Here is a 72,089-nt window from a genome sequence, read left to right on the forward strand (position 1 = left end):
ATACCCGTAAGATTCTACAGTGATTATGCTAAAGAACTTGCCCCCTTTCTATCAGCAATTTATCGTAGATCTCTGGAAGAACGTAAAGTACCTAGCGACTGGAAGAAAGCGCAGGTCGTTCCCATTTTCAAGAAGGGTCATAAATCAGATGCGAATAATTATAGGCCTATTTCGCTTACGTCAATCTGTTGTAGAATAATGGAACATGTTTTATGTTCTCGTATTATGACGTTCTTAGATAATACAAATCTCCTTCATCATAACCAACATGGATTCCGCAAACAGAGATCATGTGAAACTCAGCTCGCCCTATTTGTCCAAGAAATTCACAGTGCCGTAGACACTGGCGAGCAGATTGATGCCGTATTCCTGGACTTCAGGAAGGCATTTGATACGGTTCCGCACTTACGTTTAGTGAAAAAAATACGAGCTTACGGAATATCGGACCAGGTTTGTGATTGGATTCAGGATTTCCTAGAAGAAAGAACACAACATGTCATTCTTAACGGTTCAAAATCTGCAGATGTAGAGGTAATTTCGGGAGTACCGCAAGGAAGCGTGATAGGACCTTTATTGTTTACAATATACATAAATGACTTAGTTGACAACATCGGTAGCTCCGTGAGGCTATTTGCAGATGACACGGTTGTCTACAAGAAAGTAGCAACATCAGAAGACTCGTACGTACTCCAGGAAGACCTGCAGAGGATTAATGAATGGTGCGACAGCTGGCAGCTTTCCCTAAACGTAGATAAATGTAATATAATGCGCATACATAGGGGCAGAAATCCATTCCAGTACGATTATGCCATAGGTGGTAAATCATTGGAAGCGGTAACGATCGTAAAATACTTAGGAGTTACTATCCGGAGCGATCTGAAGTGGAATGATCACATAAAACAAATAGTGGGAAAAGCAGGCGCCAGGTTGAGATTCATAGGAAGAATTCTAAGAAAATGTGACTCATCGACGAAAGAAGTAGCTTACAAAACGCTTGTTCGTCCGATTCTTGAGTATTGCTCATCAGTATGGGACCCTTACCAGGTTGGATTAATAGAAGAGATAGACATGATCCAGCGAAAAGCAGCGCGATTCGTCATGGGGACATTTAGTCAGCGCGAGAGCGTTACGGAGATGCTGAACAAGCTCCAGTGGCGGACACTTCAAGAAAGGCGTTACGCAATACGGAGAGGTTTATTATCGAAATTACGAGAGAGCACATTCCGGGAAGAGATGGGCAACATATTACTACCGCCCACATATATCTCGCGTAATGATCACAACGAAAAGATCCGAGAAATTAGAGCAAATACGGAGACTTACAAGCAGTCGTTCTTCCCACGCACAATTCGTGAATGGAACAGGGAAGGGGGGATCAGATAGTGGTACAATAAGTACCCTCCGCCACACACCGTAAGGTGGCTCGCGGAGTATAGATGTAGATGTAGATGTAGATGTCACAACTCGTTGCGCCTGACCTGGACGAGGAGCATCTTCCATTGAAGTCACACCATTTGCGAACTTCCTACCCCATTCGTAGACTTGCTGCTGTGACAATCATGCATCACCGTACTGAACCTTCATTCATCGGCGAATTTCAATAGGTTTCACACCTTCACTACGCAAAAACCGAATAACAGAACGCTGTATACAGGGTGTTACAAAAAGGTAAGGCCAAACTTTCAGGAAACATTCCTCACACACAAATAAAGAAAAGATGTTATGTGGACATGTGTCCCGAAACGCTTAATTTCCATGTTAGAGCTCATTTTAGTTTCGTCAGTATGTACTGTACTTCCTCGATTCACCACCAGTTGGCCCAACTGAAGGAAGGTAATGCTGACTTCGGTGCTTGTGTTGACATGCGACTCACTGCTCTACAGTGCTAGCATGAAGCACATCAGTACGTAGCATCAACAGGTTAGTGTTTATTACGAACGTGGTTTTGTAGTCAGTGCAATGTTTACAAATACGGAGTTGGCAGATGCCCATTTGATGTATGGATTAGCACGGGGCAATAGCCGTGGCGCGGTACGTTTGTATCGAGACAGATTTCCAGAACGAAGGTGTCCCGACAGGAAGACGTTCGAAGCAATTGATGAGCGTCTTAGGGAGCACGGAACATTCCAGCCTATGACTCGCGACTGGGGAAGACCTAGAACGACGATGACACCTGCAATGGACGAGGTAATTCTTCGTGCACTTGACGATAACCCTAATGTCAGCGTTAGAGAAGTTGCTGCTGTACAAGGCAACGTTGACCACGTCAGTGTATGGAGAGTGCTACGGGAGAACCAGTTGTTTCCGTACCATGTACAGCCTGTGCAGGCACTATCAGCAGCTGTTTGGCCTCCACGGGTACACTTCTGCGAATGGTTCATCCAACAATGTGTCAGTCCTCATTTCAGTGCAAATGTTCTCTTTAAGTATGAGGCTTCATTCCAACGTGATCAAATTGTAAATTTTCACAATCAACATGTGTGGGCTGACGAGAATCCGCACGCAATTGTGCAATCACGTCATCAACACAGATTTTCTGTGCCCAAACGGCAGGCATTGTTGGTGATGTCTTGACTGGGCCCCATGTTCTTCCACCTACGCTCAATGGAGCACGTTATCATGATTTCATACGGGATACTCTACCTGTGCTGCTAGAACATGTGCCTTTACAAGTACGACACAACATGTGGTTCATGCACGATGGAGCTCCAGCACATTTCAGTGGAAGTGTTCAAATGGCTGTGAGCACTATGGGACTTAACTTCTGAGGTCATCAGTCCCCTAGAACTTAGAACTACTTAAACCTAACTAACCTAAGGACATCACACACATCCATGCCCCAGGCAGGATTCGAACCTGCGACGTAGCGATCGCGCGGTTCCAGACTGACGCGCCTAGAACCGCTCGGCCACTCCGGCCGGCAGTCGAAGTGTTCGTACGCTTCTCAACAACAGTTTCGGTGACCGATGGATTGGTAGAGGCAGACGAATTCCATGGCCTCCACGCTCCCTGACCTCAACCCTCTTGACTTTCATTTATGGGGGCATTTGAAAGCTCTTGTCTACGCAACCCCGGTACCAAATGTAGAGACTCTTCGTGCTCGTTTTGTGGACGGCTGTGATACAATACGCCATTCTCCAGGGCTGCATCAGCGCATCAGGGATTCCATGCGACGGAGGGTGGATGCATGTATCCTCGCTAACGGAGGACATTTTGAACATTTCCTGTAACAAAGTGTTTGAAGTCACGCTGGTACGTTCTGTTGCTGTGTGCTTCCTTTCCATATTAATGTGATTTGAAGAGAAGTAATAAAATGAGTTCTAACATGGAAAGTAAGCGTTTCCAGACACATGTCCACATAACATATTTTCTTTCTTTGTGTGTGAGGAATGTTTCCAGAAAGTTTGGCCGTACCTTTTTGTAACACCCTGTATATACGGTGGCCCATTGTTCGTGACCGAGCCAAATATCTCACGAAATAGGCTTCAAACGAAGAAACTACAAAGAACGAAACTTGCCTAGCTAGAAGGGGGAAAGAGGGAACCAGATGGCGCTATGATTGGACCGCTAGATGGCGCTGCCATAGGTCAAACGGATATCAACTGCGTTTTTTAAAATAGGAACCACCATTTTTATTACATATTCGTGTAGTACGTAAAGAAATATGAATTTTTTAGTTGGACCACTTTTTCGCTTTGTGATAGATGGCGCTGTAATAGTCACAAACGTGTAAGTACGTGGTATCACGTAACATTCCGCCAGTGCAGACGGTATTTGTTTGGTTGGTTGGTTTTGAGGAAGGAGACCAGACAGCGAGGTCATCGGTCTCATCGGGTTAGGGAAGGACGGGGAAGGAAGTCGGCCGTGCCCTTTTGAAAGGAACCATCCCGGCATTTGCCTGGAGCTATTTAGGGAAATCACGGAAAACCTAAATCAGGGTGGCCGGACGCGGTATTGAACCGTCGTCCTCCCGAATGCAACCAGACGGTATTTGCTTCGTGATACATTACCCGTGTTAAAATGGACCGTCTACCAGTTGCGGAAAAGGACAACATCGTGTTGATGTAAGGCTATTGTGATCAAAATGTCCAACGGACGTGTGCAATGTATGCTGCTCGGTATCCTGGACGACATCATCCAAGTGTCCGGACCGTTCGCCGGATACTTACGTTATTTAAGGTGTAAGTAGGCTGTTTAGGTTTTTTTATTGGTAACGCCACCTCTGTATGAAAATCCCTGGCTGTGCTGTGTGCAGTCTGTGGCTGCTTTGCATTGTTGTAATACTCGCCATTGTAGTGTTAGGCAGCTGGCTGTGAACAGCGCGTAGCGTTGCTCAGTTGGAGGTGAGCCGCCAGCAGTGGTGGATGTGGGGAGAGAGATGGCGGAGTTTTGAAATTTGTCATGAACTGCTCTATATATATATATATATATATATATATATATATATATATATATATATATATATATATATATGATATCAAGGTAAATACATTGTTTGTTCTCTATTAATATCTTTCATTTGCTAACTATCCCTATCAGTAGTTAGTGCCTTCCATAGTTTGAATCTTTTATTTAGCTGGCAGTAGTGGCGCTTGCTGTATTGCAGTAGTGGGAGTAACCAAGATTTTTGTGAGGTAAGTGATTTGTAAAAGTACAGGTTAATGTTAGTCAGGGCCATTCTCTTGTAGAGATTATTGAAAGTCAGATTGCGTTGCGCTAACAAAATATTGTGTGTCAGTTTAAGCACAGTCGTGTATAAATTTTTCTAAAGGGGAAGTTTTATATGTCGACCCTTAGCCGAGGATACCTCACTGGAATCTTCTGATTTTTTTCTTGTAGTTTGTGTAATTAGTGTAGCTTTTGTTTATTGCTAGCGCGTAATTGTACAGAAAATCTCCTTTGTAGTTGTAGTTTTTCATTGTTGTACAGTAAAACAGTTGTGGCATGCATGTAGATTTGCACCAAGTATTTCGCAGCTGCAATTAACTAGATATTATTTTCAGTGCTATATTAATGTGTTCTCTTGTTTTTGCTCTTCAAATTGTGCTTTTCTGTGTTATCGTGTGAAATATTGTGACAATAATGGCGTGTGAAAAACGTAACACTAGGCTACAAAGTAAACTGAGAAATAATAGTGACGACGAGCGTAGCTTATCAGCACCACTGTGTAATGAATTAACAGACATTCAAAGTAGTAATTTCGTAACTGTGCATAGGGAAATGGAGCGGGCGTCAAATAATGGCGTAGACAATGAAACAAGTAGTGAACAGGGAAGCATTATCGATCGATCGGTCGGCAATAGCTCGCCTCAGGAAGCCGAAATTAAACGACACGATCTCGCAAATACTGTAGACTCAGGTTTTGGGTCCTCACCGTTTTCTCAAATGAGTCAAGACACATTTTCTGCTTGTCAAAATGTGAATGTTGCCGGTGAAAATGCACTGCAAAAAAGCATAGAGAAACAGATTCCAGACACTAATACATTATTATTGCAATTAATGCAACAAATGGGACAAAATCTTCAAAAGTTAGACGCAATGGAACAAAATCTTCAAAAGTTAGACTCATTGGAGCAAACTCTTGAACAAACACGTGAGGATTTAACTACTGAGTTACATCACATTGAATTGAAATGTCAAAAAGTCTGTAATGACGTAAAAACACAAATTTGTGAGCATTTCCAACCTATTTTTTCGCGTCATGAAAATGCACTACAGAATCACGAAGCAGCCATAAAAGAACTGCAAACTACTGTTCATGAAAATCATGAGACCTTGCAAGCTAAATTTGACTCAGTTGCATCTACCGATTCCGTTACGCAACTTTCAAAAACTCAGGAAAACTTGAAGGACACAGTAGATTCGATTTCAACACAAATGGACACTCTGAAACTTGGTTCAGAAAAACACACTGAGGAAATGTGTTCACTATCGGAGAAAGTAGCCGAACTTTCGGATCAGGTCACTAACTTATCTACAAAGGTAGATGATGATCTGAATGACACAAGACCTGTAGCCTTCACTGACACAGAAGAGTATGAACAAATTAGAAAATTCAAACAAAATCAAAATCAAATCAATACACAGTACAAAAGAGAGTTAATACTAGGCAGAAATCAAATCTGCATGTAGAATGCAGTTCCTTGACTCTTGTGCAGAAAGGAGTGCAGTATTCTGCTGCATCCATTTTCAATAAGCTACCACAAGAACTCAAAAATCTTAGCAGTAGCCCAAACTCTTTTAAGTCTAAACTGAAGAGTTTCCTCATGGCTCACTCCTTCTATTCTGTCGAGGAGCTCCTGGAAGAGCTAAAAAATTAAGCAAATTCCAGTGTTACATTGTTGATTGTCTTCATTTAAACTTATGACTTGTCACCTGAATATGTTTTTTTTTCTATATTTCATTTTATCTGTTTCTAATATCGTGTTATAATTTCATGTATTGACTCGTTCCATGACCATGGAGATTTCTCCTTAATTTGGTCCCACGGAACAATAAATAAATAAATAAAAAAAAAATAAAATACAAGATCATTTGGTACAAGTAATACAAGAATTACATATTTCAGAGGACACTCGCGCTCCAGTACGGGAAGAGGGACATAGAAATACGGAACAGACACAAAATAACAACACAGGGCACTTCGGAAATTATGAAAGAAATTGGCAAGGTACACCGAATTTTGAGATGGAACCGCCGAAACGACGTAACAATGACCGACATGCGACTTGCCGACATGATGATTTTGACTATAAGCTGTTCATTACTACACGTAAATTCAAAACATTTAAGAATTCTGGCAACGACATTCATCCACAAGTATGGCTCCATCAATTCTCTCATTGTTTTCCTCCCAACTGGTCGTTAGAACACAGATTAGAATTTATGTGTGACTACTTAGAGAATGAACCAGCTGTAAGAATGCGATCGGTCATTCACGATTGCCACAGTGAAGGAGAATTTTACCATGCCTTCCTCTCAGCATATTGGTCTCAAGCCATACAAGACCGAGTAAAACATTGCATCATAATGATGAAACATTTCGAACAATCTGGATTCTCCAGTCTTGTGAAATATTTTGAAGACATGTTGCACAAGAATCAGTACCTGTCAAACCCATACAGCCCCTCACAACTCATCCGCATTTGCTTAATCAAATTACCTGAACATTTACGACATATTATTTTAGCAGGACGTTGCAAAGAAGACATTGAGGCTTTTCAGGGACTGTTACAAGAACTGGAAATTGACACTGACAATCGGGGAACGCGGGAACAGGAGCACAACAATTACAGGTCACATCTGTCACAATTCCGCGATGACAGAAATAATACACGACAAGGCTATTCTTATAACGTAAATCGCGACCAAAACAGACACCACCCGTATGACAACCGTTGGCAGAGTAGTAATAATTACAGGGAAAGATCACCTCTCCGTGGTAATGACTATCACAGAGACAATCAGAGAAACAGACAATATGGTAACCAGAACTATTATTATCAAGGGAGACAGAATACTTTTAGACGCAACGGTCCAGCGCGCAGTTACGATTCCGGGAGAAATTCTCCACCACTTAACCGACAAGAAAGAAACTACAGGAACTACCAACATGACGACAGACGATGTGATCGTAACGACAGACCTGAATTGCATCAGAACTGGCGGGATTTAAACAGGGCATGGCCCTCTCGTCACGGTGAATTTGTAGAAGCCAGGTCTCCTAATCCCAATAACGGCGCGCGCCAACAAAGAGAGGGACAATGACTCGCACAGCAGGCAGCTGCGTGCGGCCGCTGGCTCAGGGAAAAATAACATAGACGCTAACCTTGAGAAAAATTCCAGTATTCTTTACCGACGTATAAAACATGACAATTGCTTTTCAGTTGAAAGTCTGTGTACTAGGAAGAGTAAAGGTTTACACCACATTTCACACGTAAAACCATTTATTGAAAGATAATCTGCTTTTTAACTTTGTCTTTGCCATAAAACTTTTCACTTCACATTTCTAGTATGCTTTTTTAGACTTAAGTAACTGTTAACATGCAACAATCTTTGAAGTTAAGTATCCAGTCTAGAACCTAGGGAACATTTTTAAACAGAAATTACGAATGCAATGTTATTGTGAACAGACGACACAGTGTTATTGTGTGTGTGCATTCTTGCTTGTTTGTTGCACGATTACGTAACGACTATAAGGCTCACATACTTAGAACATTTACCAGTACTGCTAATGAGATTTTAATGCAACATTTTGGTTTGCTTGAAAATACATCCTTTTTGAAGTACTTTCTGTGGGATTAAAGATGACTTAGCATTTGGTTTCTTTGACAGCTACACGATTATATCACGACGCTAATGTTGCTTTTGCGGTGTATCTGTTTTATATCTGCACAGTTTTCTGAATTCTTCTGGAAAGAAAAACATGTTTTAGTAGTAACTTTTGTGGTATAGCAACAATGAGACAGCCTTTTTCGTGGCACAACAATACGTTACAGTACAGTACTTTCTTCATTACAACAATAAGCGTAATAACTAAGATATCTATACACAAAGCATTTCACTTTTGTTTATCATGAGGTAAGTACATTGACTTCTGCAGAACTTAGCTTTCGGAGGACGATAACTACGAGACTTTCACAGAGGTTATCTTACAACATGACGCACAGTTTAGCGCTACAGTACACGTATTTGAGTGATTAATTTCGCACTTAAAACATTTATTTTTTTTAAGATATTTGAAGTACAATGATACAAGGGTTTTCCGTGATATATTTCATTCCATTGCTGTAATCTGTAACACCTGAGGGTATAATTACATTAATCCTCAGGGGGGTACACGTTTACTTTGTGTACCATGTGTTTGGCAAGCACAAGGAGCCCTAGCTAATATGGTATTTGCTTATACAACTTTACACTTCGGTACCATATTTCTCTAACACAGAATTACACAGCTATCTGATTATTTGACAGAGAAACAAACATTCTTTTTACTACGTCAGTGACAGATGTTTACACAATTACACAGTTGGATAACTTCACACTTATGAAATTGTATTTTGTCTGTACTTTGTGAACTGTTCATATTTTTTCGGAACCATTGTGATACATAAGAGCTTTGAATGGTGTATTTGGTAAGGGAGCATGATTTTAAAGTACGTTGATGACACTATTGAAATGAGCAGAGAATATTTTTTTAGGATTTGAAATTATTGCAGAAAGCTACGACGATTTTGAGAGTTGACTGAGGTGTTATGATGTTATTTTTACGACGACGATGTGTATTATGCTGCTGAGGTATGTTTGTGATCAATAAGCTGATGCTATATGAGGAATTTGATTATGCTATGTATTAATTATGATGAAATATTGAAGTGTCGTCGCAAGATTGACGTGTCGACGAATATGTATATGTATAATAAGGTAAGGAATAATGAGTAGTGATTAGGGACTCTGACTTGTGAAAAAGGATGTTGGAAACCAAGAATCGTACTTTAAGAGTTATGAAATGTGTGTATATGCGTGAATGTATCGCAATGCCGGCGAAAATTTTTTGGACACTGTTATATTTACAGGATTTTGTTTCTACTGATTTGTAACGCAAGTTCTTGACCTGTGAAATTTTTTATATGTGACTACCACTGTAGCGGAAACTGCTGTCGTAAATATTTCGGTAAGGAAGCTAAGTGACACAGGTGGCGCCCAGGTGTGCCAGCCACCTGGAGAAAAAGCCATTAGGTGAAAAAAAAGAGGCCATTAACCTCGCTATTAACATTCCTTTGTAGAAAGCATCGCAAATACGACACGCTCTTTACTTGGAAACATATGATTACTCGTATTTTGTGCTACTTACTGAAATGCTTATGAATTGATGGGAAATATTCGTACAACTGCACACCTGATTAGGACAAGTGTCTTTCTACGAGAGTTGAGAGAATTTCTACTAACTTATGAAATGTCACATGACTATTGAATGGTATTTTTATGCTTTGTACATAGTTGCTTATTTCATTTGATATCTGTTTTCCAGCTATGTTGCAGCATTGGTTTTATAAAATAAAATTAAATGCATTTGCTAATGTGAAAACTTTCTGTCAACAGATCTATAAAATAATAATTTTATGATCCACGTTCTTCGAAAAAGGAGCACTTGGAAAGGAAAGAACAATAAGAAGGGATTAATAACAGTAACTGCATACATAATTTTCGTTTCAACTACTTGGTAATTTTTTTTTGGTAGAATAAATTGTGATGCATCACTCTAGTGTTAAGATGTGACATAGGTATTAGACATGGACATTTTTAGTGTACTACTTTTTCTGCTTGAGCTATGTCATGTTTAGGTATAAGATATTTCATTTTCTGCTTCTGCTTGCCAGGCATAGTGCTATTAAATTTCACTTTGCATTACTCTGTTAATCTAGTTATGCTACTGATTTATTTTTCTTGTTTGCTGCTCATTGCCTTATATTAGTTGTAATTTATGCTGCTTGCTTTGCCTTTTGTATTTTTTGTCATTGCTGTTTGTGTTAATTGTTCTGTGCTGCTGCATTGCCTCGTCCCTTAGTTTAACATCTGAGCTCAGTAGATTTAAGTTAGCTTAAGAGGGGGTAGACTATATAAGAGAATCAGTTGCGATGAATTGGAAGAAATGCATTGAGAAGCCATACGAAAAAAGTACAGAAAGCAGGTATAGATAGGACTTTTTGGGAATAATGATGAATGAAGGGAGATCTCCAAGAAGTAAAGAAAGTTTTGTTTGCAAAATACTGCAGTAAAACAAACCCTGTCCTTTCCTTTTGTATTGTCCCACTATGTGTTTGTGTTCCCTTGTGTATTTATGTTTTTCCTGTCTTTATGTGTTTATCTGATAAGACTTATGTTGTAGAATTTTTCTAATACTAAGCTACATTCACTATGATGAGGAATACTGTTATCCTCAAATATAATTGGCATTAATAATATGTTATTTACATTGTAAATATGCTTAGACATTATTTATTCTGTTTTGTTTTAATGCACATGTGTGAAGTTGATGTTTCAAAATTTATTCTGATCTTTTATGTATCTACTTATTTCATAATTCCTGTAACATTGATGTATATGTTTATTTCTATTCTGTTGTATAGCCTGTACTACAAATGTTATCTGTATTGTTATGTTCTTTAATGATGTATTTTGTACCTTTGTAATTGTATTCTTATGTTATACAATTGTAATTGACACCAGTTCATCAAATTAAGTAACTTGTAAGTTCCATTTCACTGCACACATTTCTGTTGGTCATAGTATATGGACAATATGTGAGAAGTAGGGACTGATAGTGTTTGCACATGTGTTAGTAATTCAGCAAGGGACTGGATAACAGCATTGCTGGTTCTAAGGACATTTCAAACAAATTTTTTTGTGAGTGGACTAGTGGTGGTTTATGGACTTGCTATATTCTCCGCAAGACTCATCAATGGTGATTGTGCACCTGCACAGTCGCAACAGATGGCTGCTGGCCGTCTCTACAAGGACTACATTGGGTCTGCATCTTTGATGACCCACCAGTACCATTATTTCTACAAGGACTACAGTGGGTCTGCACCTCTGGTGGCCCACCAATACCATCATCTCTACAAGGACCACAGTGGGTCTGCATCTTTGATGACCCACCAGTACCATCATCTCTACAAGGAGTACAGTGGGTCTGCACCTCTGGTGGCCCACCAATACCGTAATCTCTACCAGGACTACAGTGGGTCTGCTCTGTGATGACCTACCTACCAATATTCTTCAAAACGTCGAATGACTCTGCTGTGGGCTTGCTCTGTTGTGGCCCATTACCTGTCTGCATGTCAAGAGTCAGCACTGTCTTTCCGTTGGAAGGACAACACTACTTCTTCAAGACTACATGGAAATCCACTACTTCAGTGTGCATTTTCTTTTACTGCTCAGACTTTGAGAAAAGAAACGGCAGTTTTACTGTGATGAATGATAAGGACTGTCTTTATGGACTGTGAGAAAATTTTAGCTTTTGACCAACATTGTATTAATAAGTGTGTGCATTTGATATCTTTCTTACTGTAATTATGAAAAATTTTTTCAAATCTGTATTGGCCAGTGCCCAAAAAAATTTGTAAAATTTTTTGTAGGGAGTATGGTGGCTATGTAAGTAGGCTGTTTAGGTTTTTTTATTGGTAACGCCACCTCTGTATGAAAATCACTGCCTGTGCTGTGTGCAGTCTGTGGCTGCTTTGCATTGTTGTAATACTCGCCATTGTAGTGTTAGGCAGCTGGCTGTGAACAGCGCGTAGCGTTGCTCAGTTGGAGGTGAGCCGCCAGCAGTGGTGGATGTGGGGAGAGAGATGGCGGAGTTTTGAAATTTGTCATGAACTGCTCTATATATATATATATATATATATATATATATATATATATATATATGATATCAAGGTAAATACATTGTTTGTTCTCTATTAATATCTTTCATTTGCTAACTATCCCTATCAGTAGTTAGTGCCTTCCATAGTTTGAATCTTTTATTTAGCTGGCAGTAGTGGCGCTTGCTGTATTGCAGTAGTGGGAGTAACCAAGATTTTTGTGAGGTAAGTGATTTGTAAAAGTACAGGTTAATGTTAGTCAGGGCCATTCTCTTGTAGAGATTATTGAAAGTCAGATTGCGTTGCGCTAACAAAATATTGTGTGTCAGTTTAAGCACAGTCGTGTATAAATTTTTCTAAAGGGGAAGTTTCAAAGGAAACAGGAAGTGTTCAGCTACATGTGAAACGTCAACCACGACTTGCAACAAATGATGATGGCCAAGTATGTGGTTTAGCTGCTGTCGCGGCTAATCCGCACATCAGTAGCAGACAAACTGCGCGACAATCGGCAATCTCAAAAACGTCGGTGTTGAGATGTGTGTGGATTTTTTGCACGCGGTCTATTTAGCGACGAATCGGCATTCACCAACAGCGGTAACGCAAACCGGCATAAATGCACTATTGGGCAACGGAAAATCCGCGATGGCCGTGACAAGTGGAACATCAGCGACCTTGGAGGATTAATGTATGGTGAGACATTATGGGAGGAAGGATAATTGGCCCCCATTTTATCGATGGCAATGTAAATGGTGCAATGTATGCTGATTTCCTACGTAGTGTTCTACCGATGTTACTATAAGATGTTTCACTGCATGACAGAACGGCGATGTACTTCCAACATGATGGATGTCCGGCATATAGCCTGCGTGCGGTTGAAGCGGTATTGAATAGCATATTTCATGACAGGTGGATTGGTCGTCGAAGCACCATACCATGGCCCGCACGTACACCGGGTCTGACGTCCTCGGATTTCTTTCTGTGGCGAAAGCTGAAGGATATTTGCCATCGTGATCCACCGACAACGCCTGACAACATGCGTCAGCGTATAGTCAATGCATGTGCGAACATTACGGAAGGCGAACTACTCGCTGTTGAGAGGAATGTTGTTACACGTATTTCCAAATGCGTTGAGGTTGACTGACATCATTTTGAGCATTTATTGCATTAATGTGGTATTCACAGGTAATCACGCTGTAACAGCATGCGTTCTCAGAAATGATAAGTTCACAAAGGTACATGTATCACATTGGAACAACCGAAATAAAATGTTTAAACGTACCCGCGTTCTGTATTTTAATTTAAAAAACCTACCTGTTACCAACTGTTCGTCGAAAATTGTGAGCCATATGTTTGTGACTATTACAGCGCCATCTATCACAAAGCGAAAAAAGTGGTCCAACTAAAACATTCATATTTCTTACCGACTACACGAATATGCAATAAAAATGGGGGGTTCCTATTTTAAAAAACGCAGTTGATATCTGTTTGACGTATGGATGCGTCACTAGCGGGCCAACCATAGCGCCATCTGGTTTCCCCCTTCAAGATAGACAAGTTTCGTACTTTGTATATATATATATATATATATATATATATATATATATATATATATATATATATATATATAAAGGCAATTTTAAGACTGTAAGACCTGATACCTTGATATACTTGTGAATCCTTTTAATTGGTGAAGGCTAAAAAGCAGCATGTATGCTAGAAGTAAAAGATAAATTATTAACAACAAAAATGTATCTTTTTAGCTACACTCAAAATGCGGTCTTTGATTAACAATAAATAGCGATAGCAAGCAGCAATAAATCCCTCGTTCTTGTCAGAAATGTTAGGGGAAAAATCAAAACATAATTGTAATTTATGTGCTCTGTAACGAAACATCGGTTAGTTAATTAATGTTTAAGAATGGTTGGTGGTAAATTAGTGATAGGTATAACTCTGTAATTAAAAATGTGGAAGTATATCAAGATCGTCACAGCACGCCTTACGTACATTGCACCCCGTTTGCCCTTCTTTTGACGTCTCTGCAGTGGAGGTCAGAACTGTGATACCCAGCATTCAAATCACGCGGTTCTCTTATGTGTGGCCGAGGAAAACATTTCAAACACACCACTTTTCAGCGTCGATAAGAAAAGCACTCAGGGGGCGGCATAAAGGGCGCCAATTAAACCACCTCTTTCAATGGTGCGTTGTTTCCCACACATTTCGCGGTCGAAATCAGCAGTTCGCAGTGCGACGAACAACAGCAAGATGTTCTTGGCACCTTTTGACACAGCTGACAGCCTGAACTGACGCCGATATTTCTGCAACAAACGTTGATGGATGACGCCGAGTCTGCTGCCGAACAGTGGGTCTTACAGGAACCCCTCATCGTTTTATTCACTCACAGGTGATCACACCACAGGAGGAGGGAAAACAGGAGGAATGAAAAGGCGTAGGTACTCTTTCCTGTCTCGGAGTGTTCAGATTGCGTAGAATGGTTGTGAACGGTCTCTAATGGTTCCAAGTTGTACACGAGACCAAACATTGCGATCGCACTACACTCAAAAAAGGGGAGCGATCACTTTCAATGGGGATGAAGCCCCACACTGTTCTCCTAGAAGTGTTGGAAAAGTCCGAGGTGTCAGCAGTGTCAAAGGTTGTCAAGAACATCTTCGCACTGCGAACTGCCTAACTCGACGGCGATGTGTGTGTGAATCAGCTCCCAGGGGAAAGGAACGATTTCATTGATGCCATTGATGCCACCCCCTAAGGCTGTTTCGTGTCCGCTCTGAGACGCGGTGTGTACGAAATGTTTTACTCGGCCTCCCATAAGCAAACCGCGTGATTTCAGTGCTGGGTGTCGCGGTTCTGACCTCCACTGCAGAGAGTCAAAAGAAGGGACGAAATGTGGTGTGACGTACCTTTTGCATTTCTTGCTTTCATGTTTTCGTTTTCTTCAAAGGCAAAAAGAAAAGGTGAAGCGGTAGCCCGGCGTAGAGCTTGCGCCTACCGTCATGTATTTTTGATTTTCAAGTATTAAAAAACATAAGATGTTTTTCTTGTTCCTCGGTAAGAGGAAGGACTCGCTCTCTGTTAATGAAAGAAGGTAGACGCAAGTTATTTTAGAGCGTAAACGGCAGTAGCCGCTTGGTTGAGAGAATGAGTAAAAAGTCGGTATTTTTTTATATAGAATATAGCATTATTTTACAAGTGAAGATGTATCAGTCATAATTCCAAGTAGTATTGTAATATTTATTTATTATTTACCGTATGGCAATACAGACACATAAGAACGAAACAGACAGATCGCTAATATAACAAACGTTAATAATTGCAAACAAACATCACTGGTAAGTGTAAGGATCAAAAACAAAGCTCCCATTATAGGCTCTTCTGGAACACTCTTCAACAATGTGGCTGATAGTTTGATTTTCTCCGCAGTCACACTGAGGCGATGGTATTTTACCCCATTTATACAGGGAGTAAGCACATGTGCCATGACGAGTCCGAATCCTATTTAGAGTGGACCACGTTTTGTATGGTAGGTCAAAACCAGGTGGCTTTTGTGTGATGCAACGCATGTTATGATTTGGCATGCGTTTCAGTTTTCAGACCATGCGTTTGTGATACTGTAAAGCTAGTTCGGGGCTGTAAAGCTAGTTCGCGTCCGTAGTATAACACTACACGTGCACCCTGGGAAACGCTAGATGAACTAGCACATACTGGCAGTCAGATAATCTGGGTACTGTAATATATAAAAATCCAAGAAGCCCACATGTGTACTTCGGAGTTATCACGAAAATCTGATTACAATATCATGGACACGTCAATATTTTGTAGGTGGATACGGCGATCGGACGTAGTATTATTAATTCCTAAGCATAAATCTACAACAAGACATAGACTATTTCGTCCATGCAGAACTAATATGAAAAGATTCTTTACCCATTTACAGGCATAGACCAGCCTATTGTGGTTGTCCGACACGCAGAAAAAATAATGTCATTATTTCCATATATCTAAACATTATATATTTTTATTATATTACAAAGTGGCGACAAGTGACAGGCACGATAAGTAGTGGGCAGATCTGTGAGTACCAGTGTTGTTAAGATAATGAATATACACTCCTGGAAATGGAAAAAAGAACACATTGACACCGGTGTGTCAGACCCACCATACTTGCTCCAGACACTGCGAGAGGGCTGTACAAGCAATGATCACACGCACGGCACAGCGGACACACCAGGAACCGCGGTGTTGGCCGTCGAATGGCGCTAGCTGCGCAGCATTTGTGCACCGCCGCCGTCAGTGTCAGCCAGTTTGCCGTGGCATACGGAGCTCCATCGCAGTCTTTAACACTGGTAGCATGCCGCGACAGCGTGGACGTGAACCGTATGTGCAGTTGACGGACTTTGAGCGAGGGCGTATAGTGGGCATGCGGGAGGCCGGGTGGACGTACCACCGAATTGCTCAACACGTGGGGCGTGAGGTCTCCACAGTACATCGATGTTGTCGCCAGTGGTCGGCGGAAGGTGCACGTGCCCGTCGACCTGGGACCGGACCGCAGCGACGCACGGATGCACGCCAAGACCGTAGGATCCTACGCAGTGCCGTAGGGGACCACACCGCCACTTCCCAGCAAATTAGGGACACTGTTGCTCCTGGGGTATCGGCGAGGACCATTCGCAACCGTCTCCATGAAGCTGGGCTACGGTCCCGCACACCGTTAGGCCGTCTTCCGCTCACGCCCCAACATCGTGCAGCCCGCCTCCAGTGGTGTCGCGACAGGCGTGAATGGAGGGACGAATGGAGACGTGTCGTCTTCAGCGATGAGAGTCGCTTCTGCCTTGGTGCCAATGATGGTCGTATGCGTGTTTGGCGCCGTGCAGGTGAGCGCCACAATCAGGACTGCATACGACCGAGGCACACAGGGCCAACACCCGGCATCATGGTGTGGGGAGCGATCTCCTACACTGGCCGTACACCACTGGTAATCGTAGAGGGGACACTGAATAGTGCACGGTACATCCAAACCGTCATCGAACCCATCGTTCTACCATTCCTAGACCGGCAAGGGAACTTGCTGTTCCAACAGGACAATGCACGTCCGCATGTATCCCGTGCCACCCAACGTGCTCTAGAAGGTGTAAGTCAACTACCCTGGCCAGGAAGATCTCCGGATCTGTCCCCCATTGAGCATGTTTGGGACTGGATGAAGCGTCGTCTCACGCGGTCTGCACGTCCAGCACGAACGCTGGTCCAACTGAGGCGCCAGGTGGAAATGGCATGGCAAGCCGTTCCACAGGACTACATCCAGCATCTCTACGATCGTCTCCATGGGAGAATAGCAGCCTGCATTGCTGCGAAAGGTGGATATACACTGTACTAGTGCCGACATTGTGCATGCTCTGTTGCCTGTGTCTATGTGCCTGTGGTTCTGTCAGTGTGATCATGTGATGTATCTGACCCCAGGAATGTGTCAATAAAGTTTCCCCTTCCTGGGACAATGAATTCACGGTGTTCTTATTTCAATTTCCAGGAGTGTACATGCAACTTTATAATTTCTTTATGTTCCATGTACTCTGATGGCATGACGGAGACGATGATGTAATACCGGAAAAATACTAACTAAAAGAAAAAGAAATAATAAATAAGTTAGAAGGAAGAAGACAACTAAAAGTACAATAGAGGGAAGTACCAGTTACAAGACAACAATAAGATAGGACCGCGCAATGCATGTAGAAAATGCGTTCCTAGTACACCTATTAGAAAATCCAAGCACCTGTTTCCTAAAATCCAGAACGTAAAGCTTCAGAGGTTAACGCAATTGCATCAAGTAGAGAGAATGACATTTCTCTATCAGTACGAAAAGCATATTGAGTGAACAACAATTGAGATTACTATTACATATAGCTGTATATGCATTCTGTCGTGCGAGAAATAGCGCGGAAGTAAAATCCAAACACACAAAATATTAATTTTGGTAACTGCAGAGGGTAAAGATTTCTATAATGGATGGACAAAACAATAAGGAAATGTCATTTCAAAATCAAATAATATAGAAGACTTGTATTTGCAAAACTTAACAATGAGTGGTTCGGAACCGTCAAGCGGTGATTGTTTGGATGCTGGACGCGACGTACCAGTGTTGCATTCGGGGCCCGTGAATACGGAACATTTCATTACAAGTAATACGTTGATTACAGTAAACGAAATTAATGACGCCTCAAAGCAAAGGAATATTTTAAATGAAAGAAGTACATGTAGTACAGACGCTGATGCTGACAGGCATAGACCAGAACTGACTAGGGAAGATATGCAAACCTTATTTCGAGCCTTAATAGCAATGCAAACAGACATGAACGCAATGAAAAAAGACACAAATTCAAATATGTCGGGTTTAGAGACCTTTTTGAACACAGTAAATTCAAAAATGTCGAATTTATAAACAATACGAGCGGACATGACTAATATGAAAGCAGAAATGACGACAGTAAAGTCAGAGGTCTGGAAGGTAAATACAAACATGACACATATATCAGGCGAAGTAAAAAATTTACGCACAGAATTTACTAATCTGGATACGAAGTTCACACAGCTCATTTCGAAAATCTCCACGGACGTGGATAGGAAAATTAATGAACAAGTACAAACTTCAATCACAGTGGAAGAAAAATTTGAAACACTCACACTCCGATACGGACATGAGCTATCCGTAATCAGAGAAACTTTGGGTAATTTACAGGCAATGCAAAAGAATAGCCGATTAACATAGATAATGTACAATCAGAAGTAGCGAAGCTGCATTCGTTCTGTGACGACTTAACAGAAAATGTAGAGAAAATCAAAGTGGATATAGGATTACTTAAGTTGGAACATAAAAGAATCAACTCAGACATTGTGCAACTTTACGAAACAGTAAAGGATAATATAAAAGATGAAAACACAACGTCTGCAGAAAAATGCGTAATCGAACAGCGTACTTATGTGAAAGCGGTAAAGGAAGTAATGGGGAACAAGGAAGAAATTTTAAAACGCATAGAACATGACGTCAGACAGGTAGAACAAAGATTAATGGACGGCATAGATAGTAAACAAAGTACGATAATATCATCGCCGGGGTCGGTAAGCGGAGCTATTAACAGCCGTCCGCAGGTGAGAGAAATCAGTGGCGTGGACAATGCCCAACCCACGTCGCGCGATCACAAGCCGACGCGCGACGCGAGCAACGGGCAAAAATTTTATGAGACAGATATGTCATTTCCGCGTGTAAATGCTGTTCCGTCCTGCTGGACAGCGCTGTTAATGGACGAGAGTTTAGTAAAACACCGACAGTTTCCTCTATTTTCAAATGAAACAAAGCGAACGCACCCGGTAGTATTTGTCCGAGCCTTTAGGAATGTACTGCCTAGGACTTCGACAGAAGCTCAAAAGTTCAGACAGAAGGCGACGCCCTTTTGTGGGCTACGGAGATGTCAGAACTCTGCGAGACATATGATCAATTTGAGAATGAGTTTTTTTTTAAATTCTGGTCAACAGCAATCCAGGAGAGATTAAGACGAGAGGTATTTAACCCATTGTCACATCATCCAAAATTCGGGGAGCTAATAAACTATTTTGAAACATATCAAAACAAGACCCACTACTGGAATAATCCGATATCTCATGGCGTTGTATCGAAAATCTTAAAGAACAAGTTGCCTGCAAATGTTAGGGCAAAATTAGTAACCTTTCCCGAATATGATCTAGAGTATTTTCTCAGTGCTCGACTCAATAGATCTAATGCATGAGGATGGGCAAGCCATACCTAGCTATCGTAACTGTAATGAACAGAAGCAAATGGGTGGAACAACCACGGTAACGGCAATGGAAACCATAATGGTTGTGTGTGTATGAATGAATGACATCTTTATGCACCGCCGCGCCACAACGGAAATCCGTACAATCGGTTTACCTATCAGCCACGTGGTGACCGAAGGTACGAAAATAAATATCAGCTCCATTGGTACGGCAATGGCCGAGATAGGAGGAATGCGAGAGAAAATTTTGATACTAGGCACAAGGAAATGCAAATTACCAGGATCGGAATATGGAACACAGGGATCCGAGAGAGAACCGGCAGCCTGTACAGTCAAATCGAAACAACCGGGACACGAATTGGGGAGCACGCGAACGTACAGTGTACATAGTAGAAGTGACGGCAGAAAATGAAACAATGTCTTTACCGCCATCAGGAAATAACGATAATCGAGCATGACTAGAGGAAGAAAAACACTAACACGATCAGAAATAGAAAAAAGGAAGTAGACACTGAAACAAACTTACACGTACAACATATCGTTAATCTATTTTTAAGGTATGATAAGGAAGCAGAAATGAAATAAGATTTGTTCACTGAAGAGAAAGAAACAACTCACAAGGTAAGTCAAGTTATTCAAACAACAATAAAAACAACTCACAAGGTAAGTCAAGTTATTCAAACAACAATAAAGGTAAAGGTGGGAAACACAGATATACCAGTTGGTTTGGATACTGGCGCGTCAACAAGCCTGATGTCAACCAGCTTGTTTAAAGAGATAGTATGGGAAATAAACGTGCCTACGCTTCCCGTAGAGAACTGTAAGATCGTAACGGCGATGGGAAGTAAACCTAAAGTTATAAAACTACAGGCCAGCATACCCATTAGCATATGTGGTGTAATTTTCTTCTTGGTGGACAAACTTACAGTAAACTGTATACTTGGTATGGAGGTGTTCAGAAGATAAGGGGTAAAAATAGACATCGGCAGCGGGGAATGTCAATTTCACCTAGGAGAATGCGCGATGAAAGTAGACTTAATAACTACAATGACAAATCAGACTAGGCAGACACCTGACATTAATGTTAAACTTATCTACCCCCAAATCTTAAGCCGGCCGCGGTGGCAGAGCGCTTCTAGGCGCTTCAGTCTGGACCCGCGCGACTGCTATGGTCGCAGGTTCGAATCCTGTCTCGGTCATGGATGTGTGTGATGTCCTTCGGTTAGTGAGGTATAAGTAGTTCTAAGTTCTAGGGGACTGGTGACCTAAGATGTTTAGTCCCATTGTGCTCAGAGCCATTTGAATCTCAAATCTTAATGGTAAATGAAACGGAACATGATGATGTTGGCGAGATCCTCCTCGATGAGCAAACAGTAGACAGTAAAATAAGTAAATCCTCTGGTCTTAACAATGAACAGCGAAGTGAATTGAGAAAATTACTCTTTAAGTATCGTTGCATTTTTCGTAAACAACCCAGTGGTATAAAGTGATGTGAATATAAAATGGAAGTGTACCCGCATTAAACCTATTGTAGAACGTCATATGGCATTCCTTGGGCAAAGAAACAGGCCGCAAGACAATTTCTCGCAGTTGGTAAAACTGAAGGAACGGTACGATTGGCGATAGACGCGAGAGAAATAAACAAACTCATTGTTGCTATAAGAACAAGGCCAGAGAATTGAGAAGAGCAGTTATTAAAGTTTCATGACGTTAGGTACTTAACATCCCTCGATTTGAAGGCTTTATACTGGCGAATATTATTACATGAAGAGAGTAGAAAGTATACAGCTTTCATAAATGCCGGAAGGAGCTACCAGTTTAGGGTGCTACTTTTCGGATTAAACGTGAGCGCTGGTGTATTTATTGAAGCATTCGACAGGGTACTTGGACCGGAACTGCTTGGCCAGGTTACACTCTACGCTGATGACCTATTAATTGCGACTCAAGCATGGAATGAACATGTAAGTATCTTGGGAAAGGTTTTTAAAAAATTTGATGAACACGATGACACAGTTAACTTTAAAAAGTCTGAATTCGGAAAAGACAAAATACACTACTGGCTATTAAAATTGCTACACGAGTAAGAAATGCAGATGATAAACGGGTATTCATTGGACAAATATATTATACTAGAACTGACCTGTCATTACATTTTCTCACAATTTGGGTGTATAGATCCCGAGAAATCAGTACCCAGAACAACCACCTCTGGCCATAATAACGGCCTTGATACGCCTGGGCATTGAGTCAAACAGAGCTTGGATGGCGTGTACAGGTACAGCTGCCCATGCAGCTTCAACACGATACCACAGTTCATTAAGAGTAGTGACTGGCGTATTGTGACGAGCCAGTTGCTCGGCCACCATTGACCAGACGTTTTCAATTGGTGAGACGTCTGGAGAATGTGCTGGCCGGGGCAGCAGTCGAACATTTTCTGTATCCAGAAAGGTCCGTACAGGACCTGCAACATGCGGTCGTGCATTATCCTGCTGAAATGTAGGGTTTCGTAGGGATCGAATGAAGGGTAGAGCCACGGGCCGTAACACATCTGAAATGTAACGTCCACTGTTCAAAGTGCCGTCAATGCGAATAAGAGGTGACCGAGACGTGTAACCAGTGGCACCCCATACCATCACGCCGGGTGATACGCCAATATGGCGATGACGAATACACGCTTCCAATGTGCGTTCAGCGCGATGTCGCCAAACACGGATGCGACCATCATGATGCTGTGAACAGAACCTGGATTCATCCGAAAAAATGACGTTTTGCCATTCGTGCACCCAGGTTCGTCGTTGAGTACACCATCGCAGGCGCTCCGCTCTCTGATGCAGCGTCAAGGGTAACCGCAGCTGATAGCCCATGCTGCTGCAAACGTCGTCGAACTGTTCGTGCAGGTGGTTGAGGTCTTGCAAAAGTCCCCATCTGTTGACTCTGGGGTGGAGACGTGGCTGCACGATCCGTTACAGCCATGCGGATAAGATGCCTGTCATCTCGACTGCTAGTGATACGAGGCCGTTGGGATCCAGCACGGCGTTGCGTATTACCCTCCTGAACCCACCGATTCCATATTCTGCTAACAGTCATTGGATCTCGACCAACGCGAGCAGCAATGTCGCCATACAATAAACCGCAATCGCGATAGGCTACAATCCGACATTTATCGAAGTCGGAAACGTAATGGTACGCATTTCTCCTCCTTACAAGAGGCATCACAACAACGTTTCACCAGGCAACACCGGCAACTGCTGTTTGTGTATGAGAAATCGGTTGGAAACTTTCCTCATGTCAGCACGTTGTAGATGTCGCCACCGGCGCCAACCTAGTGTGAATGTTCTCTAAAGCTAATCATTTGCATATCACAGCATCATCTTCCTGTCGGTTAAATTTCGCGTTTGTAGCATGTCATCTTCGTGGTGTAGCAATTTTAACGGCCAGTAGTGTAAAATTCTTAGGGCATATCATTTCACCAGTAGGAATTCTACCTGACCCCAGTAAACTAGATGCGATACGCAATTTCCCAACACCTTACGAAAAGAAACAATTAAATGATTTTCTGGGACTGGACACGTTTTTTAGGAAATTTCTGCCACAACAATTGTTCAACAGTAGTTCACTATTAAACTTATGGCGTAAAAACCACAATTGGTTGTGGACTAACGATTGCAAAAATCGTTTTCAGCAGATTAAGCCGGCGCTGATTAACGCACCTATCCTTAAACACCCAGCTGGACTTCTCTTTTAAGCACCGATGCTTGTTATCAGGGGCTCGGCAAGTGTCTGTTTCAAATAATTACAAAGGATGATAAGAAGAGGTCAATATAATCAGTTTTGCTAGTAGAACCATCACGTAAGGTGAAATATCTTATTCTGTAACTGAATTATAAGCGTTAGCGGTCGTTTGGGTGTTTCGCAAATTCTAATATTACCTTTTGGGGAAAACATACTAAAGTTTGCTGTGATCATCAGGCTTCGTCCTTTCTTCTTACGAGTAAGTTGTTACAAAAGAGAATAGCGAGGTGGTGCATGTATGTTCAAGAGTTTGATTTTGAAATAGTGTAGATAAAAGGGGAACAGAATATTTTGGCAGATGCGCTACCTCGGTTACCCCAAGAGTTGGAAGAACAAACATCAGATTTCAGGATACTTTTATTAAATGATGGAACTTTTAAAGCACATTATATAAAAATGTGCAAAAACATGCAACGCTTGCAGGAAGAAGACCCGAGATGGAGCAAGGTAATAAATTTGCAGGCTAGAACACACGGACATTTAGAGCAGTATTACATTATACATAATGACGTACTTTTTCATAGAAGAGATCGACGAATGGCTAAGCGTCGTGTGGACAACTTAATTCAACACACGCGCCACACATGGGGACACAATGGCGTGCTAAAGTGTGCTGCCAAAATTTCTACATATTGTTATTTCCCTAAATGATGCGACGTACAGAGCAAGTTATCAGACTGTGCGGTTTGCCGAAAGGTCAAGCATCATCAGAATCAGGACATGTCTTAACGTGGTCAAATACATCGTAGCCCTGTATGACGTTTTTAGTATCTCCGGCTATACGCAATCAAAACAGTTAGGTATGTACCAATTATAAAACGGATTCTGGAAGATTATATACCACGTACTGGGAAACCCCGCGCAGTACTGACAACGCATCAAATTTTACAAGTGACCAATGGAAATCATTTTTGAAATCAAACATACGTCATATTTTACTATCCAAGTTCCACCTGGAAGCAAGTCCCGTCGAACGATGCTTTCGTGAATTTAATAGATTTATCCAGACATATATACCACAGAATCAAAAGAAATGGATAGGACAACCGGGTCTGTGTCGGCATATAGCAAATCACTTGTTGCACACATCAACAGGGTACACACCGGCCAAACTTGCGTTGGAAAAGGTGGAACTAGATGAATGGTAAAAACCACTACCTAAATTAGGGCACAAAGACGTAGCCTTAGATGAGAAAGTACGACGAGCGCTAATAACATTGGAAGAGCAAGCTCAAATGAGGAAAGGAATTTATGAAAGGAAATTGAAAAACGTAACAGAATTCCAGATTGAACAGGAGGTATTACTAAGAACTCATCGAATTTAAAAGCATTGAATAAAAAATGGCAATTGTTATTTGTTGGTCCATATATCATTGTTGAGAAGCCACATCCTGGGTGCTATTTGATAGGAAATATAAAAAATGGTAAAATAAAAGGCATGTATCCACATAACGATTTGCGGAAATTTATTAAATGAAAATTCAAGTCTCATTCTTTCCCTGTCTGTTGTATCAATAGAACACATGGAGGTAGGAAGTTTGTCGCCCTTTGACGAATAAACCGAATGGCGCTCGGTTCCTCTCTAGCTAGGGGTTACAACATTTATATTTCCGGTACCCTCTCCCTCTTCTAATATCCTGTTTAGCCAATAAGAAATGTTCAGTTTTCTTCTACTATCTAACACGCAAAGAATGACATGCAACCCAGTGAATAAACATTTTCCTTCTATTTTGATATTGTACTTCTTTAAGACTTAAATATCTATAGAAGAAAAGGAAACCTTTTGATATTCCATAAGGAAATACCGAATATACAAGAACTAAAACTACTATACGTAATTCTGAACGAGTGAAAACCATTAGATGACATAGTTACATACATCAGGAGCAAAAACTTGAATAAGAGTGACGGAAAAGGAAGGAATTCACAGCGCACGAGTTTTAAGCGTGAGTCACGAGTGGTGAAATGTATTAAGACGCGCAGCCACGCTTGAAGCTGAGAGTACATTAACAACTATATGCGAAGCGGTTGAAAGCTGATCGTAGGGGCAGAGTAGGCAAAATGCAAAGTTACGTTCAGTGTCACCTTTAACGACAGGCGCCTACAGCCGAGGTGCGCAAAGACACACCGTGCACGGCGATGGAAACCATTTTGGAATTTAAGCGAATCGGCATTCACGGCGCGCAGCCAACTGGACAAAACAGAAACGATACCAAATGGAGTACCTGTCAGCTGATTACTATAATGTAAATCAGCTACATAAACAAAACGAATAGAAACATTTATTCCCAAGTAGGAGACTATACCGTAAAGAACACTAATTCTAAGAGTATATCATTAGGTGAAGCATACGTAGTTTCAAGAAAAGGAGCGCATCGACGCAAGTAAACTGTAAGGAGCGTAGAATACGCTAAATTTGTAAACTTAACATAGGCTATTGACTTTAAATAGTTAAATATAAGATTAATTACATAGTACGTTATAGGAAAAGCATAAGCAGCAAAATAAAACTGTGGACATGAATCGTGTAACACGCTAGAGATAAGCTAAGTAAATACGAAAACAAACAAATACCCACACAACATAATTACATGAACTTTAACAAAATAATTGAGGTAAGTACTGTATGTTTAAAAGGCCATATGGAAAAATAAATGAAATTTCACTGCTGGATAATACTTGGAAGTAGAGAGAGTGTGAAAGATGTAAGATTCATCTGGAGGTATTAATTAGTTAATTTACGTTTGTGGTGACATACATGGAATGAAAAAAAAAATGAAGTGAAATGAGCTTATGGCATTGTTGACCGGGAGGCCTCATGTTGGGGAGTTCGTTGACGCCACTTCGGCGACTTCAGGATCAATAATGATGAAGGACACATAACACCCAGTCCCTGCCGGAAATCGAACCCGGGCCCCCAGCATGATAGGCGGAAACGCTACGGAAGCGGACCATGTAGTGAACTTGGAAGAGAATGAAAGTGTATTACAGTATTATGAGTTTATATTTTTGGGAAGAAATAAATAGAGCGGTGGTGCCAGTGTGAGAACCCCACTGGTAATATACGGGTATAAATGAAGATTTATTTGAAAGATTTTTAATGAAAAATTATATGGGTATACGGTGATGAATATGAAGATGGATATTATAGGGGTACCTAGGAAAGGGCCACGAAAGCGAGGTAAAAAAGAAATAGATTATATAGTATTAAGTCTTAGAATGAATGATAGGATGAATGTGGAAAGTGAAGTATGATGATACATATACGGTAAGTAATTGTGAAAACGAACGTCTTAAAGAAGGAGTGAAGAGTAAAGAAGAGACAGTTAGGTCAATAGTAACAAAGGTACACGGTACATTTAATGTACGCCACAGCACAGTAATTTGCTACACACACACCCTCAGAATGAAAAACAACTTAGTAAGGAAACTGCTTCCTTATTGACTGTTGCAGCTTGAGCAACTATAAGGTGAATATAAATGAAAATATGATATACAATTCGTACGCCGGCCGGGGTGGCCGAGCGGTTCTAGACGCTACAGTCTGGAACCACGTGACCGCTACGGTCGCAGGTTCGAATCCTGCCTCGGGCATGGATGTGTATGTGATGTCCTTAGGTCAGTTAGGTTTAAGTAGTTCTAAGTTCTAGGGGACTGATGAGCTTAGAAGTTAAGTCCCATAGCGCTCAGAGCCATTTGAACCATTTTAGCCATTTCGTACGAGGGATGAATACAAAATGCAGTGAAATAATATTTTGTACACTGAGTTCTTGACACACGCAGAAGCGAAAACAGGACTTTAACATAAGCACCTTGTTCTATAGCGGGAATGAATTATGAGTGGAATTACCCATGACAAAAATACAGTAAAATTACCGGACACACGTTACGAACGTAAACATGTATATGTCATCGCATGAATAAGGCAGATATACAGCTTGAAATATGCGTACATGAACGAGGAATATTACGACGATAAACAAGCAGTGATGAAGTCACGATTGTCAAGGGCTAAAACAATTCCCCATACTCGCTCACAAACGAGCACTTGTAAATATTGTACATAGTATGAAGATTTATCAAATACCAAGGATAGAATAAGTACACTAACGACACACTACAAATAGCACTCCTAGAAGTAGCTTGATCTGTGAAGCAGACCCTAGCAAATCTTTTTTTCCCAGGTAGTGAGTAATGCTGGAACGTATTTTCTGTGTGTAGTGGTGCAGTTAAAAAAGCGCAGGAGGTCGGTTCTGCAAGACGAGAAAAGAAAATGCAAATAATCAGAATAAATGAAAGATTCCTTCCAATTTACATATTAGTGTGTAAGACGGTGCCTGTCATGAAGTCCATATATGAATGTGAATGTGAATTTTTCATTTATTTGTCAAGTTTATTATTATCAGTGTCTATGTCTATGTAAAATGTATGTGATATTTTCTATGTGTAGTTGTGAAGATAAAAATGCGCAGGAGGTCGGACCTGCAAGACGAGTAAAGAAAACGCAAATATTCAGATTAAATGCAAGATTACTTCTAATTTATGTCATGGAGTCCATATACTAAACTTTAATGTAAACTGTACATTTGTCAACTTTATTACTGTCAATATCTGTGTCTATGTAAAATCTATGTAATACTGTCAATTGCATGTCAAATTTTATTCTTGAAGGAGAACCATTTATCTACGTATGTGAAGTGCAACACGACGGACGAGTAAAATACTGGCATGTGTGAAGTGATACGAAAATACTAAGGCCTGCTAATAGTGCAAATAACGGCTGAGCAGTGATAAGAGTAAACGCCACAGTCTAGCGAAGTGAATACAGTGAGTGTGATGCGTGTGCCGTGCAGAAATCAGAGGAAATCCGTATAACCACTAATTGATGTGTGAGGCCCACCGAAATACAATGCACAACGGAAGGCAATGCCGAATCCTAAAGTGCGGTCCATACCTTCAATTACACTGGCAGAAAACTTGTAGCACACGTGGCACTTGGGTCATTGCGGCGGGCGCGCTAAACAATGAGCTGCTGCTGGCATTATGTACAGCGAACAATGAGATAGCGGGTGCTGATAGGACACATTTTCAGAATTGCCGGTGACCCCAAAGCAAATGAGAAAAACAATTTTTAAAACATAGTGAAAGGACAGTTTAAGGAATTTAAATTTTTCTCGCTGTTCACACCATACAGCTTAAGGGGGGTAGGACGTCAAATGGGCCGACATGGAGCAGGAGAGGCACCACAGGACTTTTTAATTTCCACTGTCTATACTTTTACTAATAAATTCATAAAACTTTGTCAGCATGACCAGGAAGGATTCAGAATTCACACTCATAACAGTGGAAGTTCTAAAACATAACGAAGTAACTTTTTTTACATGTGAAATTTCATCATTTTTATCACTTACTAATGGCAGCATTTGTTGCTATAGGTACACTTTTCTTCATAAGTAAGAGAGATTCTTCGATGAATTTTGCACAGCATACAAACCATACTTAAAGGTGTATGAAACTCTAGAATTTTCCAAATCTATTAAAAACTGTAGTAAAAATTGAGATAATTAATTATAAAATTTGTGTTTTTTCTAAACATGAACTTTAAAATATAGCAGATCATTCGTTTTTTCATAAATTAAATAAATTCTAGAGTTAAATAAATTCTAGAGTTTCATACATCTGTAAGTATGGTATGTATGCTGTGCAAAATTCATCGAAGAATCTCTCTAACTTATGAAGAGAAGTGTACCCATAGCAACAAATGCAGCCATTAGTAAGTGAAAAAAATGATAAAATTTCACATGTAAAAAAAAGAATTGTCATGTTTTCGAAGTTCCACTGCAATGAGTGTGAATCCTGAATCCTTCGTGGTGATGCTGACAAAGTTTTATGAATTTATTTGTAAAAGTATAGACACTGGAAATTAAAATGTCCTATAGTGCCTCTCCTATTCCAAGTCGGTCCGTTTGACGTCCTACTCCCCTTAACAAATGTAAGGACAAATAACAAACTAAGACGGTAGCACAACATGGACGTGCAATTATGTAATATAAATGTACGTGAATATATTTATGTGCGTGAATTTGCAATGGACAAAGAAAATAAGCTTTGTAAATATACTTGTAGTAGCATAAGGGTATTAAAAGTCCATTGACTTGCACCAAGTGACCAAACGATGAACCCCAATATGAAGAAGGCTACTGTATACTGTCTCCCTAAATAAAGAGACTTATTTCGGACAGTATACAGCAGGGGGCATTTGTGATGTACCCGTTGCATTTCTTGCTTTTTCTTCAAAGGCTAAGAGAAAAGTGAAGCGATAGTCCGGCGTAGAGCCTGCGACTACCGTCATGTATTTTTGATTTTGAAGTATTAAAAAAAATTCTTCTTGTTCCTCGGTAAGAGGAAGGACTCGCTCTCTGTTAATGAACGAAGGCAGACGCACGTTATTTTAGAGCGTAATCGGCGGTAGCCATTTCGGTTGACAGAATGAGTAAAAAGTCTGTATTTTTTTTATAGAATATAGCATTATTTTACTAGTAAAGTTGTATGAGTCATAATCCCAAGTAGTACTGTAATATATAAAAATCCAAGAAGCCCATCTGTGTACTTTGGAGTTATCACGAAGATCAGATTATAATATCATGGACACGGTCAACATTTTGTAGGTGGATACGGCATCGGACGTAGTATTATTAACTGGTAAGCATAAACCTACAACAAGAGGAAGACTACTTCGTCCATGCAGAACTAATATGAAGAGATACTGTACCCATTTACAGGCATAGCCCAGCTTATTGTGCTTGTCCAACACGCCGAAAAATTAATCTCATTATTTCCATACATCTAAATATTTATATATATTTTTATTATTTTATAATAGGTAAAAGTTACTGTGACACCTTCACATCGTGTGGCACGCCCACGGTGGCGATGTGCAGAGCTGTGATGAAATGTGGTGACAATGTAACATCATTAACCCACGTTACAGCTCATATGAACTTTTGATTGAGGTCTTTTTTCCGTATGCGTCAACACCCTGCCGTTTCGAAGCGCCGTCGAACCCTAGACCGAAGGCGAGGGCGACGTCGCAGGGCGACATTGCAGAGGAAGGCTGTAGGCACCTTTCACCCAAATTTCAAACTTGTGCATCGTAATGGTAGGCAGTTACGGGGTTTCGAAACAGTGATGCTGTAATTCTATTGCGCATTGTAGTTACTACTGAGGCACAAAGATTACCAGCTACTTTGTAATTATATTTAATCTTTTGTCACCTCGTGGTATAAAATGAATGAAGCTGTGGTCACTTTGATATTGAGCGGCTTCCGAGATTTCTATAGATATAAAGGCAGAGATATTCGTTGTTCTGTTAGAGTCTTTTTCTTTTTCACATAGTGCAAGTTTGGTGTCCGCTTTTCTTTCTTCCATTTTGCGTGGTTTTACGATCTTCCATTTATGTGTATTTATAAGAATAATAGCATGCCGTTGTGGCCGAGCGGTTCTAGGCGCTTCAGTCCGGAACCGCGCTGCTGCTACTGTCGCAGGTTCGAATCCTGTCTCTGGCATGGCTGTATGTGATGTCCTTAGGTTAGTTAGGTTAGTTACGTTTAAGCAGTTCTAAGTCTAGGGGACTGATGACCTCAGATGTTAAGTCCCATAGTGCTTAGAGCCATTTGAATCATTTTTTATGATAATAATAACAAAGGATAAAAATTTTATTTTCTTAACTTCAAGTTAAGTGTTGAGAGCTACAGTTGTCCGTCTGTTTTTGAGACAGATGTACCTGGAAATACAGTCTATAAAATTTCCTATAAAAGGCCGATAAAAAGACGATTCTCTCTCTCTCTCTCTCTCTCTCTCTCTCTGTGTGTATGTGTGTGTGTGTGTATGTGTATGTGTGTGTGTGTGTGTGTGTGTGTGTGTGTGTGTGTGTGTTATTTCGTCATTGACCTTAGCGTTAGCACGTATACCTTCGTAACTCACTAACAACATATACTTGAATTGTGTTGTAAGAAATTAAGTGTTTGCTCAAGCAGCTGAGGGAAGGACTGGTCTTTTCTGGATAATTAGTTATTCTGTGGCTGTTTAATGAAGTGATGTGAAGATCTGGAATCGTTTTATATAATTTAGTAGCTGTATCTTTCTGAGGTAAAAGTTTGGTTCAGTGGTAGCTAATGCTATATACGTTTGCATCTACTTGACTACTCTGCAGTTCAGGACTAAATGAATGGCAGAGGGTTCATCGAACCAACTTCAAGCTATTTCTCCGTCCTTACACTCTCGAGTAGCGCGCGGCAAAGATAAGCACTTCAGTCCCTCCGTGCGAGCTCTGATTTCTCTTATTTCGTTACAGTGATTATTGCTCTCTATGTAGGTGGGTACCAAAAAAATATTTTCGCATTCAGATGAGAAAGTTGGCGACTGAAATTTCATTTTACGTTGGTAAAGGCTGTGAATAATTTGTGTGTTTGTGAAAAGATTTAATTCCCTTTTCTTTTATTTTTCATTTAAGAAGGTTGAGAATCACTGTACACACGTGGCTAAGAGATATTTATTCAGATCGCAGCAGACAACCGCGGTTAATATCACCTGCTCAAGAGACTGAAAATAATAACGCTGACAGGGTGAACTCGCCAGTTTGCGGAGTGTTCGTATGATTTTTAGTGGCACTGAATGTGGTTTTTTTTTTGTGCACTGTAGCTTCCTAGAGGGTGTCGATCGAAATGAAACTAACTGAAAGCAAATTGATGCAGAAAAGAAAAATATATTCAGCCTGCCATAGAGGAAAAGACACTTACCACGATTGTTTCGATGTATTACATCTTGGAACTACCACAATTAATACCACCCCACTTCATTGTCCGCTACACGAAGTGGAACGAAAATTCACAACTTACGGTATCGTATTTTCTTTTTTTTTTTTTTTTTTTTTTTGTCGGTATTGTATTTGATGTCTGGTGTCCTGGTCACTGTCAGTTTGTTTAGCAGCCTTCATTGTTTTGGAGTTGCCCAATTTACACAGGTGAAGAAGTTCCATTACCACAAATGGGGTCATACAATGGTAATATTATCCGACTGTGGCCCACATCGTTCGTTATTAGCAGATGGAGATGATAAATTTTGTACATGAAACTGAAGCTCCATTACTATGTACTGTAACTTAGGACCATAGTGGTAAAGGAGCTTCATTCTCTTGTTCCATTAAGCCGATTGGCACTGGCAGCTATCATTATGAAGACGCGAATTTATAGTGCACGGCTTCGCTAATATGCTTTAGTTTCCTTACATGGATACTAGTGCTTAAGGAGACGTGAGATGTTAATTCTTCTACAAGAGAAGTTCATCGAAGAAATAAGTTATTCGTACAGCCCTCGTGGTCTTACCAAGGATTATCATTACTGTTGTGGTGTCACCGCCAGACACCACACTTGCTAGGTGGTAGCCTTTAAATCGGCCGCGGTCCGGTAGTATACATCGGACCCGCGTGTCACCACTGTCAGTGATTGCAGACCGAGCGCCGCCACACGGCAGGTCTAGAGAGACTTCCTAGCACTCGCCCCAGTTGTACAGCCGACTTTGCTAGCGATGGTTCACTGACAAATTACGCTCTCATTTGCCGAGACGATAGTTAGCATAGCCTTCAGCTACGTCATTTGCTACGACCTAGCAATGCGCCATTATCATTTGCTATTTATCTTGTGACGCATGTACCGTCAGACCGATGCTCACCAATTATGGATTAAAGTTAAGTATTCCAGAAGCTACGTACTTTTTTTACTAGACTCAATTCCTTTAACTGTTCCAGACCTCACGCCAGCCTGCGTGAGCTTAAACGCGTGCCTTTCGGCTACCTCATAGTGGCTTGGCTGTCTCGCCAAGTCACAACAACTGTCATCGGACATTCTCCTACACTGATAATTTGCTTAGCTTCTGACATCATTCGGATGTTTCCTTGCCTGAAGTAAGGCTCCTGTAAACAGATTACGTCGAATCTCATCTCCTAAGGTAACTTCCTGATTTCGTTCATAACCAGTGTGCTGTATATGGCATGAAACGTACTACACGTATCCTACTTTATCGATTTAATATAATGTGTATGTATAACACTATGGCCATGTTTCCTATGGGGTGAAGGAAATGGTAATTTTTATTTTATTTGTCGCCACAGTCAGTAATTTTACGGTACCTGAGGAAAATCAGATGATCAAACCGGTAATCAACAAAGCTCCCCCAATATGTACGAGCTGGTGGGCGGGGTGGGGAGGGGGGGGGGGTGGCAGGGGCACCATATGAACCAAATTTACTCCAATTACTCACTAACATGGCTTTTTTAATGCTACTGAATATTTCACAGTAGGTAAGTTAAACAATGGTACACTTTATGACTGATAATTTTTAATTTATACTTCTTAATGTATATACCAACGATGATTATAAAGAATCCGCCTCGATTGCAAATTGAAACCGGATGTTGACCTAGGTTTCGCCGCGGGTAACCACGCCTTCTTCGGAACACACTAAAACTACAAACTGCCGAAAAAGGCATGGTCCAAACTTAATATAGAACACCCAAAAGGGCAAAAGACTCGCATTAAATGTAAAATAAACGGTACGTGTGTACCATGTCAATAGCTGTACTTAGCTGAAACGTCAGAAGCGTGCTTCCTCACCCTAGCAAACGTTCGGTGGGTCGCTGGCTCTCAGGTAAAGCTGACAAAAAATGATCAGTTATTACTACAGGTAATGAACTAAAGACCTCAAGTGGAATGAAAAGTGGTAAGAAAAGAGATAAATCTAACAAATGCATCATCTTTAAGACGTTCACCGGGGTGGACATCTGTTTAGCTACGTCGTTTTCGGAAAGCGGACATAGTTCATTTTTTATTTACATTTTTTTTAAATCAGTCTTTGATACGGTCCGCCACAAATTCATCTCCTGTGCCAACCCTTCATTTCAGAGTAGCAGCTGCACCCTACGTCCCCAATTATCTGCTGAATGTTTTCCAAACTGTCTTCCCCTACAGTTTCTACATTCTACAGTTCAGTCCGGTACTGTTGAGATTATTGCCTGTTGTTTTAATGCATTTAATGCATCTCCAACCGTCCTGTCCCTTCTTAGTGTTTCTCATACTTCCCTTTCCTCGCCGATTCTTGGGGTTGGGTTGTTTTGGGGAAGGAGACCAGACAGCGAGGTCATCGGTCTCATCGGATTAGGGAAGGACGGGGAAGGAAGTCGGCCGTGCCCTCTGAAAGGAACCATCCCGGCATTTGCCTGGAGCGATTTAGGGAAATCACGGAAAACCTAAATCAGGATGGCCGGACGCGGGATTGAACCGTCGTCGCCGATTCTTCGGGGAACTTCATTCCTTAAGAGTCCACTGGATTTTCAACATTCTTCTGTAATACCACATCTCAAAAGCTTCGATTTCCTTCTGCTCCGGCTTTTCCACCATAATTTACTGCCATATAATGTTGTTGTTGTTGTAGTCTTCAGTCCTGAGACTGGTTTGATGCAGCTCTCCATGCTACTCTATCCTGTGCAAGCTTCTTCATCTCCCAGTACCTACTGGAACCTACATCCTTCTGAATCTGCTTAGTGTATTGATCTCTTGGTCTCCCTCTACGATTTTTACCCTCCACGCTGCCCTCCAATGCTAAATTTGTGATCCCTTGATGCCTCAAAACATGTCCTACCAACCGATCCCTTCTTCTAGTCAAGTTGTGCCACAAACTTCTCTTCTCCCCAATCCTATTCAATACCTCCTCATTAGTTACGTGATCTACCCACCTTATCTTCAGCATTCTTCTGTAGCACCACATTTCGAAAGCTTCTATTCTCTTCTTGTCCAAACTGGTTATCGTCCATGTTTCACTTCCATACATGGCTACACTCCATACAAATACTTTCAGAAACGACTTCCTGACACTTAAATCTATACTCGATGTTAACAAATTTCTCTTCTTCAGAAACGATTTCCTTGCCATTGCCAGTCTACATTTTATATCCTCTCTACTTCGACCATCATCAGTTATTTTACTCCCTAAATAGCAAAACTCCTTTACTACTTTAAGTGTCTCATTTCCTAATCTAATCCCCTCAGCATCACCCGATTTAATTTTACTACATTCCATTATGCTGTGCTCAAAACGTACAGTAATATCCCTTCACTCTGAGTTTTAATCCCTCTCTTGTACCTTTCTTTTAATTCCGTCATTTCTTCTTCGATGTATAGACTGCGGGGGGCGGGGGGGGGGGGTGCGGTGGAAGGGGGGGGGGAAGGGGGGGGGGGAACTGTATACCTGTCTTCCACCCTTTTTAATCAAAGTACTTCGTTCCGGATGTTCCAGTCTTATTGTTCCCTCTCCTCTTGGTTCTTGTACATATTGTATATAACCTGTCTCTCCCTATAGCTTACTCCTATTTTTCTTATAATGTCGACCATCTTGAACCATTTTACGTTGTTGAACACATTTGTTACGTCTACAAATCTTACGAGCATGTCTTGATTTTACTTCAGTCTTGTTCCCGATATCGAACACAATGCCAGAACTGAGTCTCTGGTGGTTTTTACCTTTCCTAAAGCCAAAATGATCATCATATAAAAGATCATAAATTTTCTTTCCCATTCTTCTGCATATTATTCTTGTCGGCAACTTGGACGCGGTAGTGTGATAGTTCTCGCACGTATCTGCGCCTGTTATCTTCGAAATTATGCGGATATTTTTCCGACGTCTGATGGTACATCATCAGTCGCACAGATTACGTACACTAACTTGAATAATCGTTTGACTGCCACTCCCCCAATGATTTTACAAATTTCAATGGGATGTTATCTATCCTTACTGCCTTGTTTTATTTCAAGTCCAACAGAGCTCTTATAAATTCTAATACTGGATCCACCATGCCTTTCTTTTCGACTCCAATTTGTTCTTCTGTCACGTCATCAGAGAAGTCTTCCCATTCACACAGAACATCCATTAAAATGGCTTTAGTGCTCGAAGCAGTGCAGTAGCTGCTTCCGTAAGGTGCTAGGTTAGGAGAGCAGCTTTTGAATATGTGTGTGTGTGTGTGTGTGTGTGTGTGTGTGTGTGTGGTGGTGGTTGTGGGGAGGTGGGGGTGTACGAATCCCGTTTAAAGGAGAGTTTTGATTTTCTTCCTCTTTTACTTTATTTTTCATCTTTTTTCACTTGTAGTAACAGCTGATAGCTGCCTTGGTTACGCTGATTACGAAACATGCCTTGGTTACGCTGATTGCGAAACAGATGACAAAGAGATAAAATGCAATTGATTTCACATTTTACATCTCGTACGTGCATAAAAATGTATTTATTACGATACGATTTACAATTCTTAAGCTGATAGTCTTTACAGAAACGTTGGTGACAAAAGCTGTTTTTGCAGCATGGACACTGTGTGAGAAACAACTTAGCACCACAAAATTTAATTTTCATAAATTTAAGGAGACAGTTATTAACGTTCTACAATATTGGTTTGTCTTCTTTTTTTAATTTTACACTTTTACACTTGTACACTAACATCTAATAAATGTTATGCAGTTTTCTTCCTTATTTTTGGTCGTAAGCACGAATGTATTTCGACGTCTCCAAAATAAAAGTATTATTCAAGCTCATGATAGTCTAACACCATTAACATTCGTCTGTCTCTTCAGTAATAATAATAATAATTTGACGTGATCGAACAGACTGGTGCAAGTCTTTCAATTGGACGTCACTTCGGCGCCTGGCGTGTCCCTAATCTATGCCAATAATCCTACTGGAGAAAGGAGACCCGCAGTTTAACATGTTGAAGACTAGATTAAAGGCAGATCGAAAACTCTGTGGTCCAACGTTTAGAGTGAGATACGTGAACAGCACCATTAATTTCATTCCCTACGTGTATATCCCCAGCACTCGCCCTCCCATGTTAAGTTATAATCCGGGCCTGGTGAGGAATCATTATGTGTTGTATCAGGTACTGCATATATGGGTACAAGGTGGCCCATTTAGTTTGAACACCCGAAATAACTTTTTGTCTAGAAGAAAAATAAAAACAGTTATATGAAGATGGTATCTGTTCCTTCGAAGATGTCCGAAGCTGTCATAAGCTTGATAGTGTGACATTTAGCGAGTCCCAACAATGTTTAGACACAGTTTCAAAACCTCCCAAAACTAGTACATTATGACTAAAGTATCAATGACTCACAGCTGGAATCGGACAACTTACACAAGTAGCTGAGTACTTTGCAGGGACACGAAATGGAATGAGCAGATAGACTCAGTCGTAGGTAAAGCAGGTGGTAGACTTTAGCTGCTAGGTAGAATGCTGGCGAAATGCAATCCGTCTATAAATGAGATTGTTTACAAATCTCTCGTGCTACTCATTCTAGAATATTGTCCAAGTGTGTGGGAGCAGCACCAAATAGGACTAACACGGGGCACTGAACGTATACAGACAAGGGCAGCACGAATGATGACAGGTTTGTTTGGCCCATGGAAGAGTGTCACACAGATGCTGAAGGAATTTAACTAGCACACTTTCGGAGGTAGACGTAAACTATCCCGAGATAGCCTACTAATGAGGTTTCAAGAAATATATTTAAATGATGACTCTAGGAATATGCTACAACCCCCCACACTTATCGCTCACGTGGGGATCTTGAGGACAAGATTAGATTAATTACAGCTCGCACAGAGCCATTTAAACGATCATTCTTCACGCACTTCACGCTTGAGTGGAACGGGAAGAGACCCTAATAGCCGATACAGCGGGACGTACCCTCTGCCACGCACTTTACAGCGCCGAACCTGCATACATTTATATGATTAGTCTACAATTCACAGTTAAGTGTCTGAAAGAGTGTTCATCTAATCACCTGCAAACTGTTCTCTATTGTTCCATTCTCTAACAGCGCCCTGGAAAAAAGAATACGTTTTTTCCGTCCGAGCTCTGATTTCTCATATTTTATTACGATGATCACTCGTCCCTATGTACATGGGGGCCAACACATAGTTTCACTCTGAGGATAAAATAGGTGACTGGCATTTCATGAGATGTGGCAACGGAAAACGACTTTGTTTAGTTGACTGCTACCACAATTCGTGTATCATATCCGGAACACTCTGTCCCCTACTTCGCGATAATACAAAACGAGCCAGCCTTCTTTGAACTTTGTCGAAGTCCTCCATTAATTCTATCCTATGCGGATCAGACACCGCATAGGAATAGTCCAGAAGAGGGCAAACAAGCGCAGTGAAACCAGTCTAGTAGACATGTTGCACTTTCTAAGTTTTGTGACAACAAACGGTAGTCTTTGGTTTGCGTTCCTCACAACACTATGTAAGTGATCGTTCAATTTGAGTTATTCGTAATTATAATCCCTCAGTATCGGCGAGGAAAGAAATATATCGAAAACACTGATAAGAAGAAGCGACATACGGTCTGTAAAGATACCATGGAATAGCTTCCGGGGCTTTAGAGGGAGCTATAAAGGGTAACAACTGCAGAGGAAGGTAGACACTGGAATATATTCAGCAAATAATTGAGGACGTAGGTTGAAACTGCATTACTGAAATGAAAATATAGGCACACGAGAGGAATTGGTGGCGGTCAGTATCAAATCAGTCAGAAGAATAACGGAAAAAAACATTTAACTGAATTTGCAACCTTTAGATATGTGTTATTTATCGTGTAACCGGAATATAGACGATTCCTTTTAGGCCTTATGCGGATGACTTAAGATTTATTTTTTGTTTAGAGTCTGTTGCCATTTTTCACACCATATAGGTATCTTGTCTAAATAATTTTGCAATTGGTTTCGATCAAATTCAAATGGCTCCAAGCACTATGCGACTTAACATCTGAGGTCATCAGTCCCCTAGACTTAGAACTACTTAAACCTGACTTACCTAAGGATATCGCACACATCCATGTCCGAGGCAGGATTCTAACCTGCGACCATAGCAACAGCGCTGTTCCGGACTGAAGCGCCTAGAACCGCTCGGCCACAGCGTCCGGGTGGTTTCAATCATCTGTTGACTTAACAAAACGGTAAATGACAGCACTATTTTCTGACAACTTAAGAAGCTGCTCATATTGTCTCCTAAATCGTTTATGTAGACTGGGAACAGCAGAGGGCCTATAACTCTTCCTTGAAGAACACTAGATATTGCCGCGCAGAGTGGTCGCGCGGTCTGAGGCGCCATTTAACGAATTGCGCGGCCCCTGCCGCCGGAGGCTCGAGTCCTCCCTCGGGCATTTGTGTGTGTGTGTGTGTGTGTGTGTGTGCGTGTGTGTGTGTGTGTGTGTGTTGTTCTCAGCATAAGTTAGTTTAAGTAGTGTGTAAGTCTAGGGACCGATGACCTCAGCAGTTTGGTCCCTGAGGAATTCACACACACACACACACACACACACACACACACACACATACACACTAGATATTACTTCCGTTTTACTCGATGACTTTCCGTCCGATACCGCGAAGTGTGATTTCTCTGACAGGAAATCACGAATTCAGTAGCACAACTAACACGATACTCCATAGGCACACAATTTGATGACAAGTTGCTTGTGAGGAACGGTGTCAGAAGCCTTCTGGAAATCTAAAAATGACTAGGGCTTCCCTGGCTGCAATGAAGTACACAGTAGTGTACGGTATCCGACACCCGCATTTGGCAAATTAGTATATCGTGTTTATGACCTCGACTTGCCGTTGCATCGTTCATCTCGTGCCTCAAATACCTGGCAATGTTTTAGAATGAGTACTTTAACAGCTGGTACTGGAGACATGTAATGACTTCTTTATCGAGCTTTGAAGATGGTAATCCTGTTCACCGAAACTGATAATTGGCAATAAAGATTTTTTACGTGTGATCTTGTTCAAGAAATTTACCAAGTAACTAAAAATGATACACGCTGTGCAAAGGAAAATGAAGAAAAAGAAGGAAGAAGAAGCGTTCGATTCTCTGAGGGCAGATTTAGAGCAAAACTGCGAAAAAATTGAATTTTTTAATTGCGTCATTTATTAGATTAATTCTTTAATAATAACATCGCAAAGTTTCATAATCTAATTCTGGCTAGAAATATGTTTTAAAACTAACTGTTTGGGTCTCTGCGCCAGCCACGCCCACTCTTTTTATGCTTTGATCCACACCTTCTCTACGCTAGAAATTTTTTGTGCGTTAATGGAAGGAACTGCAGATGACTAGAGGAGGGTTTGAGAAAGATTATCTTTGCTTGTTGCTTTGTACTTGCTACAAATATATATTAGTTTTTAGTTTTCATATATCAATGTGTTTTGCTCTAAATGGATTGTAACAGTGTACGCATATTCAAAAAAGCGAGGAAATAACATGTGAGTAATATTCTTTCACAAGCTTTCCACAGATGATAATCCTCAACATTCCCTTTATGACGTAGCCTACAGTGATGCAAATATCTTCAGGCAGAAGCCAGTGGAAAGTTATACGCCCACAAACAAATTTAGCCACTTGTTGTTTTAGATGTCAAAACCAACCTTCAGGTTCTAGCCAATCCTGAACTGCTGAAAAACTGTGTACTTGAGAAAAAACAAAACACAAAACAGAGCTACAATCACCTTATATGGATGTGTGGCCCAAACACAGTACTTGTAGAGTTAGCTGTGTGTGATGCCTGTCTAGTGTTCAATAGTGGAAATGTAAGTAAAATTAAGTGCCTGCAACGACTAGACTCAATCCAAGCACATTCACAGATACTTAGAAGCATGGATGAAGCGCGAGTGGAGAAAGCTCAGGTAGCAGAAGAAAAAACGCAAAAGTTGGCTAGTAAAAGGAGGCAGGGGAAGAGGTTTCTCCAAGAAGACGAGGAAGAGAGCAATATTACCGATATGGGCAGCATTGGGTACTAGAGGTATAGCAACAGTTGAAATAAAAACTTTAAATGCAAATTGCCATAAACTGACTTTTAGAGCTATACTGCACGTTTACTTAAGAACTATAAAAGCTAATATCCTCAAATTTGGTACAGTTCTTAAGAATTACTTGCTAAATAATCATGTGCAGCAGTTTTCCGTAATCACTTCTCTGAGAAAAGTTCTGCTTTAAAATCTGAAAAAGATAGATAAGTTCCGGGTAACAGAAAACTGAAAAATTAATTTTAAAGCAACTATGACCTTAAACAAAAATCTGTTCAGCACGTTTTATCAGCCTCTTCTGCAGATGTAAACTGTGAAATTTCTGTTTTATTGCTTCATTAGTTTACGAGAAAAGGTATATTATAGAAGCGATGGTAATAAAAAATTCAAATTGTTATAAAATGTATGTCGATGCGCATTTTCAGACAATATTTGTATAAGATCTCGAGCATTGTGTTGTACATAATAGTCTCAAGTTCTACTATTTTAGCTGTAATATTTTTGGAGATACACTGAAGCGCCAAAGAAACTGGTATAGGCATGCGTATTCAAATACAGAGATATGTAAACAGGCAGAATACGGCGCTGAGGTCGGCAGCGCCCATATAACACAAGAAGTGTCAGGCGTAGTTGTTAGATCGGTTACGGCTGCTAAAATGGCAGATTGTCAAGACTGAAGTGAGTTTGAACGTGGTGTTATAGTCGGCGCACGGACGAAGGGACACACCATTTCCGAGGCAGCGATGAAGTAGGGATATTCCCGTGCGACCATTTCACGAGTGTACGGTGAGTGTTACCAATCCGGTAAAACGTCAGATCTGCGACATGGGGCCGGAAAGAGGTCCTGGATGAACGGGACAACGAAGACTGGACGGAATCGTTCAACGTGGCAGATCCCAATGCTGGGCCATCATCAAGTGTCAGCGTGCGAACCATTCAACGAATCACCATCGACTTTCGGAGCCGAAGGCCCACTCGTGTGACCTTTATCATAGCACAGCACAAAGCCTTACGTCTCGCCTGGGCCGTCAACACCGACACTGGACTGTTAATGATTGGAACATGTTGCCTGGTCGGACAAGTCTCGTTTCAAATTGAATTGAGTGAATGTACGTGCACTGGTACGGAGAGAACCTCGTGAATCCGTGGACTATGCATGTCGGCAAGGGACTGTTTAAGCTGGTGGAGGCTCTGTAATGATGTGGCACGTGTGCAGCTGAAGTGACCCTGATACTTCTAGATCCGACTCTGACAGGTGATACGTACGTAAGCATCCTGTCTGATCATCTGCGTCCATTCGAGTCCATTGCGCATTCCGACGAACTTGGGTAATTCCAGCATAATGCGAGACCCCACACGTCCAGAATTACTACACAGTGGATGCAGGAACACTCTTCAGAGTTTAAACACTTCCGCTGGCCACTGAACTCCCCAAATGTGAACGTTATTGAGCATATGCGGGATTCTTTGCAACGTGCTGTTCAGTAGAGATCTCCTCCCCGCCGTACTATTATGGATTTATGGACAACCCGGCCGCCGCCATACTCTTATGGATTTATGGACAACCCTGCAGGATTCTTGGTATCAATTCCCTCCAGCACTACTTCAGGCATTAGTCGAGTCCATGCCACATCGTGTTGCGGCACTTCCGCGTGCTCCTGTGCGCCCTACGTGACATTAGGCAGGTGTACCAGTTTCTTTGGCTCTTCGGTGTATGTTCAAGAGCAAGAATGCATTTTTCCCTACGTCTATCCTTAAGGGGGGTAGGACGTCAAACTGGCCGACTTGGAGCAGGAGAGGCACCACAGGACATTTTAATTTCTACTGTCTATACTTTTACAAATAAATTCATAAAAGTTTGTCAGCATGACCAGGAAGGGTTGAGGATTCACGCTCATGGCAGTGGACGTTCAAAAACATAAAAAGAATTTTTTTTTACATGTGAAATGTCAACATTTTTCACTTACTATTGGCTGCATTCGTTGCTATAGGTACACTTTTCTTCATAAGTAAGGGAGATACTTCGATGAATTTTGCACAGCATACAGACCATACTGACAGGTATATGAAACTCTAGAATTTTCCAAATCTATTAAAAACTGTGCTAGCAATTGAGATAATTAACCATAAAATTTGAGTTTTTCCTAAACATGAAGTTTAAAATGTAATGGCTCATTCATTTTTTCATTAATTAAATAAATTCTCGAGTTTCGTACACCTGTAAGTATGGTTTGTATGCTGTGCAAAATTCATCGAAGAATCTCTCTTACATGTGAAGAAAAGTGTACCCATAGAAAAAAAATGCAGCCAATAGTAAGTGAAAAAATGATGAAATTTCGCACGTCAAAAAAATATTTTGTTATATTAGAACAAATAAGCCCTCGGTCACAAATATTAAGTCAAAATTGACGAGGTTTCGACGCTACTATGAGCATCGTCTTCAGAATTAGACTAACTGTTCTAAAACATATTAGGTATATAATACATTATTAAAATTAAAGTTTGTACTGACTGGAAAAGATGCAGTACTTACAAGTCACATATTAAAAAAGATCTAAGCCGGAAAGGCGACGTCATGAATGGTTGTAAGTGAGATGGAGAGCCGCTAAGGGCTGCTCGTACTCTGAACAAGGGTTGCAACAAGGGCGGCTCTCCATCTCACTTACAGCTATTCATGACGTCGCCTTTCCGGCTTAGATCTTTCTTAATATGTGACTTGTAAGTACTGCATCTTTTCCAGTCAGTACAAACTTTAATTTTATTAATGTACTATACAGGGTGTTACAAAAAGGTACGGCCAAACTTTAAGGAAACATTCCTCACACACAAAGAAAAAAATATGTTATGTGGACGTGTATGGATTGTTCTATAGTCAAGGTTTTCTTACTCTGCAGGCAATTTCAACATTCAGATTTACTAAATGCGTCCGGAAACGCTTACTTTCCATGTTAGAGCTCATTTTATTACTTCTCTTCAAATCACATTAATCATGGAATGAAACACATAGCAACAGAACGTACCAGCGTGACTTCAAACACTTTGTTACAGGAAATGTTCAAAATGTCCTCCATTAGCGAGGATACATGCATCCACCCTCCGTCGCATGGAATCCCTGATGCGCTGATGCAGCTCTGGAGAATGGCGTATTGTATCACAGCCGTCCACAATACCGGCACGAAGAGTCTCTACATTTGGTACCGGGGTTGCGTAGACAAGAGCTTTCAAATACCCCCATAAATGAAAGTCAAGAGGGTTGAGGCCAGGAGAGCGTGGAGGCCATGGAATTGGTCCGCCTCTACCAATCCATCGGTCACCGAATCTGTTGTTGAGAAGCGTACGAACACTACGACTGAAATGTGCAGGAGCTCCATCGTGCATGAACCACATGTTGTGTCGTACTTGTAAAGGCACATGTTCTAGCAGCACAGGTAGAGTATCCCGTATGAAATCATGGCGGTGAATGTAGGAAATATAGTACAAACTGACGAAACTAAAATGAGCTCTAACATGGAAATTAAGCGTTTCCGGACACATGTCCACATAACATCTTTTCTTTATTTGTGTGTGAGGAATGTATCCTGATAGTTTGGCCGTACCTTTTTGTAACGCCCTGTATACTTAATATGTTTTAGAACAGTTGGTCTAATTCTGAAGACGACGCTCGTAGTAGCGTCGAAACCTGATCGATTTCGACTTAATATTTGTGACCGAGGACTTATTTATTCTAATATAATTCTGACACGGTCACTGAACCTTAGCAGCTATGTTCAAAGTTTTACTTTGTTATACTTTTGAACTTACATTGCTATGAGTTTGAATCTTGAATCCTTCCTAGTCGTGTTGATAAAGTTTTATGAATTTAAAAGTATAGACAGTGGAAATTAAAATGTCATGTGGTGCTTCTCCTGCTCCAAGTCGGCCCGTTTGACGTCCTACCCCCCTTAAGGAACCATTGGGCGGGGGGGGGGGGGGGGTGGGGGTAGTGATGGAGGATTGTGATGAAGTGAGTCAGCTGGTGGTGAGTGGTGAATTGGACGCTCACCTGGCTGGGCACGGTTGACGCACGCTAGGGAGGCGGCGGGAAGAGGCAGCCGACCTGCGAGAAGAAGCTGTGCAGGCGTTTGGGGGGCGGGAACGCCCTGACGAACAGGAACTCGGCCAGGTGGCCCACGTAGAGGCGGCGGCAGCGGCCGCGGTACCGGGGCGCCGAGCCGCCCAGCACCTGGCGCCACGCGCGCTCCGCCTCCGCGTCCCGCGGCACGAGGCTGACGCCGGGCAGATCGTCGAGCCGGGGGCGGACGCCCGCCGCCCACAGGCCGCTGGCGAGCGCCGAGCCGGGCCGCACGAAGGCGCGCAGCGCGGCCGCCACGGCGCCGGCGACGTCGGCGCGGCGCGCCAGCGGCACGAGGAAGGCGCGCCCCGACGCCGGCTCGACGCCGGCCACGGCCCACGCGGCGCGCAGCTCGCAGAAGCGGCTGAGGCGCCGCCGCCGCACCGGCGCCGCCTCCACCTCGACGACGCGGCCCGGGCCGCCGACGCGGCGCGCGCCCAGCACGGCCCAGCCGACGAGCACCTCGCGGCAGTAGCGCAGCCAGCGCGCCACCGTCTCGCTGGAGAAGGCCGTCTCGGCCGTGAGGCGCGCCTTGCCGCCGCCCGCCAGCAGCCACGCGGCGCAGAAGCGGCAGATCTGCGGCACGCTCGCCGTCGAGTTGCCGCACCAGGTGCCGGCGCGCGCGCTGCGCACGTACTCGCACCGGCCGCTGGCCGCGCCGTCCCCGCCGCCGCCTCCGCCGGGCTGCCGCCGCACCACCCGGCGGCAGCGGAAGCGCAGCCGGGCCGCCTCCAGCATGGCGGCGCGTCCGCAGTTCCCGCAGCGCGCCGTCTCCCTCACGACGCCGTGCCGCACCAACCACTGCCACGCCTCGCGTGGGTCCGTCGCCTGCGAGAGGAACGCCTCGAGCGTCGTCTCACACCCACCGCACTTCATGGCTGCCGCTCGACTGCCGTGCAGCGTCTAGCGGCAGCATCCGCGAGCAGTCTGGACTCCCGACGCCACCGGCAGGTGTCTCTGCGGTCACACTACCATCACCTCAAAAAGATGGAATACCGTACGGAGGAAACACCGTGACGAAAGAGGTACGCAGTCAACATAGAGGCTGACTATCGTATACCACAGACTAACTAAATGTCACAGACATAGCGGTTGATCAAAACGTCAGTATAAAATTGAAAACTGAATTTATTTATTTACTTATTTATTGTTCTTTGGGACCAAATTAAGCAGAAGTCTCCATGATCATGGAACGTGTCAATACATGAAATTATAACACGATAGTAGAAACAGATAAAATGAAATACACGAAAAGTAATCAGGCGACAGTTCGTAAGTTTAAATAAAGAAAATCAACAATGTAATACTGGAATTTGCTTAATTTTTCAGCTCTTCCAGGAGCTCCTCGACAGAATAGAAGGAGTGAGCCATGAGGAAACTCAAGAAAATATCTACTGTGAGGGCAATGTCAGAATTCCCAGACTATCGAATAGGGGTCGACCAGAGGTTCTCGAACTTACACCACATATAGCTCGAACAGCCCGTTTTTGAGCCAAAAATACACTTTTTGAATCACAAGAATTACCCCAAAAAATAATACCATATGACATAAGCGTATGAAAATATGCGCAGCAGACTACTTTTCGTGTTGAATTGCCACTTATTTCAGATACTGTTCTAATGGTAAATAAAGCGTATGTCGTATGCAGATAGAATAGCTAAGTCTCAGGATAAATTTAAAACCATATGGTCAGTCGTAAAGGAAGTGGCTGGTCTGCAGAAACAGGTCGAGGATATAGAATCAGTGCGTAGTGGGAATGTCCGTGTTACTGATAAGTCGCATATATGTACAGTATTTCTGAATATAGCAGGTGAACTAAACAGAAACCTAGTCCCAACAGGGAATCATATAGCACTCGTAGAAAAACGTGTTCCAAGACTGTTGCCTGAAATGCTCCTCCATGAGACTGACAAGAGTGAGATTGAGTTAATAATTAAATCACTAAAGATCAAGAACTCTCATGTATATGACGGGGTATCTAGCAGAATACTGAAGTATTTTTCTATGTATCTTAGCCCATATCTGTAACTTTTCCTTTAGGAGTGGTCGGTTTCCTGACCGATTAAAGTACTTGGTAGTGAAGCCACTTTATCAAAAGGGAGACAGGGATAATGTTGATAATTATAGACCTATTTCTATGCCATCGGTGTTTGCTAAAGTTATCGAGAGGGTTGTATATACAAGGTTACTGGAGCATTTAAATTCACATAATTTGCTGTCAAATGTACAGTTTGGTTTTATAAATGGTTTAACAACTGAAAATACTATATTCTATTTTCTCTGTGAGGTTTTGGAAGGATTAAATAGAAGGTTGCGAACGCTAGGTGTTTTCTTTGATTTAACGAAGGCTTTTGACTGTCTTGACTACAAAATACACTCCTGGAAATGGAAAAAAGAACACATTGACACCGGTGTGTCAGACCCGCCATACTTGCTCCGGACACTGCGAGAGGGCTGTACAAGCAATGATCACACGCACGGCACAGCGGACACACCAGGAACCGCGGTGTTGGCCGTCGAATGGCGCTAGCTGCGCAGCATTTGTGCACCGCCGCCGTCAGTGTCAGCCAGTTTGCCGTGGCATACGGAGCGCCATCGCAGTCTTTAACACTGGTAGCATGCCGCGACAGCGTGGACGTGAACCGTATGTGCAGTTGACGGACTTTGAGCGAGGGCGTATAGTGGGCATGCGGGAGGCCGGGTGGACGTACCGCCGAATTGCTCAACACGGGGGGCGTGAGGTCTCCACAGTACATCGATGTTGTCGCCAGTGGTCGGCGGAAGGTGCACGTGCCCGTCGACCTGGGACCGGACCGCAGCGACGCACGGATGCACGCCAAGACCGTAGGATCCTACGCAGTGCCGTAGGGGACCGCACCGCCACTTCCCAGCAAATTAGGGACACTGTTGCTCCTGGGGTATCGGCGAGGACCATTCGCAACCGTCTCCATGAAGCTGGGATACGGTCCCGCACACCGTTAGGCCGTCTTCCGCTCACGCCCCAACATCGTGCAGCCCGCCTCCAGTGGTGTCGCGACAGGCGTGAATGGAGGGACGAATGGAGACGTGTCGTCTTCAGCGATGAGAGTCGCTTCTGCCTTGGTGCCAATGATGGTCGTATGCGTGTTTGGCGCCGTGCAGGTGAGCGCCACAATCAGGACTGCATACGACCGAGGCACACAGGGCCAACACCCGGCATCATGGTGTGGGGAGCGATCTCCTACACTGGCCGTACACCACTGGTGATCGTCGAGGGGACACTGAATAGTGCACGGTACATCCAAACCGTCATCGAACCCATCGTTCTACCATTCCTAGACCGGCAAGGGAACTTGCTGTTCCAACAGGACAATGCACGTCCGCATGTATCCCGTGCCACCCAACGTGCTCTAGAAGGTGTAAGTCAACTACCCTGGCCAGCAAGATCTCCGGATCTGTCCCCCATTGAGCATGTTTGGGACTGGATGAAGCGTCGTCTCACGCGGTCTGCACGTCCAGCACGAACGCTGGTCCAACTGAGGCGCCAGGTGGAAATGGCATGGCAAGCCGTTCCACAGGACTACATCCAGCATCTCTACGATCGTCTCCATGGGAGAATAGCAGCCTGCATTGCTGCGAAAGGTGGATATACGCTGTACTAGTGCCGACATTGTGCATGCTCTGTTGCCTGTGTCTATGTGCCTGTGGTTCTGTCAGTGTGATCATGTGATGTATCTGACCCCAGGAATGTGTCAATAAAGTTTCCCCTTCCTGGGACAATGAATTCACGGTGTTCTTATTTCAATTTCCAGGAGTGTATTATTCCAGAAGTTGGACCATTATGGAGTAAGGGGAGTAGCTTACAATTGGTTCGCCTCTTACGTTAAGAACAGAAAGCAGAAGGTAATTCTCCGCAATATTGAGAGTGGTAGTGATGTTCAGTCCCAATGGGGCACTGTTAAGTGGGGTATTCCCCAAGGGTCAGTGCAGGGACCACTTCTGTTTCTTATTTATATAAATGATATGCCTTCTAGTATTACAGGTGATTCAAAAATATTTCTGTTTGCTGATGACACTAGCTTGGTAGTGAAGGATCTCGTGTGTAATATTGAAACACTATCAAATAATGCAGTTCATGAAATAAGTTCGCGGCTTTTGGAAAATAATTTGATGCTAACTCACAGTTTCTAACTCACATTTCAACACGAACCAATATTTTGATCAGACAGAATGGCATATTATAAGCGAGACGGAACAGTTCAAGTTCCTAGGCGTTCGGATAGACAGTAAGCTGTTGTGGAAAGCCCATGTTCAGGATCTTGTTCAGAAACTAAATGCTGCTTTATTTACCATTAGAACAGTATCTGAAATAAGTGACAGTTCAACACGAAAAGTAGTCTACTTCGCATATTTTCATACGCTTATGTCGTATGGTATTATTTTTTGGGGTAATTCTTCTGATTCAAAAGGGGTATTCTTGGCTCAAAAACGGGCTGTTCGAGCTATGTGTGGTGTAAGTTCGAGAACCTCTTGTCGACCCCTATTCAATAGTCTGGGAATTCTGACATTGCCCTCACAGTATATATTTTCTTTAATGTCGTTTGTTGTTAGCAATATTAGCTTATTCCCAAGAGTTAGCAGCTTTCACTCAGTTAATACTAGGCAGAAATCAAATCTGCATGTGGAATGCACTTCCTTGACTCTTGTGCAGAAAGGAGTGCACTATTCTGCTGCATCCATTTTCAATAAGCTACCACAAGAACTCAAAAATCTTAGTAGTAGTCCAAACACTTTTAAGTCTAAACTGAAGAGTTTCCTCATGGCTCACTCCTTCTATTCTGTCGAGGAACTCCTGGAAGAGCTGAAAAATTAAGCAAATTCCAGTGTTACATTGTTGATTTTCCTTACTTAAACTTACGAATTGTCGCCTGAATATGTTACTTATATTTAATTTTATCTGTTTCTACTATCGTGTTATAATTTCATGTATTGACTCGTTCCATGACCATGGAGACTTCTCCTTAATTTGGTCCCACGGAACAATAAATAAATAAATAAATAAAAATAAATAAATGTACCACAGACTAACTAAATATCACAGACGTACCGGGTGATCAAAAGTAAGTATAAATGTGGCAAATACTTTTTGGTGTGTGTGTGTGTGTGTGTGTGTGTGTTGCGCTTTGCACAATATGGTGACGTGCAAATTTTATAAGAGCTGCATATATTTTGGAATATTTGAAAAATGCAATCCTGCAACTTCGCGACAAAATCACGCGGAATTTTCCATGTAATTATCATAGCCACTTAACCGCACATTTTTATTTACTCTGTATTTCACCGTTTGGAGGTTAGTTATGTTCACATGGGCGCTTCTAACACTGTTCCACTGTTCTCTACCATAGGGAAACAAGACACCAAGAATATTTCGCTACAGTGGAAGAATAAAAATCGAAAACTGACAGTTATGTAAAGTGTATCTCGCAAATCATCTGAATAGCCGTCTGATGATGAGCTTGTCAGTTCGAAACCGGTTACGGCGCTATCTACTTAAATAAATAGCAGTATTAATAGTGGCTGGTTGCTGTCTTCTTCTTTGTAAGAACCACCCTACATTAATCATCGACATTACCGAAACCAGAACTTTAGTATAGCAATATGGCAGTGAGCGAAAAGGACGTGTAATAATCTGTTTATTTACTGGTAAAACAGTAGTAAGAAATGGGGATAAACTGATATAACTACATTACCTTTAGAGTTTTGACAAAATGGTTATTACGAGTGTCGTGTTTGGTAGCAATTTCTCGTACAGCACATGGAAGATACAAGGGAAGGAATATGTCACAATGCAAGAATAACCTGAAACATCTTACGTATTTTTGTGCTGTATGTAATCCTAAATAACTACATTACAGTTTCTCTTACCTGAAATACTGGCAACGATTAAATAATTTATTTACTTTTAGGGGATTACATAAATCTAGTATTAAAGAGACGTAGTTTAATGATATGCTGCTAACCAGTTTTGATCAACTTTGGCTTTTCTTCGTACAGTATGCTCCTACAAGCAGAACGTGCTGTTTTTCGTTGAGGGGAAGTGTCTTTATTCATTTGAATGTTCTTATGAAAACTACCGTTTGCTTTAAGCGCATGTATATGAAACTTGATATTCTTCTCAACACTATTCTACAATGTATGATTCAACTAGTGCACAAATAATTACTCTGCTGCAGAACTTTATTAGATCACCCCGTAAAGGCTACAACGTCATTTGGTTTCAGAAAATCTTTGTGGTACAATATACAAACTTGCTGACGCCGCCATCTTACCTCACCAAACGTCAGGCTTCAGTAAAAGATGATCTTTGCCTGTCTAGTAATCTATGTCAGTGCTGAAAATAAATGGAGTGCTCACTGGCGCTACTGTAGCGTCTCCTTATCGAAGCCGCCATTTGCATGGCAACACTGTATTTGTACTTAGTAAACCATACGAAGTATCTGATAAAAGGTTGCATACACAGCTGACTTAAATGATGCAGCTAACGTTAGCAGGGTCTCTGCATCCCTGTTGTTAGTAAAAACTATGAAAATGAAGTGGCTAGTTCGAGTTACATTAAAGACTACAATTATTCAAGTCCAAGCTAGTTGAAGACATACGGTAAAACTGTGGGAAGGAAGACAGATAAATTTTACGTTCCAGTACAAAAGTGAAATGATGATTGAAAAATAAACGCAAAAGATGGTCGTAGAGCTTGTATCAGGAACTGAAAGTGAAAAATCTCAGTGAATGACAAAACGATCCCACTATCCGTTACTTCGTAAGTTTAGTGCCGTTGTCTTGAATCGATAACTTACAGTTTCGTTCCTACTTGTAAGGAAAGAATCCTGCATTCTTCAATACACACAACTTTCCGTCGTTTGACGGAGACCTAATAGAGAAAACTAGGAGACTGCAGACCCATATCACTGACCTCAATTTGCAGTAGGATTTTGGAGCATATACTGTCCTCTAACATTATGAATCACCTTAAAGAAAATGAGTTATTGATACACCACCAACAAGGATTCAGAAAATATCGTTCTTGTGCAACATAGCTTTATTCCCATGGAGTAATGAGTGCTGTCGACAAGGGATCTCAGATCGATTCCATATTCCTAGATTTCCAGAAGGCTTTAGATACTGTTCCTCACAAGCTACTATTAATCAAATTGCATGCATATGGAGTATCGTGTCAGTTGTGTGACTGGATTCGTGTCTTCCTTTCAGAGAGGTCACCGTTCGTAGTGATAGACGGTAAATCATCGAGTAGAACAGAAGTGATATCTGGCGTTCCGCAAGGTAGTCTCATAGGTCCTCTGCTGTTCCTGATTAACATAAATGAGCTAGGTGACAATATGAGCAGCTCCCTTAGATTGTTTGCAGATGAAGGTGTAATTTACCGTCTAGTAAAATCATCAGACGATCAATTCCAATTACAAAATGATCTAGAGAGAATTGCTGTTGGTGCGAAAAGTGGCAACTGGCGCTAAACAAAGAAAAGTGCGAAGTTATCCACATGGAAAATAAGAGAAATCCGATAAATGTCCGGTATACGATAAATCGCACAAATCTAAGAGCTGTCAATTCGACCAAATTCCTAGGAATTACAATTACGAGCAACTTACATTGGAAAGATCACATAGATAACATTGTGGGAAGCCGAAACAAAGACTGCGCGTTGTTGGCAAAACACTTAGAAGATGCGACAATTCCACTGAAGAGACAGCCTACATTACACTTGTCCGTTCTCTGCTGGAATATTGCTGCGCGGTATGGGATCCTTACCACGTAGGATTGACGGAAGACATCGAAAAAGTGCAAAGAAGGGAAGCTCGTTTCGTGTTATCGCACAATAGGGGTGAGAGTGTCACTGATATGATATGCAAGTTGGGGTGGCAGTCACTGAAACAAAGGCGGTTTTCTTTGCGGCGAGATCTATTTACGAAATTTCAATCACCAACTTTCTCTTCCGAATGCGAAAATATTTTGTTGACATCCGCCTACGTAGGGAGAAATGATCATCATAATAAAATAAGAGAAATCAGAGCTCGAACGGAAAGATTTGTGTGTTCCTATTTCCCACGCGCCATTCGAGAGTGGAATGGTAGAGAAATAGTATGAAAATGGTTCGATGAACCCTCTGCCAGGCACTTAAGTGTAAATTGCAGAGTAACCATGTAGATGTAGATGTAGGAGACGGATTTCAGTACTTAGTAGGAGTTATGAAGTAAAGATCTTTTTATTTTTTCTTCGGTTTCCTTTCGTTGTGTGTCATACGCTTTAAGTCAATGGCCAGTATTCATATCCGTCCCTGCAAATGACAGCCTTCAATTGGAATCAGGCGCCTCACTTCTCCGCTACGGCGTGGTAGGGGCTTGATCTATACTTTACATCACTGTGGATGGCAGCAACAAACAAAACTCGCCGCCATATTTTGTAATGGCAGGAATAGCCAAGGCCCCCTTAGTAATGAGAATTGACGTCACACTGTCCACGCAGATAGCTTCCGTTCCTCCAGCCGGCTGGTCTCTCTTTGTCGTTGGTGCGGGCCGCTTTTGCCATGTCCTGCACTGAGCTGACCCGCTGTCACACTGGTGCCACCTGATACTTTTCCCATAGAAATTTGCACGTGCCGTGACTAATCATGTCAGCAGTGGCAATTCTTTATCGCCAATCCGGTCTCCTCTTTAAAAAAAAAAAAGGGTCCACTCACTATAAAATATTTTCTTTCTTCTTTTTCCTCTTTAGATGCAGGCGAATTTTAAGGAATGGAGCACGTCTTCCTTACCTTCCGCTCGCCATAGTATTGACGATATTCTCTGAATAGTAAACTTTGACTAGGAGCGATGGGTATATGTATTATCACGCTGTAGACACATTTAGAGCCAAGTGCCGTAACATACAAAACATCTTAAAACATCCACGAATCAATGAAAGGTAATATTGATCACTTTATCGAATTTATTTGTGCAATTAAACGCTGTGCAACTCTTCGCCATTTTTTTCACGTAAACTGCACTGTGGAGACAAATCAATTACAATTAGCAAATTCGATATATGTTCCCCGACAAATACATGACGTTCGGCCCGTATCCTTAAAAGCACACTACACTTCTGCTTAACAGATTCTTACCATAGCACTGGCGTCCAGGATAAGGTTCAAAATATACCACGACTGTAGTCTTGGGGAGTCTGTTTTTAGAAGCTCTTTATGCACAGCCAATGAAAAATTAGAAATTTGTGGTAAGTTCTATGGGACCAAACTGCGGATGTCACCGGTCCCTAGGCTTGCACACTACTTAACTTAAACTTACTTACGCTAAGGACAACACACACACACACACACACCAATAGCCAAGGGAGGACTCGAACCTCCGACGGGGGGACCCGCGGGAACCGTGGCAAGGCGCCTCAGACCGCACGGCTACAACCAATAGGCTTAAGGACAATCTAGAGGTAGTACTATGTATTACAAACTGGTGACATTCGACATTTTTGCCCGCCATATTGTCTATCTCTACACAGTTGTTAACTATGCAGCCGATTCGTAAGTAGACAGGTAAATTTTACCTTACCGATATTATACGCATAATATATCACATTTGATGTGAAATTCTTAATTTTGCGGTGCCTGGTTGCTCAATCGAGTAATTGTTTCAACATTAGATACCCATACAAACTAAAGTACTATTGACAAATAAATACTCTCTTCACGCTGACCTTTCATTACTGAAAGAAGTAAAAATTCCTTGACGACATAACGTTTCTGTAAGTTGGTTGTAATCTTTATCAGATGTCAAATAACAATTTAAGAGATCTTCATTCGAAATTAAATGCACTACGTGCTTACAAAAAATTTAACGTTCTGAAATTTCTAATTGTTTGCTCTAGTTGCATTTGTGAAAAGGTATGATCAAAATTTAATATTAAACAATATTCAATTAAACATTAATTTCATTTATTATTTACACCAGCCATTTGAAAACAAAAAGATTCTTCTTAGCTTCTGTCCCACAGAACAGATTTTTTCTTTGTACTTTAATAGTTACAGTTTTTGAGTCAGTTCTTAAGCTAAGTTCAACACACATTGATGCAATATCTTTAAAGAGTTTTGTTTCGGGATTATCTTCTAAGTCGCTTGCAGAATTTATTGAATGTGATTTAAAAATATTTTTTTCATTAACAGAAAAACGGTGAGACACTGAATTTACGAACTGAGGATAAACTTTGCGCAAATCTGCCACACTTGCAAAACTAAGAAATTCGTATCACAATAAGCAACAATTTCGTAAACAGCTTCAGAAGCAGTTTTAAATTTTGTCCTAGAAACCTGCTGAGTAAAGGCAGTAGGGTCAGACAAAGGCACGGTCACTTACTTGGACGTTCACAAATATTAACAAGCTGGCACGCGTCCAACATTTTAAACAAATCGTGTTATGTGATTCAAAAAATCATTAGCATACTAAATGAGATTTATATCGTTCAGCGTACTGCAATAATTGAAACATTGTCTCACTGAAGTACATTTAAGTCAATGTTTTTACTCTGAATATCACGTCTAAAGTGAGCAAGGAAAAAAATAACCTGTTTGATTCTAAATGAAGAACATCTGCCTTGCATTCAGATATGGTGCTGCTTTTAATATAGAGCATTGCGAGCTGACGGGAAATGAATACATAGAAATGATAATTCTAACTCATTCCGAACACTTTATATGTTAAAATATATTGAAATGGTTCTACGTCACGGAAAAGAAGTTCTGCAGCTAGCATTTCTACATTTCTAATTGACAGCAAGAAACCGAGCAAATGTTTTGCGAGGATGCCGAAAATGGTGACACCTTAAACGGAGATACTTAAATGCTTGTAATACATTTAACTTCTTTTCGAAGCCGTTGTCTCCTTGCAACCATCTTTTCTGCAGATATTTAGGAAAATCAAAGTCAGACGGGTTGGCATCGTCTTTTAACAATCTTATTAATGCTCCTGGTACCGCTTGGTAGCAATTTTCTGTGAAGTACCGGTCCCTTATTGTACTGTACGCAGTAGGGGACCAGTTACCTCTTCGAATTGCTTGTACCCATAATTTTAGAATTTCCGAAAAAATGGAAATCTCCATAAACAAGAGACAAGTACAGAATTGAATACGAAAAGTGCCGTCTAAAGTACTAAAAATTTACACATCAAATACAGTGCGGTAGAAACACTAGTTTTGAATAAAAATTTAACTTACCTTCGAAATTCAACTCCACTTCCTTTCCTCTAGAGTTCTCCACAGACTTAAGCTACACAATACTTCACTATTACCCATTTATAAAAGTGATCAGTCGTTCACGACTTATTTTCAAACGACGCAAAGCAGAAAACAACAACATCACCTATACGTAGGGAGTTGCTAACCTAACTGTAAATGACCGTCACGATTTTCAAGTATAAAACGTTGTGTATCCGGTTTGTGTTTGAGATCAGAGGGCACAGCCATCATTTACGTTTGGCAGATGCAACAGACACTGGAAAATGAATTCCAGTAAATAAAAAACCGCATTCAGCCACAAATCGTGATTTTATTTTGATGCACAACGCAAGACAAAGTTTTGGTAGAACCTGTATGTGCCAATTTGAAATTATACCTATGTAATCTTAACAGAACGAGTAATAACGTAAATTGACCAAGCACTTGAAGATGAGCCCCCAGGCTCGAAATCCATCGTGTATTCAAGCGAAGTCTCGATCTGTGACTAAAAGCGGATTGTTTTTTATTTCACGAAAGTATTGCAGTCACGGAAACAATACTGACAGTAATGAATAAAATTAAGTAAAGTAAGTAAAATAACCTCGCAGAAGAGCTTCTGTGAAGTTTGGAAGGTAGGAGACGAGGTACTGGCAGAACTGAAGCTGTGAGGACGGGTCGTGAGTCGTGCTTGGGTAGCTCAGATGGTAGAGCATTAGCCCGCGAAAGGCAAAGGAACAGAGTTCGAGTCTCGGTCAGGCACAAAGTTTTAATCCGGCAGGAAATTTCAAGTTAAACATATTTTGTTGATCATAACTCATGGCCAGTTACGTTACGGTGTCATCATCATCAGTTATCTGCTATATTACCAGGTCCTTTGCCTCTTCATTTTCTGCGATCCATTGCTTCCTTTTTAAGGCTGCTGTATGTTGTACCGTCCATCATGTCATCCATTATCTGGAATCTCTTCCTTCCTCGCTTCCTTTCCCTTCTACATAATCTTCTAAAACTGTTTTGATCAGTCCGTCATTCTTTCTTAATATATGCCCAATCCAATTTCTTTTTCTTCTCTTTATTACATCTAGTAACTGTCTTTTCTCTCCCACTCTTCTCAGTACCTCTTCATTTTTTTACTCTGTCCAACCAATTTATTCTTTCCATCCTCCGCCATGTCCAGATCTCAAAAGCCTCCAGCCTTTCTCTGTCTTTCTTTCTCATAGTCCATGTTTCAGCGCCATATAGAAGAACACTCCACACAAGACATTTTATGAGTCTCTTCCTGAGTCCTCTGTCCAGACCGCTGCAGAAAATTCTCCTTTTCTTATAAAACGCCTCTTTTGTTATTGCTATCCTTGTTTTAATTTCTCTGGTGCACTTCCAGTCGGTGTCTATCCTGCTTCCAAGATACTTAAAATTGTGCACCTGTTCTAGTATTTCTCCATTCAGCATAATTTTTATTTCCTTATTTCCTCCTAGTGCCAATACTTTTGTTTTATTTGTGTTAATTTTCATTCCATATTTTTCCGTTAGTTTCAATGGTGTCCACCAAATCCTGTAATTCTTTTTCCCCTGTGGCTAGAAGGACCATGTCATCAGCAAACCTCAAACACCCTACTCTTCTTCCTCCAATTTCTACGCCTTTGTCATCTAATGAGCATTGGTCAATCATATTTGCCAACTAGAGGTTGAAAAGAGTAGGTGATAGACAGCATCCTTGTCTTACTCCTTTTCCTAGTCTGATCCAGTTTGTACTTTCTCCTCTCACTTAAATTGAAATTTTTTGATTAAGATATAATGAGTTTACAAGTCTTCTGGTTTTCCAGTACACTCTCTTTTCCCTTATTATAGTCGCCAGCTTGTCCCAAACCACATTGTCAAATGCCTTTTCTAGATCGATGAAGCACATATATAGGTCTCTTCCTTTTTCAATAAACCTTTCTCCCAAGATTCGTGGGAGTGTACAACGGTATTAATCACAGTAATGAAATAATTGGAATGTCGCAATTTAGCTTTGTACCAGCATGTTTTCATTTTTAATGTTTCTTGAACTTAACTGTCGTATTTGCCAAATTTCTACATCGCTACTCATATTGAGAAAAAAACAGAACACCTTGAACGACCAGACACAGGACGTTCATATTCATAGGACATGTACATTTGTATGTTCCGCAGAAATGATTAGCATTTGAACCATGTCGACCTACGGGTTCAGGATCAACATCGACATCGCGGCGCAATACCTACGGGTAAAATGTGCCAGCAGCTCTCGTTGCCGTTATACACCGAAGGTAATGGGTGAGTGTGACTTGAGAAGCCGCGCAGAATGACTCGCAGACCGCATGCGCGAACTGTACCGTCAAATCAGTGAGGTTGAAAGAGGCCGCATTGTTGCCATGAGAGGGTGTTGTGCTTCCGTCCGAGAAGTTGCTGCTCGAGTGGGACGGTAGTGCAACGGGTGTGTACAGAAGGTTCATGGAAGGCCATAGAACACGGGATGGCTCGGGTGGCACCACCCAGACCAACCCCCGAGAAAATCGACACGTCATCCGAATGGCATTGCAGGACAGATCTGTGTCCCCCTCGGCTCTGGCGCATCAGTGAGACAGTGTAACATATCATACACCATCAGGACTGACAGCCCATTGCCACTTATTAAGGCATGGGTTATGTGCGCGACGTCCACTTCTCCGCCTACCTTTGACGAATGTGCAGAAAAATGCTAGACGGCAATGGTGTATGGAACGACGTCACTGGGGCAGGAACGGCATCAGATGGTGTTTCCGGACGAATCCAAGTTCTGTTTGTTTGAAAACGATGCCAGCATTACGGTTCGCCACAGACAGTGGGAGCGACATCACAGTGACTGCTTTCGCACAAGACATACAGCGCACCTCCAGGCCTTATGGAGTGGGCTGATATTGGGCTCGTCTTTTGAGAGTGTTTTGAAGATCTGTTACTGAGCATGCATGGCTCGGGTCAGATGCCCGTCCGCCATTTCATCCAATGTTTTACCGAGGAGTGACGTGTTCTTATGAGTACTTTCACCTTGGAAGTAGTGGTACACGAAGAGGCTAGGTAAGCAAATGAGGTGTCGGTTTTATATGAGCTAAAGATATACCTCCAGGATGTGAAACCGGTCGTCACACACTGAAAACACAATAAACAGTTAACTGCGGATTTGGACATTTAATCAGTTCAATACAGACTATTTTACCATCTCTCATTTTAAACTGTTTGGTTGTCCTTTTCATTATGAAATATTTCAGTGTCGAAAATTTCATCTCTTCAAGGCCTAGTTATTTTGCGTAAAAATGCACTAGTGTCATATCTGATTATTAAAGTGGCATCCTTCGGATCATGTACAGGCTAGGTAAGCAAATGAGGTATCAGTAAGATCATGCTATCCGAACGAAGCTTGTACACAAAAAAAAATTGAAAAAAAAATCAAACGTTTATTGAAATTATTCTTGTGAAAATAAGAAAATAGATTAGAGAAAATCATTTACATTAAATAAGGCGCGTCGAATGTTTGTCTAATTTATTTTATTCTCGCTCGAACAGTCCATGGCTCTACTGCCGGTCCATAATATCGAACTATGGACCCTAGGACACTATGGACCGGCAGTACACCCGTGGACTGTTCGAACAAGAAATACGACGGGAGAAACTGAAGACTAATATTTTATTATCATTTTCAGACAAATCGTTTTGCAAAATATTTGACCGATCTTTTTCCAATTTTTTCTCAAAGTGAAGATAAAGAGTTAGCAAATTCGTACTAATCATATACAGGGTTCCTGGCTTAAATCCAGACAAATTTCAATTTGAATTTCTCGCCATATTGTAGGTCCGCCGGACGTCGCGATTGGCGTTCTTGAAAGCTATAGGAATCTAGTAAACAGTCAGAACCTCAAAATGGCCAAGATGTTACGGACAAATGCGCAGTACAACCGAAGAGCCGCGATTGGCGAAAGTCTCCGCACTGGGCGTTCGCCCAATGAAATAGTTTTTTCTTCATGTACCCGAGATCAGCTGTTTACGATATTGTGGCCCACTATAATGCTTCGGAGAAGTCTGGGGCTCACGTCCTAGGTGTTGTGTCCAATGAGGGTGATACCATTCCACCACGTTTCTTTGAAATACGACAAACTGTCACAAAGGAAGCTTATCTGCAAGTTTTGACCAATGTCGTGAAACCGTGGATGGTAACTATCACCTCGGGGAGACAGTATGTCTTTGAACAGGACGGTGCACCGGCTCATATGGGCCATTTAGTCCAAAACTGGTTCTCAGATAACGTTGACATGTGCTAGTCAAAGGATTTCTGGCCACCGAGTAGCCTGGATCTGAACCCCCTCGACCACTATATTCGGAGCGTAGTCGAAAGAGTTACCAATAAGACGAGTCACCTTAATCTCGCATCTCTACGCAGCATTCGCGAATATGGACAGCGCTGTTCTAATGAGTACGTGTGATTAATTCAGGACAAGATTGGAGACTTGTTACATCGGGTAATGCTACTCTTGAAATGTATCACTACTTATATAATGTTACTCTTGAAAGATACCACTATTTATATGTAAAAGAATTTTCATTTTCATTGCCAAATATCGTGTAGGGCTCCAGCGAGCACGCAGAAGTGCCGCTACACGTCGAGGCATGGGCTCGAATAATGTCTGAAGTAGCGGTGGAGGGAACTCACACCATGAATCCTGCAGGGCTGTCAATAAATCGGTAAAAGTACGAGGGGGTGGAGATCTCTTCTGAACAGCACGTTCATTTCGGGGGAGTCTGGTGGCCAGCGAAAGTTTTTAAACCCAGCAGAGCCACTCTGTAGCAATTCTGGACGTGTAGGGTGTCGCATTGTCCTGCTGGAATTGCCCAAGTCCGTCGGAATGCACAATGGACATGAATGGATGCAGATGATCAGACAGGATGCTTAGGTACATGTCACAGGTCAGAGTCGTACCTAGACGTATCAGCGGTCCCATATCACTCAAACTACACATGCCCCACACAATTACAGAGCCTCCACCTGTTTGAACATTCCCCTGCTAACAGGCTTTGCCCATGGATTCATGAGGTTGTCTCCATACACGTCTATCCGCTCGATACAATTTGAAACGAGGCTCGTCCAACCAGGCCACATGTTTGCAGTCATCAACAGTCCAACGTCGGCGTTGTCGGAACCAGGCGACGGGTAAAGCTTTATGTTGTGCAATCATCAAGTGTATACAAGTGGGCCTTCGATGATGTTCCATGGAATGGTTCATATGCTGACAAATCTCGATGGCCCAGCATTGAAATCTGCAGCAATTTGCGGGATGGTTGCACTTGTGTCACGTTGAACGATTTTCTTCAGTCGTCGTTGGTCCCGTTCTTGCAGGAACTCTTTCTGGCCGCAGCGATGTCGGAGATTTGATGTTTTACCGGATTCCTGATATTCGTGAAATGGTCCTACGGGAAAATCCCCAGTTCATCTCTATCTCGGAGACTGTGTCCTATCACCCCTGCGCCGACTACACCACCACATCCAAACTCACTTAAATCTTGATAACCTACCATTATAGCAGCAGTAACCGATTTAACAACTCCGCAAAACACACGTTGTCTTACATAGGCGTTGCTGACCGCAGCGCCGTATTCTGCCTGTTTACACACCTCTGTATCTGAATACGCATACATATACCAGTTTCTTTGGCGCTTCAGTGAAGATACATTTTGCAAACGTCACAGAAATTCTCAATTTGTGTCAGGACTGCATGTTATTCATAATATTACATATGTAACGCAAAATATGCAGTAAAAACACACGATAAAATCCTTTAAGCCCTAAGAAAAAAAATTCATGATTAACCAGTGTAATGTGTCAAATAACCACGAAATAACATCCACTTATTTAAGTTCAGCATTTACAGCGAAAAGCGACATTACTGCAGACTACAGAGGACGAATATTTAATATGATTTGATATGATATGTACAGTCTTTCAGCAGTAAATGTAACACGTACATACAAATACTCTTGTCTCAGAAGATCGATTGTGTGACATTCAGTATGAGACGACACGATGTAGACGATTCACTGCAATCTTCGTTTGGTTTAATGCACCTTCTACTTCCCATAACGCATATGCATTACAGAGACATGAGAGAATCGGTTGGAAATACGTGCAATCCACAAGGAGGACAGAATTTATAGAGAAACGTTCTAGAAGATGTGTACTTTTGTACAAATTGTTTTAGTCTGTGGTCAAACTTGCATCTGAATTTGAAGTACGTAAAATAAAGAGCGTTACTTGAGCCAAATATGGAAACTTTGATCCAGTCAAACTAATATCGTAAGTTTATACAACTAATACTTAAGACACTACCTAGCTAAATCGTCGTTCTTTATCCGAATTTTACAAAATGACTCTCTCTCTCTCTCTTTCCAAGCATTAATCCCGACTTTGGCGTCTGCTGTTTGGCGTGTTAATTTTAAGGGGTGGCCAGATGCCATTCCTGTCACCACCCTGTACCCCCCCCCCCCCACCCCCCACCCCCAGGATGGAATATGTGTACCCCAACCGTCTGCGTCTAGTGTAATCCACGGAATAGTTCGAACGTGTTTCAGATGTCCTCGAGTTGTATAACTGAGGCGGAACGTGGGGACCAGCCCGGTATTCACCTAGCAGGATGTGGAATACCGAGTAAAAACATCATACAGACTGGCCGGCACGCGGCCCTCGTCGTCAGTCCGCTGGGCAGATTCGATCCGGGGCCGGTGCACCTACTCGCGTCCAGGAAGCAGCGCGTTCGCGCTCTCAGCTACCCTGCAGATCCATTTTATAAAATGCCTATCCTTGTATAAAAGGATTCGCGTATTGTGTAACACAGTCAATTTTTACTTGACGTACAGACAGCTCCCATTATAATTTGAAGTTATAGTTCATAACTAGCAATTAGCTGCTCAAATTTAGAAGTAGCAACTGTCTTAACACGGGAAGCTGCAGGCCTTTCAATCTGTAATCCTTATTTTCTAATGTGAAAATTGCTATAACATTTACTGGAGTAATGACAACTGCAACTGTCAAAAACTGAACCAGTTAATTCATAACACTCATGCAAAAAAAAAGATGTAATTCACCATGCCTTCCATCCAACAACTAGTTTTAAGTCAATCTTATGGTCATGGCGTTTCGGGGATGTTACAAAATGTACTGAAATCCTTTGTCAAGCTTATTAATTGTCATAAATTTTGGGAATGTCACGTGGCTTAAGGTATACGGCAAGGAGAACATAGATGGAACAAACTTCGTTAAAGACATAAAGAAATACGTCAATGTTCAGACTACACAACACCGTTAAAGGACCTTATTTCAAAAAAATTTAGAGAAAGCTTCATTTTTCCAGGTATGTGCGTGCATTTGTACCCCGAGCACACGACAGGAGCGATACCGAAAGTGAATTCAGCACTGTATTGCTTACTAAGACATAAATCAAATCTCTCGCTCTCTGCATAGTAACCACATAAAATATAGCGGCTAATAGTACGACGTGCCACACCCTCTCTGTGTATTCTCTGTTTCTCCTGTGATCCTATACGAGGATAGTCATCCCAGCAGACGAATTAAAGCATCCAGGAGCAGACCCGGTGGTCGGTTCTGGTGTGTAGTGGTCACAGTATGTTGATGTCTCTCCCCCAATCCCAAAAATCTAACTTGCCAGCACCATCACCTGTCACAGATGCATATGATTACCATAATAATAACACTAAAATACACAAAGTATTTTAATATAATACCGTAATAGCTTGTGTACAACAGTCGGTACGGATGTAGTTTACATTAATTTTAAATCACGCTCTGGAGGAGTATGTGCCGAATTAAAGATGAAAATGGTGAGAAAGTATACTGTGGCACTCTAGGTTCAAAAAGAACGCAGAGATGTCGTGACACAAAACGATCAATACGTGAAGAATATAACAGCTTCTCCCGTCGAACGTTAGCGTAACACCTTTCCGTAATCCTAGAAAATTGTGGACCTACTAAAAATTGTAAAGCGGGTCTAAGGCTTCTAGTCAGGCACTCGAAGACATGTCTGGTGCTGCAAAAGAAGACAGCAAAAGGAAAGCTGAAGTTTTAAATTTCGCGTTTAAGAAGTTATTCACACAGGAGGACCGTACAGGAATACCATCAAAACTTCCTGGCAGATGAAAACTGTGTGCCGGACCGTGACTCGAACTCGACACCTCTCTTCCAGGAGTACTAGTTCTGTAAGGTTCGCAGAACGGCTTCTGTGAAGTTTGTAAGGTAGAAGACGAGGTACTGGCAGAATTGAAGCATTAAGGGGAGGTCGTGAGTCGTGCTTGGATAGCTCAGTTGGTAGAGCACTTGCCCGCGAAAGGCACACTCCGCTGCAGAGTGAAAATCTCATTCAGAAATACCATGGTTTGATAGCCGCATATATTCCGTAAGGAGAATACAGAAATAGCAGCTGAAAGAGATGAAATAAGTCGCTACGTCTAGATGGGATCCCAGGTAGGTTTTACAAAGTACAGTTGCGTGCAGTTAGATTTGTTACTGGTGGTTTCTATCAACCTGAGAGTGTTACATAGATGATCCATGAACTCCAATGGGAATTCCTGGAGGGCAGAAGACGTTACTTTCGCGGAACATTACTGACAGCGGTCAGACAACCGGCATTTGCCACAGACTGCAGAACTACCCTCCTATCACCAATATACCTTTAGCGCAAGGACAGCGAAGTTAAGACAAAGCAGGGCTCTTACGGAAGCATTTACACCAATGTCAATCAAACTTTTTTTTTTTTTGAAGAGCCAACAATGACACTGCGTGGCGACAACTAGGGCCGCATGTGTACCGTTCTTATTACTGATCGGTAATCTACATGAATTACTATGTTTTGAGCCCCCAATTGATTAGCTACGGAAAGGGAGCAATAAGTTGCCTGCTGACCCACAAGTGCTAATCGTTAGAAGTCGGCATCATTCGGAATATTCGTGTCGCTCTTCTCTATTTCAGAATGCTACCATCCTCAGAGACCGCAAAGTCGTGACACTGTAATTGTCTAAGGGGTGTTGTACTGTGCGAGTAGATACTTAATTGTTTAATAACAGTAATTGTACTTATATTTATATGCACTATGCAGTATGCGACCAGATCACAAATATTTACTATATGTTTTGAATGCCTTTCTCCTAGTCATTTCGATTTATTACAACAGTCTTAATTTAATTTGTTATTCCTTGCTACAAATATGTAACGCAATTTGAAGATGACCGTCTCTACACTGAGGTGACAGAAGTCATGGGACAGTGAGATGAACACATACACGTGAGCCGCGCGGGATTAGCCGAGCGGTCTCGGGCGCTGCAGTCATGGACTGTGCGGCTGATCCCGGCGGAGGTTCGAGTCCTCCCTCGGGCATGGGTGTGTGTGTTTGTCCTTAGGATACTTTAGGTTAAGTAGTGTGTAAGCTTAGGGACTGATGACCTTAGCAGTTAAGTCCCATAAGATTTCACACACATTTGAACATTTTGAACATACACGTGACGGTAATATCGCGTACACAAGGTGTAAAAGGCAGTGCATTGGCGGAGCTCTCATTTGTAATCAGGTGACTCATGTGATTATGGCCGCAGGACGGGAATTAACGGACTTTGAACGCAGAATAGCCGGCCGCTGTGACCGAGCGGTTCTAGGTGCTTCAAAACGGTTCAAATGGCTCTGAGCACTATGTGATTTAACTGCTGTGGTCATCAGTCCCCTAGAACTGCCCGAGGCAGGATTCGAACCTGCGACCGTAGCGGTCGCGTGGTTCCAGACTATAGCGCCTAGAACCGCTCGGCCACTCTGGCCTAGGTGCTTCAGTCTGGAACCGCGTGACCGCTACGGTCGCAGGTTTGAATCCTGCCTCGTGCATGGATGCGTGTGATGTCCTTAGGTTGGTTAGGTTTAAGTAGTTCTAACTTCTAGGGGACTGATGACCTCAGATGTTAAGTCTCATAGTGCTCAGAGCCATTTGAACCTTTGAACGGTTATCTGGAGCGGGACGCATGGGACATTCCATTTTGGAAATCGTTAGGAAATTCAGTATTTCGAGATCCACAGTGTCAAGAGTGTCCCGAGAATACCAAATTTCAGGAATTACCGCTCACCTTTCTCACCTTCACTTAACGACCGAGAGCAGCGTCGTTTGCGAAGAGTTGTCGTTGCTGACAGACAAGCACCAATAAGTGAAATAACCGCAGAAATCAGTGTTGGGCGTACGACGAACGTTTCCTTTAGGACAATGAGGCGAAATTTGGCGTTAATGGTCTATGGCAGCAGACGACCGATGCGAATGACTTTGCTAACAGCACGACATCGCCAGCAGTACCTTTACTGAGATTGTCACCACATTGGCTGGATCCATGACGACTCAAAACCGTGGCTTGGTCAGATCCGTCATGAATTCAGTCGCTATGAGGTGGTAGTACAGCGTTGACCCAGGCAGTCAACAAGGCACTGTACAAGCTGGTGGTGGCTCCATAATTGTCAGAGCATTGTTTGTATAGAATGGACTTGGTCTTCTGGTCAAACTGAACCGACCATTGACTGGAAATGATTATGCCCTGCTACTTGGAGACCATTTGCAGCCATTCATGGACTTCATGGACTTCAGTATCTTTGCAGGGGACCTCCAACGCCTCGTTGAGTCCAAGCCATATTGAGTTAGTGCACTTTTTCTGGAAAAAGAGGTCCGACACGATATTAGGAGGTATCTCATGACTTTTGTCAGCTCGCTGTATAATGCGCATTCACGATTCCATGTTACTTATGCTCAACATGTGTGCTACAGTAGTTGATCGGTAAAAGACACACGCAACCATCAGATGTCAGCAATGGAAGATAAAAAATAAAGCATCCCCCTCTCACATCCTCTATCCCTGTAGTCCGTCCGTCCCTGAGGTTAGCGGCCAATTTTATTTAGGTCACTGCCGAATTCACCAACGACAATTAAAATTAAGCGCATCTTTCAATATTACTGTCTCTGTAAGTATTTTTATTTGTTGCTGGTTGTGAGCAGGAGAGCTACACTCTTAAAAAGCTCTCAACGTTAGTTGCTTTATATGGATTTGACTATTAGTTGCTAGGTGCATGCTGGTATAAATACGGTCGAGAACCGCGGGCCGCACGAATACTGGATTCGGGCGGCATACGGCTCGAGGGCTGCAGTTCGACGACCAGTGATTTAGACAGTCGTCTCTCCTTCACTGCATTTGCAAGTGGAACAGGAAAGTGAACAGACAGCAGGAGTACGAGGTCCCCTCCGCTACTCACTGTTTGGTGGCTTGCAGCGTATGTATGTACGAAGGTGAGTCAAACGATAACCTTAAATATTTTTTTTTAAATATTATTTATTGTGCAGCAGTGGTACAAAGCTGTATCACGTTTCAACATAATCTCCCCCATCCTCAATGCAAGTCCTCCAGCGCTTACAAAGTGCTAAAATTCCTTTAGAAAAAAATTCTTTTGGTAGTCCGCGCAACCATGCACTGTGTGGCGTACCTCCTAATTAGAACGGAACTTCTTCCCTCTCATTGCGTCTTTGAGTGGTCCAAACGTATGGAAATCACTTGGGGCAAGGCCTGGTAAGTATGGTGGATGAGGAAGACACTAAAAATGCAGGTCTGTCATTGTTGCAACTGTTGTACGGGCAGTGTGGGGTCTTGCATTGTCATGTTGCAAGAGGACACCTGCTGACAGCAATCCACGTCGCTTTGATTTGATTGCAGGCCGCAGATGATTTTTAGAAGATCTGTGTATGATGCACTGGTGACAGTGCTAGGCATGTAATTCTCCAAAACGACGCCTTTTTCGTCCCAAAAGAGTCAGCATAACCTTTCCTGCTGATGGTTCTGTTCGAAACTTCTTTGGTTTTGGTGATGAGGAATGGCGCCATTCCTTGCTCGCTCTCTTAGTTTCCGGTTTGTGGAAGTGAACCCAGGTTTTGTCTCCAGTAACGATTCTTGCAAGCAAGCCATCACAATCTCGTTCAAAGCGTCAAAGAAATTCACAAGCAGCAACACGTCGTTCTCTCATTTCAGGAGTCAGCTGCTGTAGCACCCATCTTGCAGACAGTTTGTGAAACTGGAGCACATCATGCAGAATGTGGTGTGCTGACCCATGACTACTCCGTAAACATGCTGCATTGTCATTCACTGTCACTAGGCGGTTTTCCTTCAGTATGGCGTCAACTGCTGCAATGTCCTGTGGAATCACAACTCGTTGTGCTTGACCTGAACGAGGAGCATCTTCCACTGAAGTCACACCATTTGCGAACTTCCTAGTTTATTCGTAGACTTGCTGCTGCGGAAAACATGCATCACCGTACTGAACCTTCATTCGTCGATGAATTTCAATAGGCTTCACACCTTCACTGTGCAAAATCCGAATAACAGAACGCTGTTCTTCCCTGGTGCAAGTCGCAAGTGGGGCGGCCATCTTTATACTGATACTGCGACGGTATGTGTGCATCTGCACTATGCTGCCACCTACAGACCAATCTGCATGCTGTTTGTAGCACGCTTACCAACTTACACGGCAACGGCGCGAAATTTCAATTTGTTATTACAAATTTAAGGTTTCCATTTGACTTGCCCACGTAGATCTTGATGTAGAATACACGGCTTTAGTGTAACCTCCAACAAATTCCTTTCCAGAGAAATACGACATTTTCAAAGTATTCGCCCAAAAATTTGAGAAGTACGTGTGTTGCGCAATTAAATTTAGAGATATAGCAGGAACAAACTCACACAGCATACATAACATCAAAATTTATGCAATATGATATCAAAGAGTGCATTAACCGTTATCAGTATCTCAATCATTACTACATGTTTGGACAACGGTCTGAAAATGAAGACCATACGGCTGTTTAAATTAGGGGAATCTGGTTTCAGTAATTCCTGCCTACGTTCGGCGAATAGGTTTTTCTGTAACGTTTTATCTACTGGGGGACGGGTTCTTTCCTTTTCTGTCTCGGCTTGCTCATTTTCCTGCGTACATCAGTTTCACCTCTGAATTCTTGAAGCGTTGTCACCCATGACAACCGTACTACTGCAGATCTCGCTCCACCTGCCGCCACCAGCAGCCATAACGGCTGTGTAACCCTGAAGATGGTCCGATGAAAGGGCCGAAACGGTTGCCAACAAATAAAAAATCTCAAAACGCGATCGAGACTTTTTATTGATTTTCAACATAAGTGAGGTTTATTTTTACACAACTGGCCATTAAAATTGCTACACCACGAAGATGACGTGCTACAGACGCGAAATTTAACCGACATGGAGAAGATGCTGTGATATGCAAATCATTAGCTTTTCAGAGCACTCAAACAAGGTTAGCGCCCGTGGCGACACATACAACGTGCTGACATGAGGAAAGTTTCCCACCGATTTCTCATACACAAACAGCAGTTGACCGGCGTTGCTTGGTCAAACGTTGTTGTGAGAAGTGCGATCACGTTTCCGACTTTCATAAAGGTCGGATTGTAGCCTATCGCGATTGCGGTTTATCGTATCGCGTCATTGGTGCTCGCGTTGGTCGGGATCCAATGACTATTAGCAGAATATGGAATCGGTGGGTTCAGGAGGGCAATACGGAACGCCGTGCTGGATCCCAACGTCCTCGTAACACTAGCAGTCGAGATGACAGGCATCTTATCCGCATGGCTGTAACGGATCGTACAGCCACGTCTCGATCCCTGAGTCAACAGATGGGGACGTCTGCAAGACAACAACCATCTGCACGACCAGTTCGACGACGTTTGCAGCAGCATGGACTATCAGTTCGGAGACCATTGCTGCGGTTACCCTTGACGCTGCATCACAGACAGGAGCGCCTGCGATGGGCACTCAACGGCGAACCTGGGTGCACGAATGGTAAAACGTCATTTTTTCGGATGAATCCAGGTTCTGTTGACAGCATCATGATGTTCGCATCCGTGTTTGCCGACATCGCGGTGAACGCACATTGGGAGCGTGTATTCGTCATCGCCATACTGGCGTATCACCCGGCATGATGGTATCGGATGCGATTGGTTACACGTCTCGGTCACCTCTTGTTCGCATTGACGGTACTTTGAACTGTGTACGTTACATTTCATATGTGTTACGACCCTTGGCTCTACCCTTAATTCGATCCCTGCGAAACCCTACATTTCAGCAGGATAATGCACGACCGCATGTTGCAGGTCCTGTACGGGCTTTCTGGATACAGAAAATGTTCGACTGCTGCCCTGGCTAGCACATTCTCCAGATGTCTCACCAATTGAAAACGTCTGGTCAATGGTGGCCGAGCAACTGGCTCGTCACAATACGCCAGTCACTACTCTTGATGAACTGTTCAAATGGTTCAAATGGCTCTGAGCACTATGGGACTCAACTGCTGTGGTCATAAGTCCCCTAGAACTTAGAACTACTTAAACCTAACTAACCTAAGGACAGCACACAACACCCAGCCATCACGAGGCAGAGAAAATCCCTGACCCCGCCGGGAATCGAACCCGGGAACCCGGGCGTGGGAAGCGAGAACGCTACCGCACGACCACGAGATGCGGGCTTGATGAACTGTGGTATGGTGTTGAAGCTGCATGGGCAGCTGTACCTGTATACGCCATCCAAGCGCTGTTTGACTCAATGTCCAGGCGTATCAAGGCCGTTATTACGGCCAGAGCTGGTTATTCTGGGTACTGATTTCTCAGGGTCTATGCACCCAAATTGCGTGAAAATTTAATCACATTTCAGTTCTAGTATAATATATTTGTCCAATGAATACCCGTTTATTATTTTCATTTCTTCTTGATGTAGCAATTTTAATGTCCAGTAGTGTAGCTCTGT

The sequence above is a fragment of the Schistocerca nitens genome, chromosome 7 (genome assembly GCF_023898315.1).
Source record: "Schistocerca nitens isolate TAMUIC-IGC-003100 chromosome 7, iqSchNite1.1, whole genome shotgun sequence".
Taxonomy (NCBI): Eukaryota; Metazoa; Arthropoda; class Insecta; order Orthoptera; family Acrididae; genus Schistocerca; species Schistocerca nitens.